The sequence below is a fragment of the Paramisgurnus dabryanus genome, chromosome 6 (assembly GCF_030506205.2).
Source record: "Paramisgurnus dabryanus chromosome 6, PD_genome_1.1, whole genome shotgun sequence".
In the NCBI taxonomy this organism is placed as follows: Eukaryota; Metazoa; Chordata; class Actinopteri; order Cypriniformes; family Cobitidae; genus Paramisgurnus; species Paramisgurnus dabryanus.
Window position 1 is genome coordinate 2,316,943 of NC_133342.1, and position 72,089 is coordinate 2,389,031.

Consider the following 72,089-nt stretch of genomic DNA (forward strand, 5'->3'; position numbering starts at 1 on the left):
ACTACTAAGGAGACCATGGTGTCTGTGTGAACAACTGATTATTTTGTAGACATCTTTTGAAAATTAAACAATTGCGTGAGTTTGAGGAAGATAAAATTAATTAACTTTTTAAATATTTTTTCAAAAAGGAAGTCAGAATTGCGTTAATATATATACTTTTTTATACATAATTATGAGAAGTGCCCTTTATTTCACTTGAGCCCCTGCCCCTCAAAATGTCTGTGCACGTCCCTGCTGTAAACAAAGGAGCTCTGTCTGTGAAACTCAAGTGCGGTCCTACAAACGGGTCAATGTACAACTAATCAAATCTGATGAAAGACTACGAAAGACTAAACGTAAATTCTGAATTACTGACAGAGACATTTAGTGTTTTAGTTGTGTTTTTATTTTTTTATATTCGCCTTTTAATATTATTGTACCTGTGTTAAAAAGTGTCTTTATTGATTTTTTTTAGTTGTGAAATTCCAATGTCAGTGTCCCTAAATTTTATATAATGTAAATTTTCCGGTTGGTTTACAAGGTGGTGAGACCTCGTTGACCGAGGTGTGGTTGAAAACAAGAAGTGAGAAATAGCGGTATTCGATGCGCGTCACCGCGTTTATAGCTTCGCGCGTGCACGGGAGCTTCCTCCTTTGATCGCGTCGCTCGCTCGCACTGTGGCTGGGGCGTTACCCTTACTTCCTGTGGGCGGAGTCTTTGGAGAGGCTATCGCTGCAAACTCATCCCAGGGTCCACACGGCGCACACACATTTCCCACCCGAACCGGAGGTTTACCTCAATGAGGAAGGGCGAGCTGGACTCTTTGCCCGCTGTTTGATTTCTCCATTTGTCTTCCTCTTTTTTTTTTAGCATATATCCTATGTTTTGTTGTTCGTGGAAAGTGAACTTAGTGTTCATATTGTAACCAGCTGTTGATTCGAAGTGAACCAAGGCGTTTTTAAGAAGCGCAACAAAGACAACCGACGATCAGCTGCTCACCCGGACCAAACGCTGTTGGAGGTTTAAATGCGGTTTTAAAAGAGCGACCCAAAGTTGAATGAATCTCCGGTGAACACGTGTTAAGGTAAATATAATCAAAATAAACTTCCACGATATAACACAGTTTATCTTTGTACTCAAAGTAATCTAAGGATAAGTAGATAAGACATCGGCGGTATGTGGATTTGATCTAGGGATCTTTGGTTGAGAACTTTGGGTGGGGATGTCCCATTTATTTCCCTTCAAAGGGAAGACGTGGATGTGGCCCCGAGGCCCCCATAACGTGATTCGCATATCATAGGCAAACAATCCCCCCCGGCTGTGTTTCCCAGGCCGTCTGCAGTTACTGTCTGTTATCATGAATCATTTTGTTGAGTCTTATGTGTCCTAAACATCTGTTGTAATCCTCTGACTCAGGCCTGAGATAGTCCAGGCGGGGACGTGGGGGTGCACTGGCCCCTGAACAATGCTTTATTTGGTAGTTTCTAAAGTAAATATGAACGTCCCTGAACGCGAAAAAGTAAACACGGTCGTTGTGTGTGTGCGCGAGCCACGAGTTGTTCTCATTTGTGATGTATTTAACATATTATACCCCATGGGGGATTTTTTTTTAGGAGACATGAGTTTTTGGCATTAGTCACTGTCTGAGCTGTGAAATGCTATCCGGACAATTTAACAAGGAAAGATCCCGCAGAGGATCCCCATTAAAAATCTCACGTCCTGCATACTTGAATACAGTGGTAGTGTGAATAATGATGCTGTTTTTTAACAGATGCTTCAGTTTAAAGTTTACTCGCTGTGGGCTACAAAGATTTACAGTTTTGTTTGTTGTATGTATCATATGACTAACAAGATAAGAGAAATTTGTAGGTAAACCCGTGCATTGTAAATCTGTGGTGTAGTTTTTTTTTAGATTTGTTTCTGAAATTTCTCACTCCCTTCCTTGAAGGGGCGGAGTTTTCTACAAGGGGCGGAGTTTCCGTGAAAGCTCTGTGGCTACTTTTTGTCTGCTAGCCTAGAGAGATACTTTTTTTCCTGTTTGCAACAAAGTTGTTTTCCGTAATGTAGGAACACACCAATTTTAAAATGATTTTAATGATTCCTCTATATTGTTATTTAATATTAACACAGCTGGCTTGGCCAACCAAAACAGAGAAGGCAATCTCGCTACTGTGTGTGAAAAGAGTTGTGTATACTTTGTGTGTTTGGATGTGTGGCTATGCATTTCCGTTTGTTTATCATGTTTAACATCACTGAAGTGTCTTCTTTTCTGTTGGAGGTTTTTTGGGGCAGGCGTGACTCGTGGCCCAGTGGTTAGAGTAACCCAAAAGTCACCAGTTTAGTTCCCACGGCCGGCAGGTAGTGACTGAGGTGCCCACTGCTCTGGGTATGAGTGTGTTTACTACTTACTGGGATGGGTCAGTGGTGTAGTGGTGCCCAGTGGGTATACTCTTAATTTATAATCCCATTTTTTTAAGTGGCTCGACCGAGGGGCAACCTTCCGATATCTCTGATGAAGCCAATACGGAAGTGATTTAAACTGCAATTCATTGACTGGCAACTAGAGGCAGTCAATTTCATTAGACCCCCATGTTAAAATGCCCAACTTTACAGTAGAAGATAATATGTTTACAGCCTGGTACAAAAAGTGTTTGGTCTATATAGCTAATTTTGCCCTTCATTACAACTGTGAGGAGGGTGAACTTTTTTGTAACTCATCCGTTTAAATTATATTAATTAATCCTTACAGTTCTACATTATTAAGGGGCGTGGCCACTTGAGTGATGGGTGCACTGCCACTGCTGTCGCTAGAGTCAAGCTAGGTGGGTGTGGTTTCAGCAACCAGGCACCTCTGCTTTACCCACGTCCCGCCTCTTTACCCATTTTCGGTTATCAGCGAGTGATGTGCGGCCAAGATGGCGACATCAGGCACCGCCTACTTTAAGCTTCACAAAGCTCTTCATAAACCTATGGGTGGTGGACACTACATCCATATTTTTTTACAGTCTACGTGCCCAACTAAGGTTGAATGCCCTGTGTTATAAACATTGACATGCAAGACTAGTCTTGCATATTTAATTTACTCCAATTGTTGCTTTGCTGCTTTACTTCTTAGCGCAAGGATCATTATGAAATTAATATTATTAATCAATGTTTCGAATTTAGATGTGTGTACCTCATGCCATCTCATAATGAATTGTTATACTCCATGTACCTGCGTATACTCTGCACTAAACCACTGGGATGGGTTAAATGCAGAAGCCACATTCTTAGTATGAGTTAGCGTACTTTGGCAATTACATCACTTTTACTTTTCACCCTTTTAGAAAACGGAAGTGTGAACTGTGAGACAGAAATATTTATGTCTTCTTAAAACCCATGCAAAACCTTAGCTTGTCATTGCATGAGAGGTGTATTTCAAAAGAAATTTATGTTTTAGTGTATTATGAGCAGAACAGAGGCAGAGCAAAACATTTTGGCAAACAAAAGCTTCCCTCTTATAAATTTGTGCATGTGTGCACACGTTTGAATCTGTGTGCAATGGATTGTTATCAGCACTAAACCTTTACGTCTGTAATATGCACCCTTATTCATGAGCTTGATATGAAAGAAGATGGGTGTTGTGACCATATTGAAAAGGGCAACCGGATGAGCCTATTTTTCATGTAACTCAACTTTGATGTTTATAGCCTTGTTTATAGTGTTAGGATCAAAAAAGTTGAGCATGATTTATAGTTCTGTTTAGGTTAGTCAGTGTTGTCATGGTACCAACATTTCAGTAGTCTTTACCAATACCAGTAAAAATTCTCGGTACGCATTTCGGTACCAAGCAACACAACACTTTTATCAATAGAGTTAAATATTAATTGATAAAGTAATAATATAAAAGCATTGCCGTTCTATATTTACTTTGCAGCCATACATCAAGTATGAAATGTTTTTTTGCCAAATGGTTTCAGCAGCTGTTGTCTGCTGGGGTCTTTCATGCTGTCTGCTGCTGGAGTACAAAGACCCTACTAGGGCTGTTCCGAATACCATTTTTTTGAGCTTCGAAGCTATAATAGAAATCAAATCGAATATTCGAAGCTTCGGAAGGAGGGGCTGAACATATTTTTCTCTTTAATAAAGGCAGGAATTTGTGTGTGTGTGTGTGTGTGTGTGTTTGTGTATGGGTGTGTGTGTGTCTGTCTGTCTGTCTACAGTTTTATTATGTGGCGGATGTGTTGCTGCGGACCCAAGGGAGTGTAGTGCCTTTTTTTGTGCAATATGGACATGTGACACCTTTAGAATTAATAAAATGTTGGCTATGGATGTTGGTCTCTCTGCGCCACCTAAAGAGCGGGAGCGTGAAGCGCACTTCCGGCTTGGCGAAAGCTCTGCATTAGCGCTGTAAAATATTTATATATATATATTCAAATCTCATAACTGAAAATCGAATGTCAACCCACGGAACGAATATTCGAATATTCTTGTCCAGCCCTAGACCCTACATTAGTGCTCGTCGTGTCTTTTTGTTGTCACGTTTTTTAAGTTTCTGACTAATAACCTGTAAATAGTGCATCAGTTTCTGGTGGTCCTGGTTTTGCGGTGATTCCGGTACTGATGACTTTAGTTTTTAAGTACCAACGACCCAGTAGTTTCGACAAAACCAACGTTGGTCCTACACTGCAAAAAATGATTTTCAAGAAAAATAATTCTTAGTATTTTTGTCTTGTTTTCAGTAAAAATCTAAAAATTCTTAAATTAAGATGCCTTTTCTTTATAAGCAAAACGACCCAAGAAAATAAGTAATTTTTAGACCAAAAATATAAAATTTAAGTGAATTTGTGCATAAAACAAGCAAAAAAATCTGCCAATAGGGTAAGCCAATTTTTCTTGAATTTAGTGCTTAAGAAAAGTTTCAAGATTTTTTGCTTGAAAATAATTTTTTTGCAGTTTAGGGTTACATAATGATTAATTACGATTAATCTATTGCAGAATATAAACATGGATGTGTATTTATTTATACAAAGCTATTATTGACAAATACCTTTATTCTGCAATAGATTAATCACGATTAATCGTTATGCAACCCTAGTAAGAACGCATCAATTCTACACGGACCACAAGTGCTGTGATTGGTCTACTAGAACAGTGGTTTTCAATCTTGTCCTAGGGGACCCACAGCTCTGCATATTTTGTATGTCTCCCTCAACTGACACACCCAGTTCTGTTCATGGATCTCTCCCTTAATGAGCTGATGATCTGAATCAGGTGTGTTAGATAAGGGAGACATGCAAAACGTGCAGGACAGTGGGTCCCCTAGGACAAGATTGAAAACCACTGTACTAGAACCAACCAGCATCACATTTCTTCATATGCATTTTCACTCGTTACAAAGATGGGCCGAGTTGAGGAGCGATATTTAACAACTGGAGCTGATGCGAACAACAACACTGATATAAATGAAAACTGATGCGTCCTACGCACAACTATAAACCACTAATTGAATGATCATTCATTTTATTCTTGATGTAATGAATGAAGCAGAGACTAAAACAACATGTTGCATTTTTCAAAATCATTGTAATATTGTCCCTGCCATATGTCCAATGAAGACTGCAGAGAATGTTCTCATATAACCTGTTAACGATATTGTTTCGGATCAGCTGTTATGCTTGCTGTATATATAAGCAAGAGCATGTGTTTAACCCTCTTTAGTTGTAGTGAAAGATAAGGGTCAGCGTGGTTGTGTTGACTCGTGTGTTTGTCTGATATGGATTCTATTCTCTTACTCATTTCCTGCTCTTATGATATATTAACAATGAGACAGGATGGGGCGAGCTTTTAGACGTCTAAAAAGTGCCTTGATTGGTCATCATAATCATTTTGAAAGAACAAAGAGTAAAAATGTTTGCAGAATGTCTGGTGCTTTGAGAAACCACGTGTCTGCTATGAATTGAAACACACTGTAAGAAAGAAAATTGAATTACAGTGGTTAATTTTAAAAGTAGTAGTAATGATTGGGGGTGGTTGCCAGGGCATTGCTTTTTAATATCACTATGTAGTGTCCGGAGTGTTTTTAATCCGTTGATGCTATAAAATGCTATGGATTGATTTCTAGATAGTTGGTTAAAGTCAAAAGATCAACACTTACAGTAGCCCCCCTCATAATAAGGATCATGTTTGTAGTTTAATAATTCAATAAGTTCAAATGGTTTGGTGTAGTCCCTGCTCAAACTCACACCACTGGTTGACCAAGAAGTTAAAAGATAACTTACAAATGGTTTATTTGTGGTTATCACCGCACAGTTAGCTGGAATGTGCCGAAGTATTTTAACAATTTGCTTTAATGAACGAGGAAGGCCTTCACTACAGTATGACTCTTTTATGATTAGGGTGGAGTTTCCTTGGGTCACTGTCTGTCGTTCTGGTAAATAATCGTCCATCACTCAATAGTGGGCATGTGTTTCAAGGGAGGGGGTGGACAGGGAGCGGCCATTTAATTAAGGAAATGGCTGTCCTGCTGTGTAGGCTATGTGGGGTAAATGGCCACTCTCTGTGTGTGTGTGTGTGTGTGTGTGTGTTTGTCTTGTGACTGACTTCAGTCAGCAGGTAGTGAATAACAAAGACGCTATTTAAAAAGTCTTGTTTAAACACGCAATCATTTTCTCCAACAAAAACCACAGGACGAATGACAAGCTCAGGGTGAAAAGTGACAACTTTGTCACGTTTGTGTGATCAGAAATGAACTGTAAATCGCTTTTGATAACTTGCTTTAATGTAGGTGTGTCTTTTGTTGGATAGAGTATATTTAGAAAAACCAAAAGAGAATGTGTCGCCTGAAGGTAGAGAACTGCCTGCAATCTAATTGGTGTTTGTTCACTGTGGGTGGGACTTAGGAACATGAAGAAACAAAGAGTGTTTATGAACACAGAAGATTTATATCTAAACACACCCAGACTTCAGGACTGCATTTTCAAGACTTGTGCGTAATATAGCCTTAGGGAATATATAGACAAGGCTAAATTGAGAAATGCTGTCTCTGTCTGTCTCTTTAAAGATTGTGTCACACAGTCGTCTTGTGTTACAGACTGACTGACAACGATGTTGCATCCAGATTTGTTTTACTATATTTGTTAGATATGTAGATTTATATTGCTATTATATATATATCAGGCTAATGCTCTTAACCCTTTAAACTCTGCACTCGGTGTGTTCAAAACTGCATCATCAAAATTTTTCTATACTGCAAAAAAATTACTTTCTTACTTAAGCTGCCTTTTCACTGCACACGACAAATGACGGCCGAGAAGTAAATATCGGATTCGTTTTGACGGTTGGATCCGTTAAAATTTTTTAACTTGTGAGACTAAACCGCATGCGATATGCCGACCGGACGTGATGTACTTCATTGTATTACAATCATATGTGTGAGGTGAAAATTATTAATCCTTTTTGTTTAACTTTATAACACTTGAATCCTTAAAAAAACCTTTTGATTACTGATAATAAATACATTATCAATTTAATTTGTGTATGTTATTATTTTAATCTTGTCTTCATATGTTCTCTCCAAAAAAATGGCAATTTTTGTCATATATGCATAGCTGTTATTTGTTTCATTAATTTGCGTTCATTTATTTATTCCACCATGGTAAACATATTAGAATTAAGCCTCTTGCGCTGGAACGAGCTTCTCTCCCATATACGATTAAACTGAACCTTCATCACGACTGCCACTAGGGGGAGAACTCCGACTGTCGTTTCCGTATGTCGTGTGCAGTGGAAAGGCGGCTTTAGTCTTGTTTTCAGTACAAATATCAAAAAATTCTTAAATCAAGATGTTTTTTCTTGATGAGCAAAATGACCTAAGAAAATAAGTCTGGTTTTAAGACAAAATGTATCAAATTTAAGTGAATTTGTGGATAAAATGACCAAAAAAATCTGTCAAAGTGGGAAGCCATTTTTTTGAGAAGTGTTTAAGAAAAAAGTTCAAGATTTATTTTGCTTACCCTATTGGCAGATTTTTTTGCTGGTTTAATCGACAAATTCACTTTAATTTGATATTTTTTGTCTTAAACTAGACTTATTTTCTTAGGTTATTTTGCTCATCAAGAAAATGCATTTTGACTTGAAATTTTTTAAATGTTTGGGTTAAGACAAAAATACTAACTGAGAAAGTCATATTTTTGCAGTGTAAAAAACAAGAGATTTTTTTTTCAGGGTGTTCCTGTAAATGTTGTGGGTTCGATTTTTAGGAAAGAGACAGATAAATGATAAAGTAATAAATGTAAACCTTCAGTGCACTGTAACACTGCAAAAAATGACTTTCTTACTTAGTATTTTTGTCTTGTTTTCAGTAAAAATATTTAAATATTCTTAAATCAAGATGTTTTTTTCTTGATGAGCAAAATGACCTAAGAAAATAAGTCTGTTTTCAGACATAAAATATAAACGTTAAGTAAATTAGTGCTTAAAACAAGCAACAAAAAAAAAATGGAATAAGAAAAAGTTTCTTGAAATAAGTTTCCTTTTTTCATAAAAACTTAAATCAGTTTTATTATTTCATTGGCAGATTTCTGCCTGTTTTAAGTACACAAATTCGCTTAAAATATATATATTTTGTCCAAAAAAGACTTATTTTCCTAGGTAATTTTGCTCATAAAAATGTTATTTAATTTTAGATATTTTTACTGAAAACAAGACAAAAACACTAAGTAAAAAAGTCATTTTTTTCCATTGTAAGCCTGCCAAATGCATAAATATAAAACACTTGTGGATGTTATTAAATTAAAATAAAACATTATTTGTCCTTTTGACAATTGGATATCTATAGGGACGGGTCGCGATTTTTGAATATTTGATTAGTTTATTTAGTCATAGAATATCGAATAGTTTGTGTGCGATTTTTCATGTTTTCTACTGATGCGGTGAAGACGCATTGTTTAACCAGACGGTGGTGCCAGTAAGCACCTAAAAGCTGTCAATCATGACAACAGAAGAACACATTGCCTTGCATGCAATCGCTAACACGCACGCTGTTGACTTGCTTTTCATAACGGGTGTTCGGTAAAATAAGATTTAGAAATCTTATGTAGTTTATAGAGCCCGAGTTTACGGTCCCGTCTAGAAAAACGATCACTGCTAGACTGGAAAAAAATTCGTAAGGGAGCTGCGCTGTCAATTAGCAGGTGTTGAAATTTTTTTTATATATATAATAATCTAATAGATCCCAGCGATTTTCGAATATGATTTTTCCTTAGTATGTATATGGACTGGTCGATGTGGACTTGTTTGACGGTCAGAAATAAAAACTTGATTTATTCAATGTGAACCTTACTGGTGGTTTTGTGGAAAATATGATTTGTTGAAGTGGACTTAAAGGGATAGTTACGCAAAAATGAAATTCTGTCATCATTTACTCCCTCTCATGTTGTTACAAACCTGTATGAATTTCTTTGTTCTGATCAACACAAAGGAAGATATTTTGGGAAATGTTTGTAACCAAACCATTTGTGGACCCCATTTATTCTTTTTTTCTACTATGGATGTCAATAGCGTCCACGAACTGTTTGGTTACAAACATTCCTCAAAACATCTTCCTTTGTGTTCATCATAACAAAGAAATTCATACAGTTTTGTAATAACATGAGTAAACGATGACAGAATTTTCATTTTTGGTTGAACTACCCCTTTAACTGGTGGACGTATATGAAAGCTCTTTGGTTGATTTATAGATTGTTGATTTGGATGTAGTAGGAAGTTTCGTCCCAAAGTCAGTGAGTCAACCTGAAGGCCATCCGTTTATTTTGGAGTTGCCTGGAAAACATGAGCAGGCACCCCAGTGATGTGTCCAAACTTCCCATTTCTCTCTGACTCATATAAGGAAGTATATTACACTGCTCAAATAAGTACAATATGTGACCCAGCCTATGAAAACCAGCTTTTTACATAAAAAGAACATTCAGTGAAAAAATAACCTTGATATCGTAAATATTGACTGAGTAAGGCCATGTCAAAGATTAAAGGTCCGTGTGAATTTATTATGAGACTTCAGTTTGAATTTCACAGACATACAGAGACAACAATTTTAGCTCAAAATACCATACAGATTATTTATTACAGCATGTTAAAATTGACACTTGCCAAAAATGTGCCATTTTGGGGTGTGTCCTTAAAAATGCAAATGAGCTGATGAAATGCAAACACTGACCGCCATGATGGTGGTTTGTTGAATTTGAAACTGTGAATTCTGCTGTCAATTTTTTTAATGATCTCTCTGCAATAAAAGGCAGTGCTGTGGTTGGATAGTTCACATTATTATATTAAGATCCCCTTTTGACATCACAAGGGGAGCCAAGTTACTGGGTTGATCTTTTTCACATTTTCTAGGTTTATATAATCACTGGTTCTCAATTATAGCACTAAGACTTGGAAAAAGTCAGATATTCATGATATTTCCTCTTTAAAAATCTCAGCAGGTATAAGTAGTTCATTGAGGTAGTACTGCTTCATCAATATTTTTTGTATTCGGACACAGAGATGATATTACGTTATTTTTTCTGTCTCTCTCCTTCTCTCCCACATCACATTGTAAAATTATAAACTAAAGTAACAGTCGAATCTGCTTCATTTGATGCACACCCTTATCCTCCCACATCAACAGATATTCTTGACTTGGGGTGTATGTGTGTGTAATTCATGTCACATGTTACTTCTACTTCAGAACAGCTGTTTCCGAGAATGCCCTGTGTGTGTTAGTTTGTGACACTGGGTTTGTCAAAATGATCTCATCTGTGTTTGTAATGTTGTTTAGGAAACTAAGTAACACTGTGTAGTGTTTGTGCATGTTTGCTGTTACTGTAATGCCTAATATGGCTGAATCGGCACTCTTTGTCAAATGTTCAGTGGATCATTTATGCAACTGAACCTCCTCTTTATGTGAGGTGTTTCATTGGAAATACAAATCCATCATCTTACCAAATATGGTGGTAGACTTTGTGTGTCTCTCTCTCTTTCTCTCTCTCTGCATGTACTTGTCTGGCTTGCACAAACTAGATTGTTGCCTAATGTGGCATTCAAGTTCAAAATATGTGATTATAGACAAACTGAACCTCAATTAAAGTTGCATTGAAATTGTCACTGTAGTAAAGTTTTGGAAAGCCTCTGTAAAACGATTATTACTGTCTCCCTGTCTCAGCATTTTAGGAGTGGTGTTTGCATGTCTGTACTAATGGTCTTTACTGTGGCCATGCATTTGTGCTAGGAGAAACAGGAAGTGCCCTTCTAACACTTATCTGCCTACACATTGAGAGGCAAAAACACACTCCCCTTTCCTGCAAGTGTTTGTTACTGCATCTGTCCCTCATGCGGCGTGTTACTTTCCACTTAAAACACTAAAAGACAATGTTAACGTGCATGATTAAAACATTACTCTAAATAAGCGGGCTGTTTAACGATTAATCGTGATTAATTGCATCCAAAAAATATGTGTGTGTGTCCTGTGTGTAAATACACACATTTATGTATGTATTAAAGAAACATTTACATATTTATTTGTGTGTGTGTTTGTGTCTGTGTATTTATATTTATATATATATTTTGTTTTACATATATTTTATATTATATATTTAAATGTAAAAATTGTATATATGTGACTCTGGACCACAAAACCAGTCAAAAGTGCACCCTCAAATTCCAGATATTCAAATAGCTGTATCTATATTATAGCAAAATATATTGCCATTATTCTAACAAAACCATATATCAGTGGACAGCTTATTTGTGTGTAAATCTCTACTTTAAAATAATTACCCTTATGACTGGTTTTGTGGTCCAGGGTCAAATATAAATGCATTTTTCTTAAATTTATATGTGTGTATACATTTATACTAACACACACATATATGAAGCAAACACAAACTTTTATTTTGTATGCGATAAATCGCGATTAAGCAGTAGGGGAGAGCGGTGCACAACCTAACGTTTTTTGGTTTTGGATCAATCATTCAAAAAATATTTCCGGTTGATTTAATTATATTTTTACACAAGCAACACACACATCTCTGCTACAAATGAACATTTGAAGTTAATTTCTATTACTTACCATTCTTGGACAATTACACCAAACGTGACAGAAGTGTAAACGTTACAACTTACCCCATAGGTGGGGTTTATTGTAACAGGCAGGGGGTTAGTTGTAACACTTGCTAAAAATTAAGTTTGCAGGAAAATATTTCAATACTATTTTGTCTATATACTTGAAGTGGATATTGTTTATATATCTGTCTATAATAGACAGGTATCCACACTGTATTCATTCATCCAGCCCTTTTCTAACAACAGTTCAATTATAAATGGATACAAATGTCTAAATATGTGAGAAAAAGCAGCACAATTATGACAAAACATTTTTTATATATGTGACGCAGTCTGTAATAACCATACTACAGTTTCTCAAAATCAAATTCTGAGATAATGAGCATCAAAGTCTGATTTTAGCCATTAATTTCATTATGATTTCAATCTTTGACGTGAACAAAAAATCTATTTGACACACGGTTTTTGACAAGACAGGCACATTTATTTTGTTGGCAGCCAACAATCATTCGTGTGTAGCCTATTTAAAACAACGGCAAGAATTACGCTAATGTTAGCGGTTTTCATATTGTAAGTTACAATTAACCCCGCTGGGTCAAAATATTTTCAAGGCCACCAAAAAAGTTGCTAAGAGCTGCAGACATATTCCAAAACGATGCTATGTTTTAGTCAACAAGACACTGATTAATATGACTTAGCAATGGATTATTACTTAATTTAAAAATATGGATTAGGTATCTTGCACACCCAACTTAGAACCGAAAAAAACTTATGATGAAAAAATTTACTTACATGCCACCAAAACACTCGTTCATCACTAACTCTCTGGAAAAACGTTACACATACATTTCCAATAATTTGCGGGGATCGTCTTTTGGTAGTGTAAAAAAAAAAGGAAAATCAAAACGTTCAACCTTGTGCAACAATGTAAACAGTCCATGTTACAACGAACCTTGCGTTAGTTTTTGCCCCGCGCACCCCTACTAGTCGAACCTTTAATGTGGGACGTATACAAAACTTTGGAGTCACTTACTTTTTCTATATAAAATATTTTTCCACATTTTTGAATAATAGATTACCATTAACTAACATACATATAATTATACTAATTATATTGGGAGTAAAGAAAAATATTTTATTGAATTTAATTTATACATTAAATACATTACACATACAAACTAAAAATACAGATTTAAATAGTAGTCTCTGACTGTTGAATCTCACTGTATATTATACAGGATTATGTTTGATTTGATGTTGTGGTGATTTCAGATGGATCTGCGGGTGCTCCTGGTTTCAGTTCTGCTTGGACTCAGCAGCGCTCAACAAGGTAAGAGCATGCAAAATCAATAAATAAATGCCTATGTATATGATTTAGGAGGTTCTGCATTCTTTAAAAATGCATATTATAAATGCTGAACATAAAGTCCTCATCACCTGTCCAGATTATATGATAAACATTTTCAAAGAACTTAAAAAGATACACTCTAAAAAACAAACGGTGCTATATAGCACCAAAACAGTTGCTTTGGATCGTAACGATAGAAGAACCATTTTTAGTGCCATATAGCACCGGTGAAGAACCAGTGAAGCACCAGTGAAGCACCTGTGTAGAACCATATAGTGCTATGTAGAACCATATGTGGTGCTATATGGCCCCTATATGGTTCTACACTGGTGCTTCACTGGTGCTTCACTGGTGCTTCACTGGTTCTTCACCGGTGCTATATGGCACTAAAGTGGTTCTTCTATCGTTACGATCCAAAGCAATTGTTTTGGTGCTATATAGCACCGTTTGTTTTTTTAGAGTGTAGTTCTTCAAAAATGAAAATTACCCCATTATTTACTCACCATCAGTTCATCCGAGTTACATATGCCCATCCTTTTTCATATGAACATGTATTCAGATATTTTTGAAAATGTCTTTCAATCTTTATAAAGGATAAATATAGAGTCCAAAGAATATGCATCCATCCTTCGCAAAAGTAATCATCATTGCTTCTGGGAAAACACATTTAGTTGGATGGCTTGAAGGTCAGTAAATCATGGGGTAATTTTCATTTTTGGCCAAACTATCGCTTTAATTCCAAGATCATCTCAGTGCAGCACTGTTGGATCCATGAAAAAATTGAAAGAATGCTCTAATCAGTCATTTTACTGAACTGTACACAATGCACATGAGAAAGAAAAACATTAAGCAACCTGATGAAGTACTGCGGTCTATTCTGGATGTGTTGACCTGAGCCTTTAGGGAAGGCTGTGGGGATGCCATCATGAATAAAGTTCACATGACCTTCCCACAGCATATGGCCACTCGAGAACATTTCTGCATCCCGGAGAGAGAATCGTATTGCATATGGTTGACCATAGTGTTGGTTATTAAAAGCTCTTTGCTTTACATTTCCTGTGTCCGTGATGGGGAAGTATTGAGAATAATGATAATGGATGTTTTTGTTGTCTGCGCAGATGGTAACGACTGCACAAAGGCTTCGGCACAGTCCTGCGGAGAATGCATTCAGGCCGGAGAGAAGTGTGGATGGTGTACAGACGTGGTAAGTGCAGACGAAACCATCAATGAAGGAAATGTGCATTTAAGGGAAAAATGTGTAGAGGCATTTCCTGTGGCCAGATGATTTGTTTATCCAAGTGTGTAACAATCGCAGAGGACATCCTGAGATTTTACAAACAGTGATGAAAATCAAAACTGTTTTTTGAGAGTACAGAGTATACAGTGTTTGGTCATATCTTGAGCGATCACCTTCCAGCTCATCTTTATTCTGTTAGTTGATATTACCCAGAGTTCTTTGAGTCATCAGTCGAACTCGAGAACATTATTTATTTGTGGTACTGAGTCATCGTCCTATGCCATCATGTCTGCTCATTCCATGTGGCTTAGATTATGGTTAGCAGGAAAGGGCCAATCATCTGTTTTACACGGGCCACATTGAAGAAATCAGGAAGTGTACTGTCACTAAATTTGTAAGGAGGAAGAAGAAGATAAGTTACTAGTTCATTTTAATATGTTTGTCTCTTCACCTGTTTTTTTTCTTCTTTTCTGTCTTTTATTTGCAGAACTTTCTGAAACAGGGGGAGCAGAAGTCCACACGTTGCGATGAGGTGGAGGCTTTGCTCAAGAAGGGCTGTACAGAAGCCAACATAGAAAATCCACGTGGACGTGTTGAGACCCTTAAGAACCAAAGTGTAACAAATCGCAAAAAGGATCAAGGATCTCTGAAGTCAGACCAGATCACCCAGATTCAGCCACAAGAACTCAAACTTCATCTCCGTTCAGGTACGGCTCACTCACATCTTAACTCCAGTAACACTCCAGTAAAGGACTGCAGTTTCTGTCACCTAATATGGCAATTTTTCCTGTGTCAAATGTGTCAGTGAAGTTTCCGGTCTAAATACACTATAGATAATTTACTGTTGAAAAGGTCAATTTTTTGATGTGCAGTTTTGGTGTTTCTTAAATATTTTTTATTACTGCTGCTCTCCTCCCTGTTTCCTGTTTTTCATAAGACCTTACGTCATTGTTTATTATAAACTTTCGGTAAATAATTTTGCTTTAAGAAGATTTCAAATAGAAATTATGACATAACTGTGGTCTTTGAAGCAACACCAAAGAGTTTTTTTCCTTAAAATAACGTTTCCAAAAAAATTTCAGTCATTCATCCATTCGAAACAGGGTAAACGGCACTTTCAAATTCGCTTTGCAGCCCTCTATCGGCCAAAACCGCACTAAAGAAGTTTCCAACCGTCAGGTCGTGGTCCTGTAGTTGGAGTGAAAACTAAAAAAACTTGCTTTACGGCAGACCTACAATCCAATCAGAGCAAGCTATGCTGCAGTATTTACGGCAGTGGTAAAGGACAATTCCGCTTCTAACATGTAGGGGGAGCAAAGAGCAAAAAATCTTTACGTTTTCAGTGTAAATATCTAAAAATTCTTAAATCAAGATGAATTTTTGATGAGCAAAATTACCTAAGATAATAAGTCTAGTTTTTAAAACAAGCAAAAAATCTGCCAATGGGGTAAGAAAAAAAAACTTTTTTCAAAAAACCTCAAGAAAAAATTCAAGAAACAGTGGGTCTCATTCATTACACTGCAAAAAATGACTTTCTTACTTAGCATTTTTGTGTTGTTTTTAGTAGAAATATCTAAAAATTCTTAAATCAAGATGTATTTTTTTGATGAGCAAAATGACCTAAGAAAATAATACTAGTTTTTAGACAAAAAATATACAATTTAAGTGAATTTGTGGTTAAAACAAGCAACAAAATCTACCAATGGGGTTAGAAAAAAAATTATTTTTCTTAAAAACTTAGTTCAAGAAACTGTGGGTCTCATTCATTAAGCATGCGTGAGATGTGTGTACGGATGTTTGCATGAACAAATCGTGATTCAACGAAATCCTTTGTATAAAAATCTTTTAAATGTACGCAAAAATTCAAGAAAACCTAAAACCACTTGTATGCAATAATCACGTATGCTATAATCAAATACTAGCCTATAATTATAATGTTTATAATAATGCACTGCAAAAAATGATTTTAAAGAAAAAAATTCTTAGTATTTTTGTCTTGTTTTCAGTAAAAATATCTAGAAATTCTTAAATTGATGAGCAAAACGACCCAAGAAAATAAGTCTAATTTTTAGACCAAAAATATCATATTTAAGTGATTTTGTGCATAAAACAAGCAACAAAATCTGCCAATGGGGTACGCAAATTTTTCTTGAAATTTTCTTGAATTTAGTGTTTAAGGAAAATTTTCAAGATTTTTTGCTTACACCATTGGCAGATTATTTTGCTTGTTTTATGCACAAAATCACTTAAATTTGATATTTTTGGTCTAAAAACTAGACTTATTTTCTTGGGTCATTTTGCTCATCAAGAAAAAGCATCTTAATTTAAGAATTTTTATATATTTTTACTGAAAACAAGACAAAAATACTAAGAATTTTTTTTCTTATCATTTTTTGCAATGTATACTGAAAACAAAACAAAAAGTCATTTTTTTGCAGTGTGTTTTTTATCATTACAGGGTGTTTGTTTTTCATATTGGGTCATGTGGAGTTGTGGTCTTAATCTAATCCTGAACACTTGTATTATTTCAGGTGAAGCTCAGAAGTTTGCGCTGAAATTCAAGAGAGCTGAGGATTATCCTATTGACCTCTACTACCTGATGGACCTCAGTTACTCTATGAAAGATGATTTAGAGAACGTTAAAAACCTGGGAACCCAACTGATGTCCGAAATGCAAAAGATCACCTCTGACTTCAGGATTGGTAAGGAATTGCAATTCGGTGTGACTGTGCCGATTATTTACAATATCCATATTCTGTGTTGTATTTAAATGGTTCTTCAAAACATTTCTTGAATGACTGTTTTTTAGGTTTTGGCTCGTTTGTGGAGAAAACCGTTATGCCGTACATCAGCACAACACCAGCCAAGCTGCTAAACCCTTGCACATCAGACCAGAACTGCACAAGCCCATTCAGCTATAAAAATGTACTGAGCCTGACTTCTGAGGGACACAAGTTTAATGACCTTGTTAGTAGACAGCAGATCTCAGGAAATCTGGACTCGCCAGAGGGAGGGTTTGATGCCATCATGCAAGTGGCTGTCTGCGCGGTTAGTTTGCATAAAAAATTTTTTTGTATCCAAGTTTCCATTTAATCTAATTTACAGTGGGCATAACAATAAACAAGTTACCAAAGAGGCTGTTTATACCTGGTATTAAGATGAGTTTTAGTCGATTGGATCACAAGTGGACGAGAGAGACTCATTTAGATCCATTCGACCAAAATGCATCTCAATACCAGCTGTTTACAGCCTCGAACAGTAGCTCCAGACCAGCTCAAGTTATTTGGCCTCGTGCTAATTTAACCATTGCCGATTTGGGAAGTTTTATAGTTTATATTACATTTATGCATTTAAAAGACTCACAAGCGACTTAGAGTACATTCAGGTTATGCATTTTATCAGTTTGTGTGTGCTTCCTCAAAATTGAACCTATGATCTTTTTCAGTGTAAAGGCCGCGGTATACTTTTTTTCCGCGTCCGGCTCGCGCGCGCACGCGTCCGCGCAGCTTTTCGAGTATACTCCCAGCGGCTACACGCGGATGGCCGTGTTCGACACTATACGCAATACAAATGATTTCTTATTCAAATTATTAGTCTAACAGGCTGTCAGGGCAGCACTGATTTGGCAACATTTACAGTACATTAAAACATTAGGATAGGAGAAGAAAAGTAACTCATCCACCATTGCAAACACAGTTTAGAACAAACAACAAGACAACAAAGAACAGGAATCAAACAAACATGCTCCAGAGCTTTCTGTTCTTAGAAGAAGTAAAATTTAAAGAAGAAAAACGATAGTGTGTGTGCAAATGCTGTCTATTTCCTTTGTATAATTGTTTATAGTGGAGTGCACTGTCTAAATATTTTCACGCGCATGCGCTGTTGTACGCGGACTGTACGCGCACTGTCCGCGCGGTCTCAAATTTTGGGCTGCACGCGGACGTCCCTAGTATACTTTCGGCTTAAGGGTGGATTCACTACAGTGGTTCAGTCTGTAGGAACGCCGAAATGACTGAGAAATGTTAACAGCAAAATGGTGTAAAACTGTATATTTCTTGTCAATTATCAACATTTTGCATCGTATACCAATGACGGAAATAAGTGCAGTTATAATAGCAAAGTATGTGGAAGAGCATTGCTAGAATATAAATATATTGTATTGCAATATGTAGCAAATAAGTATTAGACTTAAATCAAAATTAAACAACAGATTAGTAAATGAAAAGGTTTAATAACAGTACTGACTAAAACAAGCAAAAAAATCTGCCAATGGGCTAAGCAAATATTTCTTAGATTTTTCTTGAATTAAGTGGTTAAGAAACATTTTCAAGATTTTTTGCTTACCCCATTGGCAGATTTTTAAATTTTTAAAATTCTAAAAATTCTTAAATTAAGATGTATTTTTTTGATGAGCAAAACGACCCAAGAAAATAAGTGTAGTTTTTAGACCAAAAATATCAAATTTAAGTGATTTTGTGCATAAAACAAGCAGCAAATCTGCCAATGGGGTAAGAAAAAATCTTTTTGCTTGTTTTATGCACAAAATCACTTCAATTTGATATTTTTGGTCTAAAAACTAGACTTATTTTCTTGGGTCGTTTTGCTCATCAAGAAAATACATCTTAATTTAAGAATTTTTAGAATTTTTTACTGAAAACATGACAAAAATACTACGTGTTTTTTTTATTGAAAATCATTTTTTTGCAGTGTAGTTATTTGATCTGACAACCCACTTACACTGCAAAAAAAAAAAGATTTACAAGAAAAAAAATAGTGTTTTCAGTAAAAAATATCTAAAAATTCTTAAATTAAGATGCTTTTTCTTGATGAGCAAAACAACCAAAGAAAATAAGTCTAGTTTTAAGACCAAAAATATCAAATTGAAGTGATTTTGTGCATAAAACAAGCAAAAATATCTGCTAAGATTTTTTCTTACCCCATTGGCAGATTTGCTGCTTGTTTTATGCACAAAATCACTTAAATTTGATATTTTTGGTCTATAAACTAGATTTATTTTCTTGGGTTGTTTTGCTCATCAAGAAAAAGCATCTTAATTTAAAGGTGCTCTAAGCGAATTGAAGCGTTTTAGACCATAAAACATTTTTTGTTACATACCGGAAACATCTCCTCACTATCTGCTTGCTGCCTGTCCGCTGATCAAACTGTAAAAAAACGCGATCTCTGTAGACAGCCCAGACTTCACAAACGGCAATATCAACAAATGGCCAAACCTAGCAGCACAAAACCAAACAAAGTATTCCAGCCAATAAACGACAAGAAGGATTTGGGGGTGGGGGTTGGGCGCGTTCATGAAAGCACGGAAGGGAGGGGGAGGGGGAGTAGTTAGCTACTCTCTGTCTGTTTGAAAACAGTTCAAACATCAACAGGAAGTGACGTCGCACATTATTCGCTTAGAGCGCCTTTAAGAATTTTTAGATATTTTTACTGAAAACAAAGAATTTTTCTTGAAAATCATTTTTTGGAGTGTTGTTATTTGGTGTGACGAACCACTTACTCTTAATAGGGTTAAGTTTGGCGCATCGTCTGCCTTTTCGTTATATTATTTTTGGTCTGACGAACCACTTAAGGGCGATTTATAGTCGTGCGTAGGTCCTACGGCGTAGCTACGGCGTAGGCTATCCGTAGCCTGTGCGTAGCTCTGCGTAGCCTGACGCGCACCTCACAAAATTTCTAACAGCGCGTCGGCTCTACGCGAACCGTAAGCGCTGTGATTGGTCCACCAGAACCCCTCCCGTCAGGTAAAAAAACTGCGTCATAGGTATTTCCGTTTGAGACGGTGAAAACAAAGATGAGCCAAGTTGAGGAGTGATTTAACTCAAACTGAAACATAAGTCGCTGTTTATTTACTTCCATCATTGCTGGTCTTCTCAAATTATACACAACAAGTTGCTATTTCTTCTTCGTTTGTGGGTTAACTTGCTTAGCTTCTTCTTCTGTGACGACTTCTGCTGCTACTGTGGTTACACGCGTGATTACTGCCAACCAGCGGTTTCGCGTGTGTTTGCACGTCGACGCGGATGGCGATGCACAAGTATAAATGAAAACCGACGCGGAACCTACGCCGTAGGACCTACACACGACTATAAATCGCCTTTTACTCTTTATCAATAGAGTAGTTTGGCACATCGTCTGCCTTTTTTCAGTTTACGTGGTCTGACGAAGCAGTTAATTTTACTTACAGGGTTAAGCATTGGCGTATCGACTGCCCTTAATTATTTGGTCTGACGAACCAGTTAACTCTTCTTACTGGAGTTAAATCTTGGCGTATCGACTGCCATTAATTATGAGGTCTGACAAACCTCTTAACTAGTTGTATGGTCAAGTTTGTGATTGTGAACTTGCAACAGCTGATGCAAGGATCCTAAGCGACAATTGAGATCCACTTGAATGAGTCAATATAATGATGAGTTAAATAGAATGATCAAACATTTATCTAAATTCTACAATTACATCAATTTGATTTATAATTATATCTATTTAATTCAGAATTACGTACGATACTGTCAGATATTTAGTTTCGTAATGTTAAAACGTCATTGGTAAGCGCCGGAAAGACCGAACGCGCGACGATCCTACTGTCATGATGTTTGGTTTCTTCCATTGGGCCAAACGGATGGAGATATATTTGATTTTTCCCTTACATGAGCTACTGGAATGTACTAAAATGCATGTGTCTGTTTCAGAATAAGATCGGCTGGAGAAACGTGACACGTCTGCTTGTGTTTTCCACCGATGCTGGATTTCACTTCGCTGGAGACGGAAAACTTGGCGGAATTGTGCTTCCCAATGATGGGAAATGCCATCTGGAGGATAACATGTACACTATGAGCCATTATTATGTAAGCATCTGCATTTTAACACCATGACCCAATCTCTGTTCAAGAATTCCTCACGAATATCTATAGACGTGTCATTAATTCCAATCTTTTTGTTTTTAGGACTATCCATCCATTGCTCATCTCGTTCAAAAATTAAGTGAAAACAATATTCAGACTATTTTTGCAGTAACTAAAGAATTCCAGCCTGTTTACCAGGTAAAAAGCCCATGCATATGCAGGTTCAAATGTGCATATTCTTCAGACACTGTAAAACAATATTTCAATCTGACAAACTGGTTGTGTTTTCTTTTTAGGAGCTGAAAAATCTCATTCCAAAGTCTGCTGTAGGAACACTGTCTTCAGACTCCAACAATGTGATAAATCTCATTATTGATGCCTATAATGTGAGTTAAAACTTTTCCATTCATGTCTTTTCATATGTATATTTTCATTTTTAACCTTTTCCTAAACCTGTTCCTCAGTCTCTCTCCTCTGAGATCAATCTGGAGAACAGCAGGCTGCCTGAAGGTGTGTCCATCTCGTACGTTTCTCACTGCAAAAATGGAGTAAGCAACACAGGAGAGGATGGACGAAAGTGCTCCAACATCTCAATCGGGGATGAGGTGAGAATCGATTTTTCAATTGTAGGTTGTTATTACCTTCTAAGTAATTGCGGTTTTGTGTCATGCAACATCAAAATATTGCCAAAAAGTGATTGAAAAGCAGTAATGTTTTCTTCCTTCTTTGGTATCTTTGATGTCATTCACCACTCGATTTGCGCAGCACCACCGTATGCCAAAGTAGTGCTTGTAGGGCAACAATACATTTTGTACGGTTGGTATGGCTGTCACAATTATTTAATAATCGTCTCCTCGCGATTGTTGGACCTCATCGCAATGATTTCAGATCACCGCAGTGATTGCACATCTCTTTAAAAAACACAAGGGGGAGCTGCAGCGCCTGTATAAACAAGACCATATCGGATGGCGCTCCTTAACCAGCAATTCCAAATTTGGGGAAGTGAAGGATGTTATTCTTAAGGATCTGTAAGGAAAAGATAGATTGAAAGATATTTATTAAATAATTAAATGTGTTATGCACTGCAAAATTACTTCTTAATAAATAAATTCTAAGTATTTTGTCTTGTTTTCAGTAAAAAAAATTTTTTTGTTTGTTTTATGCACAAAATCACTTAAATTTGATATTTTTGGTCTAAAAACTAAACTTATTTTCTTGGGTCATTTTGTTAATAAAGAAAAAGCATCTTCATTAAAGAACTTTTAGATAGTATTTTTGTCTTGTTTTCACTAAAAGTAAGATTTTTTTTTTCTTAAATAATTTTTTGCAGTGTGTGTATTAATATTTACTGCCAGGTAAACCTTGCAAAAGATTTAATTTAAATAATCGCAACAATGTTTGAAAATAATTTCATGAACAAACAAAATTTTTTTTATGAGAATTAAATGTCAAAGCAATAAAACAGTCAATTAATTGTCATAATCGTCACAATTAGATAGACAATTAACTGCCAAATGACATAATCGTGACAGCCCTAATGGTTGGGCATGAGTTCCTCTATTAAATTATTGATCTGCTGGGGTGCCAAATTTAGGTTTAGGAAGGATTTTGGTCTGTGTATATCCAACACAGGTATATTTTTGGAGACGTACAGTGATGCATTGAAGAAAAGTATCTGCTCATTTATTATTTCTGTGTGCATTTAATCCTTGCTTCGTAGGTAACGTTTGACGTAGCGATCACGGCCAAGGGTTGCCCAAATAATGGTAATCCTGAGGAAATAAAGATCAAACTGCTGGGTTTCACAGAGGAGGTGTCTATCAAACTTAACTTCATCTGTGAGTGTGAGTGTCACACAGACGGGATTCCAAACAGCCCGCAGTGTCATTTTGGCAATGGGACTTTGGAGTGTGGAGCATGCAGGTGAGTTATTTCACACGGCTGCTATCATCCATGCATGGTCAGACTTGAACCCTTAAACCGACAGGCATTATACGTTTTGCTTTTCAGGTGCAACGAGGGACGTATTGGCAGGGTTTGTGAATGTAGCAAAGACGAAGTGAGAACTGAGGATCTGGACGCGAACTGTCGCATGGATAACGGGACGGACATCTGCAACAATAATGGAGACTGCGTTTGTGGAACGTGCGAGTGTAAAAAGAGGGATAATCCAGAGGAGAGATACAGCGGAAAGTTTTGTGAATGTGACAACTTCAACTGCGATCGCTCCAACAACAAACTGTGTGGAGGTAAGAGCACTTTTTTGATATACACTCACCTAAAGGATTATTAGGAACACCTGTTCAATTTCTCATTAATGCAATGGTGTAATGGTGTGGGGGATGTTTTCTTGGCACACTTTAGGGCCCCTTAGTGCCAATTGGGCATCGTTTAAATGCCACGGCCTACCTGAGCATTGTTTCTGACCATGTCCATCCCTTTATGACCACCATGTACCCATCCTCTGATGGCTACTTCCAGCAGGATAATGCACCATGTCACAAAGCTCAAATCATTTCAAATTGGTTTCTTGAACATTACAATGAGTTCACTGTACTAACATAGCCCCCACAGTCACCAGATCTCAACCCAATAGAGCATCTTTGGGATGTGGTGGAATGGGAGCTTCGTGCCCTGGATGTGCATCCCACAAATCTCCATCAACTGCAAGATGCTATCCTATCAGTATGGGCCAACATTTCTAAAGAATGCTTTCAGTACCTTGTTGAATCAATGCCACGTAGAATTAAGGCAGTTCTGAACACAGTGCTAGTATGGTGTTCCTAATAATCCTTTAGGTGAGTGTATAGACCGGGTGTAGGCAAGTTCGGTCCTACAGAGCCGCAGTCCTGCAGAGTTTAGTTCCAACCCTAATCAAACACACCTGAACAAGCTAATCATTGTCTTTAGGAATTAGAAATCAGGTTAGATTATCAGTGCTTAGGCTAAAATATGCAGGACTGCGGCTCTCTAGGACCGAACTTGCCTACCCCAGGTATAGACTAATGTTAAAAAAAGTTTCAATCTTCTCAAGTGCTTTCTTGTCTGTTTCTTTGCATTATTAGGTCATGGTCGATGTGAGTGTCGGAAATGTATCTGTGATGCTAACTACACAGGTAGTGCATGTGACTGCTCTATGGACACCTCAACCTGTTTGGCCAGTAACAAACAAATCTGTAACGGTCGAGGCACTTGTGAATGTGGAGTGTGTAAATGTAGCGACTCCAAGTTTCAGGGCCCGACCTGTGAAATTTGCCCGACCTGCCCTGGAGTTTGTGCTGAACACAAGTGAGTTGTTATCAGAACACGTGTGCTATATATCTAATTTTGGTTATGCTAATACTGCATTTTACATTTAAAAATATTCCTAGAATGCAACAAAAGTTTTGAAATGAACTAAATGCATTTCTTTGTTGTGCCTCTCAGGGACTGTGTTCAGTGCCGAGCATTTAAGACGGGTGACAAGAAAGATACATGCGAGAAGGAATGTGCATACTTCAATCTAAGGATGGTGCAGAAGAAGGAAGATCTTCCTCAGCCGAATGACCAGCCCTTCATCAATCACTGCAAAGAGCGAGATGCTAATGACTGCTGGTTTTTCTTCACTTACGCTACCAGAAATGACAGCACTGTTGAGGTTCATGTGGCAGAGGAGCTTGGTAAGTGCCCGTTTTGTTTTTATAGTATACGATAGCATTTTATATGCATATATCTACTAGCATATAGTATTGTACGACAGCATATAAATTGCAAAAATGTTACATGGTCTTGAAAATGAATAGTAACTAATAACGTGATTTACCTTAATTCCCATAAATCCCATAATTCTTTGTGGCTGTTTTCACAGAGTGCCCCTCTGGTCCTGACATCATCCCCATTGTAGCGGGTGTGGTCGCGGGAATCGTTTTGATCGGTTTAGCTCTGCTGCTCATTTGGAAGCTGCTCATGATTATTCACGACCGCAGAGAATTCGCCAAATTTGAGAAGGAAAAGATGAATGCCAAGTGGGACACGGTATGTTTTTTTAAACTGCATTTTTATCTAATCCCAGGTATGTTTTTATTGAAGCATAACTTGTATTGTAATAGCAGTGGCTCTAGAAAATCTTTTTCAACTTCAAGAAATTGTTTGCCTAAAAGGACAATTTCTCAATTTACTCCCTCATGCCATCCCAGATGTATATGATTTCCCGTCTTTGGCAAAAAGCAAATCATTTTATTTAAAAGGCTTTTTATCTTCATATCTGGTGCTCGCAAATACATCCACTATTAAAGTAATCCACATGAATACAGTGGGTTAATATGTCTTTTGAGGCAAAACAATGTGTTTGTGACAAAACTATTGAAATGTTTCAAATATTTGACCCTGACTACAAAACCAGTCATAGGGGTCAAATTGTTTTAGATTTATATATCATTTATACATCTGAAAGCGGAATTAACAAGATGTCCATTGATGTATGGTTTGTTATGATAGGACAATATTTGGCTGAAATATACACTGCAAAAAAGATTTTCAAGAAAAAAAATTCTTAGTATTTCTGTCTTGTTTTCAGTAAAAATATCTAAAAATTCTTATATTAAAATGCTTTTTCTTGATGAGCAAAACGACCCAAGAAAATAAGTCTAGTTTTTAGACCAAAAGTATCAAATTTAAGTAATTTTGTGCATAAAACCAGCAAAAAATCAGCCAATGGGTTAAGCAAAAAAATCTTGAACATTTTTCTTAAACACTAAATTCAAGAAAAATTTGCTTACCCCATTGGCAGATTTTTTTTGCTTGTTTTATGCACAAAATCACTTAAATTTGATATTTTTGGTCTAAAAACGAGACTTATTTTTTTTTTGTTCATTTTGCTCATTAAGAAAAAGCATCTTAATATAAGAATTTTTAGATATTTTTACTGAAAACAAGACAGAAATACTAAGAATTTTTTTTCTTGAAAATCATTGTTTGCAGTGTATAGCCTAATCTGAAATCTGAGGGTGCAAAAAATCTAAATATTGCGAAAATCGCCTTTTAAAGTTGTCCAAATGAAGTCCTTGGCAACACCTATTACTTATGATAAATAAAGTTTTAATATATTTACGTTAGGAAATTTACAAAATATCTTCACGGAACAAGATCTTTACATAAAAATGTAATTTAATTTAATTTTGACGCATACAATGTATTAATGGCTATTGCCATAAATATACTTGTGTGACTTAAAGGGATACTATTGTATATTGTTTTAAATATGCTCATGTTCCAGCTCCCCTAAAGTGAAACACGTGATTTTACCGCTTTGGAGTCCGTTCAGCTGATCTCCGGGTCTGGCGCTAGCACTTTTAGCATAGTTAAGCATAATCCATTAGATCTGATTAGACCATTAGCATTGCGCTAAAAATTAACCAAAGAGTTTGAATATTTTTCATATTTAAAACGTGACTCTTCTGTAGTTACATCGTGTACGAAGACCGACAGAAAATTAAAAGTTGTGATTTTCTAGGCAGATATGGCTAGAAACTATAATCTCAAATTTGCATAATAATCAACGACTTTGATGCCGTAACATGGCTGCAGCAGGCGCAATGATATAACGCAGCGCCCGAAAATAGCTATTGAAAGTTACCAAGGGGACTATCTTCAGGCGCTGCGTAATATCATTGCCCAATATCAGTGTCGCTTTAAGACTGGTTTGTGGTCCAGGGTCGCATATAACAGCTAGTCATAATATGTGCAAGAATGAAAGTTATTGACATGACTGCCACAATATTCAAATTTTGCGATTTACGGTATATGTTTATGTTTTGGTTTCAGTATCACAACCTATTTTTTTTTCTCACAAACATATCATTTTACTTTAAAAGAAATGTCTTATCTCACTTAAGTCAGTTTCATGTATTTTACATTTTTACTTACGCTTTAACATTGCGAGTCCTGTATAAGAAGATCAAATTGTATTTTATTTATAAACGCAGTATTTGCCAAATGCTACTTATTTTCTTTTTCTCAGTAAATCACCCTTATTTAATATTTTATATTTGTGTCAAAGTAGTTGGACGTAACCATGTATGGTAATGAGCAGTTAGTAGTGTTGCGATGCCTGACCTTATTTTGTGGGGTGTGGCCTGTCTGATACTGTGATGATCGTTACTGCCATCTACTGTTAACAGGCAGTATTACATTTCTGGAAGGCTGAAATGTTAAACTGACATTAAGAAAAGGACTAATTATTGTGTATAGTTTAATTATTAGTAAACGCTTTACGAGGTTCTTGAAAAATGTAAATCTTTCCATATAACATTGGGTTAGTTGGGGATCTGTGGGCAGGCTGTATATTAAAATAAGGTTCATGACACTTCTAACTAGGTGTAAATGTACATTTATTGATGGTGTTAAGCATAATACTATGTTTATTTGGTATAAAGGGGTTTTCTTAGGTCACCCACATACGTTGACGGTTTACAAGCTAGTTTAGAGAAGCCCACTGACAGCTTTATTTCAACTTTTCTTCTTTTCTGTTTGTTGTCATGCTATGCTAAAACGTTTCTCTTTCCAAAACTTTTCTTCCTGTTTTCTTTCCATCCTGCCTATCTAGCAAGAGAATCCCATATACAAGAGTCCCATTAATAACTTCCAGAATCCAAGTTATGGATCTAAAGGCGTCACACTCTGAGTCTGTACTCTTGTTTGCTGCATGCACTGCCTAAATATCTCTCTCCCTTAGTCTCTCTCTCTCTCTCTCTCTTATTCATACTTCATCTAATTTACTAATTATAGGATGGTCGTTTGTTCACAATGCTAACATAGTATGTACACTAGACATGTGTGACAAATGTTACAAATACGCATTCTTTTTCCTACTTTATCATCTGAAATACAGAACTCATTAAACCTAAAGATATTAAAGCATTTATGCATATATTTAAAGGTGACATAGAATGATTGAACGGGGTATTTATCCTTGTTCTGTGATGTGACATGTAGACAAAAAAAATGTGTTTATGTCTGTAATGCCTTAGAAGCTTCCTAAAAACCTCTCTCAGATAGCTCTATTAGGGTGGGGAATTTTAAACAAGTGGTTTTGCACCTATTTGGCTCCCCCTACTGGCTTAACTTGCAATCTCATTACTGATTGGCTGACTTTGCTGCCACTCAAAAAATGTAGCCAATTATTTTAAAGTGGAGGGGCAGTGAGATGCCTGTGATGTCATGAGCATCAGTTTTTCAGATTGGGCTGTTTTCTGGCTGACATTTCTAAAAGAGGAATTTCTATGAGACTGAGATGTTTAGCATGTCTAGCACTTTTTGTATTTTTGTGAATGCGGGTAGACTACCATTATTCAACAAAGACAAGGTAAAAATGGTTTTTCATTCTCTGTCCTATTTAAATAATTTTTAATTAAGCTACAGAATGGAAGGAGAGTTTATTTTGGTAATTTCAAAAAATCATTGAACATATACTAGACAGATGCAAATAAATATGACAAATTATTTAACTGTCTTGCTTTGATGTTTGCTGGTTCTGTGCACTTTTTGTGTAACCATATTTGCTGTGCTTTGTATTAACCTGAATGTATTTTATATTATGTTGGTTATATGTAAAATTGTCCTAATTCATATAATTTTGTGTTTGCTGTCCAGGGTGAGAACCCCATTTACAAGAGCGCTGTGACCACGGTGGTAAACCCTAAATATGAGGGCAAGTAATGGACACGAGCGTCGATCTCCAAGCAACACTGTATGCAAAGCAATTCAAAAGGAGGAGTTTCAAATTCAAGTTTTTTTTTTTGTTTGTTTGTTTTTAAATCACCTTTTGGCCGTGCATTTGCCACTGATCTATTAATCTGTGTTTCTATGCATCGTTTTGACATTTGTACAGTATGTATAAACTTTTTTATGCAATCTTCGACATTTCAATGTTCAGTTTAATTTTTCGGTCTGTCGTGCCTTCTTTTTCTGAATGTTGAAGCCGATCGCTTTGGGTTAGATAATGGAGGATGTTGTATGTAAGATGTTGTCGAGAAGAGAAAGAAAATGTTATCCAGAGAGAAAGACAATCTATGCTTCAGTCATGCCTTCAGTGGCAAAATCAGGTTTGTGTGTTTTTGATGGTACAGAAATCATATCAACCTGTGGATGGAGCATTTCTTCATTGGGATAGTAGGTAGGTGTTGCTGACTACTGCTATGTGTGTGCATGGTGCTTTAATACAGATGCACACATGTCTGGGTGTAGAGATTTATGTGACTAGATGTGTATAGAAAGAGGAACTCTCGCTGTCTTTGGACTGAGAGTCAGATGGTAAAGTCACCCATCTAGCGCAAGTGGTTTATTAAGCGCACAGTAATGATTTAAGAAATCTTAAAAGGACAGTGTTAGCATTATTTTTAGTTGTTCTTTGCAGTACCCAAAGTGCATCTGTCTTGTTTTACTAAAAACCAATCAAGCATCTTTTGCAATGTGACGCTGACTTGGCAACATGTCGTTCCTGTGACCACTGAAAAGACTTTTGAGGGACATTTGAATCATGGTCTGTGAATGAAACAATCAACTTTTTTATTGTAATTATTATTAAAAACATGTTGCATGAAGGGAACTTCAGGTTTTACAATACGAGAAGGTGAACTCAGGTCACTAATTCTTTAATTAATATCACTGATGCCAAATATTTACTGTCTGCTGTGCAAGAACTATGTTTTAATATACTGTCTGTAACTCTAAGTGGACTTGGTATTTGTTCTTGGGTCCTTTTTTACAAGATCATTGCCCAAACAAATTTTCAGATTGTTGGAAAAGGTCAGTGTTAAGAGAAGGATTTCTTGTGTTTTCCTTTAATTTTTAAAGTTTAATCTTTAAAGTTTTTTTAAGCTTGATCGCATCACACAGACTTAGTGTTTTTAAAGTGCCTTTTTTCCTCGTTTTTGCATCATCACAGTCTTTTGTTTTATTATTTATTAAATAAAGAGCTGAAAACACTGGACTACATTGTAATTGTCATGCATTGTATTAGTATAGTTTATGGTAATCTGTGTATTTAAAAATGTTTGCATGGTTAATTCCTCCGGTCACTGCTACAGTTTTTATTGTTTTGTTTATAGGAACTATCAGTGTTGCCAACTTATTCTCAGGGAAAGTTGCTAAATGGAGGTTGTTTGTTGATAAAATTTGGCAAGTATGTAGTACATGACTTCTTGGAATGCTTAAAGGGACACTCCACTTTTTTAAATATGCTAATTTTCCAGTTCCCCTATAGTTAAATATGAGATTTTTACCGTTTTGGAATCCATTCAGCTGATCTCCGGGTCTGGCGGTACCACTTTTAGCATAGCTTAGCATAATCCATTGAATCTGATTAGACCATTAGCATTGCGCAAAAAAAACAGAGTTTTGTTATTTTTCTTTTTTAAAACTTGACTCTTCTGTAGTTACATCGTGTACTAAAACCGACTGAAAATTAAAAGTTGTGATTTTCTAGGCAGCTATGGCTAGGAACTATACTCTTATTCTGGCGTAATAATCAAGAACTTTGCTGTCGTAACATGGCTGCAGCAGGTGTAGTGATATTACATAGTGCCCGAAAATAGTCCCCTGCCACTGAAAGTTACTAAGGGGACTATTTTTTAGGCTGCTGCATAATTTGCGCCTCCTGCAACCATGTTACGGCAACAAAGTCCTTGATTATTACGCCAGAATGAGAGTACAGTTCCTAACCATATAGCTGCCTAAAAAAATCTTTACATTTTCTGTCAGTCTTACTACAAGATTTAACTATAGAAGAGTAAAGTTTTAAATAGGAAAAATATCCAAACTTTTTAGTTTTTTTTTTTTTAGTGTGATGCTAATGGTCTAATCAGATTCAATGGATTGTGCTAAGCTGTGCTAAAAGTGCTAGCGCCAGACCCGGAGATCAGCTGAATGGATTCCAAAACGGTAAAAATCAAATATTTAACTCTGGAAAATTTGCATATTTTCAAAAAAAGTGGACTGTCCCTTTAATTCTGATCACCCAGTCCAGACATTTGCAGGTTTGTTATGCAAGGAATAATTGACGGGCGGATCATTGAATTATTCGTAAATAAGGCAGACCCAAGATGGTAATGTGGTTAACACACGGGTGTGTATTATTTTCTATCAATTCGGCTTATGCCACGGTTGCCCAGATGCTGCAAATCATTATGATAGGTACAGTTTAACATTACACAAAAATTAAATATGTATTTTAATAACATGTATGGCACTATATTTACAGATAATTGAACCAAATAGAATAAATATTTTTTTTTACCTGGCATACTTGTTGTATGTTTGCTTAAAAATAAAATGTATTGAGTAAAGTTGTATACGCAGATATTTGTGGTATTTTTGTTTTAATGCTAGTTCACCCAAAAATGAAAATTCTGTCATTATTTACTCACCCTTAAGTTGTTACAAACCTGACTTAAAATCTTTGTTTTGCTCAACACAAAGTAAGATATTTGTAATTAAGCAGGAAACAGAACACCATTGACTTCCGGAAAGAAAAATACTATGGAAGTCAGTGATGCTCAAAAATGATTTGGTTACAAACATTTGCACAAAATATCTTTGTGTGTGTTCAGCAGAACAAATAAATCTATACAGGTTTGAAACAACATGAGGTTGAATAAATAATGACAGAATTTTCTTTTTTTTGTGCACTATTCCTTTAAAACTGAAAGTAAACAGGTTTTCCTTCCTGAAAGTTTGCATTTGTTAAAAATTAGCAAATAAAATATTTCAAATGAATGTTTAATGTTCCTTACCTTACTTATGCTCTAACGAAAATGAACCATGTTTTTTGTGGTAAAAGTGTAGTGTATTGATTACTATCAGCAAAACCATGGTTTTACTACAGTAACCATGGTGTAACTATGGTTTTTGAAAATTATTGGTTATTTTGTGGTAAGCATGGTTAATTTTCGTAAGGATGAGGTAAATAGCCATGTAATAAGCACCGGGTCGGGTCCTGATCACACTGTAGTGGCTTATTTCTGCGATAACGACCGGCTGCCTATACGTTATCCCTTACATATTTCGCATGCACACATATACAAATATTTTCGTTAGTTCATTGTGCATTAAGTAATGTTAACAGTTATAACCTAATGTCGAACATTTTTTAATAAATGGTTGATTAACATTTTTTCCCATTATAAAAACACGATATTGCTGTGGCTGGTCATTGAGCTGAGCCGTCATCACATGCTTTTTTCATAATAAAATTGATCAAATTTGCCAAAGACATTTTGAAAATAGCAATTTCTTTGCGAGGTGCTTTCTAAAAACAGTTGTGTGGAAACACAAGTTGTGTTGTGTTTCCACAGCGATCTTACAGATTTATGAATGAACAGCTTATCTAAGCTAGCTTTGCTGTCACTATGGGCCAGTATGAGATTTTTATCCTTAAAGGGATAGTTCACCCAGGACACCGAAGTACAGAAATAAATAAATGTAGAAATGCATAAATAAATGTAAAAATGAAAATTCTGTAATCATTTACTCCCTCTCATGTTGTTACAAACCTCTGTAAATTTCTTTGTTCTGATGAACATGAAGGAAGATATTTTGAGAAATGTAACCAAAACTTTCGTGAGCCCCATTCACTTCCATAGTAGGAAAGAAGAAAACTATGGAAGTGAGAGGGGCTCATGCACGGGTTGGTTACAAACATTCCTCAAAATATCTTCCTTTGTGTTCATCAAAACAAAGAAATGTATACAGGCTTGTAACAACAAAGTCTAATCACTACTGCTGTTTGTATATGGGTCACTTGCTAAAAGTTTCCAAAAAATTGTTACACTTGTTGCTAGGTGCTTCTTGAAAAAAAGTTGCTAAATCTGGCAAAAACAAAACAAAAGGGGAACACTTTGGGTTTAAAGATCACTAAATTAGTCAAAAAAATTATAATCACACCCAATGGGGCAGTTTCTCAGACAGGGTTTAGATTACACCAGGAAGTCTTAGTAATATTTAGGACATTTAAGCGGTTTTCACACTTTACAAAAACAATACTGGTGTGAATCTTGAGACAAAATAATGGCACTGATGTATGTTACAATGTTAGTGCAAAGTTTTTAAATTCAGGCAGCTCAAACATGCATTTTAGTTTGGGACTATAAGCACTGTCCAGTACACTGCCCCTATATGTACAAATGACATTATTATTCCTCATAAAGATCAGCAAGGCTGTTCATGAGAACTTGTTTCAGTGGTTTTGTGCTTCTTTTAAAGGCGGAGCTTCAATGACCACATCCCACCATAAGATTACACCTTTAGCCTGTAGTTCCTCATATAAGACGCAGTGAGAGACATGCTAAACCACTGCTGCTCTCAGATACACTCAGCAGTCAAAACACCTCTCTATTAAGACCTTCACACACATCTGGATCACTGCTATTAAGTTTATTTTGTCTAAATGCTTAGAGGACTGTTGAGGTGTTTGTTACATGAAGTTTAATTCAAGAAAACAGGAGAAGTTGATATAAACATTTACTACTGAAATACAGAACTCTTGAAAGAACTGGAGCATGTGTTAAGGTGAGTAACTTACTTCTTTATATGCTTTACACCTATTATAACATTTTATAAGATTTTGGTAACAGGTTGTATATCAGAAAGGTTGTAGTTATTGCTTATCAGAATTGTTTGAGAAAATCCTAAAGCCAAACTATTTGCAATCTCTTCCTCAGTTTTCAGAAAATAATTTTAGATCTTATATATTACACCCTTATTTAATAATAAAAATGTACAGATTTACATGGTCAGGTTATGCATAGTAAAACTGGCTGTTCTTCCTGCATATTTCAGTCAATGATTAACTCTTTCATTGTCTCAAAGTCAGAGAAACTCCTTCATAGCTGTACTGTCTTAAAACTCTCTTTGATTTTATATTTGCCAAATATTTTAAGATATGTTCGATTTAGTATTCAAGATGGTTTGCAAAAAATTAGTGCTGGGCAAAGAATAATACAAAATAAAAGTGTTTTTTGCATAATATATGAGTGTGTGCTATGTGTAATTATTATGTATATATAAATACACACACATTCATGTATCTATTTAAGAAAAATGTACATGTGTGTATATATATTTATTTATATTTTTATATATTCTATATGATATATAAATAAATAAAAATTATATATAAATAAATAAAAATCTGAAATTAATTTATGTGTGTGTGGTTAAAATTACACACAGTACACACATATATTATGCAAAAATCACTTTTATTTTGTATGCGATTATTCACGATTAATCTTTGCCCAGCACTAAAAAAAAATAAAAAAAGGTGGAGGGTGTTTACATTATTTGACTCACGTTCACAGTGGCTACAGTTTACATTGGGAGTGTCAGTCAGAGATACGACATATCTGCTATTGCATTTTGCAGCCTGATTTCACAAAATACGTGAAATAGTCACGCATTATTTTGCTCAGTTTTGCGTGACATTGTCACGTATTTTCACCATTTTACGTGACAGTTTCACGTATTGGTTACTCGACTTTTTTGTTAGTTTTGTTGTGTAATTAATAATGTTCGTCTGTATTTAGATGGATGTAAGGGTGCTGTTGATATCAACTTTGCTAGCGTTGGTCTCTCACGTCAGAGCAAAAACAGGTAACGCAAGATATCATTTATCACAACAACAAAGCTACACTGTATATGTTACTCCGTTATTTTTAGGCCTTTGGGGGATACTTTTTACTGTTTACGTCTGAACCATTATATGTGAGTGGGACGAGACCCACCCACTTTTTAAGACCAATGATATTTGACCAACTCACTTTTACCTACAATTTTAGAAATGCCCTAATAAATTAAACTCTGTTCCACGTTTTAGCTACAGTAGTGACTTCCACCCTGCTGCCTCCTTAAATCCATTCCACTCCATTCCTCATTCAAAGTACATATAAATTAATCTCCATTTCGTGTTTTCACTATTTTGCTTCCTGGATTCCCTCGACATAGCAAGAGTAAACTTTTAGACTATAAAAGCAGTTGTTTAATTAAGGCAGTGGTTCTCAAACTTTTTCAGCGTGCGGCCACTCTTGTGTACGGTGCATTCCTTCGTGGCCCCCCAAAAGAAAATTTATGACAAAAAAAGTTCTAAAACTTAACATTTTAATTAAACAAAATATTAAATTATACAAAGTAGTGCTGTTGGTTAGTAGCCTTATTTTTTAGGTTTAATTACACAAAATTCATGATAAATTAATGTATTTTATAAAATGTCATAAAACTGGGGCCCCCTGGCACCATCTCGCGGCCCCCAGTTTGAGAACCACTGAATTAAGGCATCAAAATTCAAGATGGGATCTAGTTCAGTAATTTACTCACGTTTTTTGCTTCAGAAGCCCATGGTTATGAATAGATTTGTGTCGTGTGATTATAGCAATTTTAAGTTCAGAGTAAAAAACATATTTTTTATGTAAAAAAATTTTTTAAAAATATGGCTTCATTAAGAATAAGTTCAAATAAATATGTTGGGTGTGTTAACATTAAAGGAATAGTCTACTCATTTTCAATATTAAAATATGTTATTACCTTAACTAACTCGCCTGAAAAATCCGCTCCCCTTCTCCCTCTCATAATGGGAGAGGGAGGGTGTTACTGCGCCGAGTCGAAGTACTCCCAAAAGTGCTGTTCCGCCATACAATATAGTTCCTCTTTTAAATCCGCTTAGAAAAGCGCTACGTTTTATTTTGTACCACCAAACTTGCTCGTATAACTACTCGTCTTAAATAGGAAAAACGTTGATGTGTTTGGTCACTTCTAACGCACACAGATGATAGAGGGATCTATCAACTCTTCTTAGTTAAGGTAATAACATATTTTAATATTGAAAATGAGTAGACTATTCCTTTAATGCAGTAGTTACACATAAACTATAACTAAGGCATTTATTACTGTGAGAAGCAATTAGTAGTGAAGCCACAGCCCTGTTGATCCTTTTTAACCAATCCATGCATTGAGAGAGGTTGGGACCGCCTTCCTTATTAACATACGGACACCGAAATACAGAAATAAATAAATGTAGAAATGCAAAAATAAATGTAAAAATAAATAAATGTAGAAATACAGAAATAAATGTAGTGGTGCAAAAAAAATACAACTAAAAGTTGATACTTTTGCTAAAACAATATATTTATTTGTTTATGTCTGCATTTATTTCTGCATTTAATTAATTACTTATTTATTTCTGCATTTATGTATTGATTCATTTATTTATTTTTGTATTTTTACATTTATTAATTTATTTATTTCCGCATTTATTTATTTATTCATTTATTTATTTATGCATTTAATTAATTACTTATTTATTCCTGCATTTATTTATTTATTCATTTATTTATTTCTGAATTTAATTAATTACTTATTTACTCCTGCATTTATGTATTGATTCATTTATTTATTTTTGTATTTTTACATTTATTTATTTATTCCCACTTTTATTTATTTATTCATTTATTTATTTCTGCATTTAATTAATTACTTATTTATTCCTGCATTTATTTATTTATTCATTAATGCATTTAATTAATTACTTATTTATTCCTGCATTTATTTATTTATTCATTTATTTATTTTTGAATTTAATTAATTACTTATTTATTTCTGCATTTATGTATTGATTCATTTATTTATTTTTGTATTTTTACATTTATTTATTTATTTATTTTCGCATTTATTTATTTATTCATTTATTTATTTCTGCATTTAATTAATTACTTATTTATTCCTGCAATTATTTATTTATTCATTTATGAATTTCTACATATATTTATTTATGCATTAATGTATCTATTCATTTATTTATTTATGTCCACCTATGTCATTTTTCGTCAATTGGGTTATTTTCAGCCGATGGGTCTAAAAGGGACGCACCCAACTTGTTGGGTTGTAATTTAACCTAAGCTGCTGGGTTGGTTTAATCCATTGTTGTGTCAAATATAAACATTTTGTTAATTTTTACCCAACATCTGGGTTCACCTATTTTTGGCCCAATGCTGGGTTGACAATAATCCTAATGCTAAGGTAATAAGTAGGATTTTTCAGTATTATTCAGTAAAGAAATATGTTTTTAAGAGTGAAGTAACATTGTAAACTACAATTTTCTCCCTAAATTTATTAAACATTCATTTTTGTCCACAGACAGTAACGAATGTGTTTCTGCAAATGCAAAAACATGTGGAGAATGTATTCAGGTCGGGCCACAGTGTGTGTGGTGCAAAGATCCTGTAAGTTATTTCACAATGGCTGTGTCATCCTTTACAATTCCCATAACTTGGAAAGATGATTCCAGTCTCCTGTTTAACAAGTCTCTGCATGTACCTTCACAGGATTTCAAACCTTCACGCTGTGATAACCAGGAGTCCCTGGAAAAAGCCGGTTGCACTTTATCCGGCATTGAAAACACTCGAGGGTCATTGACCATCGACAAGAACAAACCCGTAACGAACCGTAACATTGATAAAGCGGTGAAACTGGATGTTAGTGAGATAACCCAGATTCAACCACAGAAGCTCACCCTAAATCTCAGAGCAGGTACTGGACACCATCATAGCCTGTTTAGAAAAATAGCACTGGATGAGTCTGGATCTGTTGTGAGATCTGAATTGAGATAAGAGTAAAGGGAGTTGAACTATATTGGGTGAACTGTTTTGGCAGTGTTATTATATGCTACTGGGAATATGTTATTATTATTATTAACACATCAATTGGGGTAAGGAGTTGTTTAATTTATTAAATGTATACATTTTCTGTCTTTCTTTCTCTAGGTGAACCACAGAAGTTCAATTTGAAATTCAAACGCGCAGAAGATTATCCCATTGATCTTTACTTCTTGATGGACCTCAGCGACTCCATGTTAAGTAATCTTGAGAATGTCAAGAACCTCGGATCTGAACTTGCCAAGGAGATGCAGGACATCACGTCGGACCTGCGGATTGGTTAGTGGGACCAAAATGACACCCAATTGCCTGCACACTCGCAAACTAACCATTCCATAATCTTCTAAAACCATTATAATACACTACTAAAATAAATGCACTACAAAATGTTCAAATGATACCATGGAACAACCTTTTTTTGGTGCTTTATTTTTAAGATTGTAAGAAATTGGACATATTTTTACATCTTTAACCATTTTAAATCCATTGGAGACCATACATACACTGTAAAAAAATTCCGTAGAAATTGCAGCTGGGTTGCCGGTAACTTACCGTAGATTTAAATTTATGTTTTTTACTGGCAACATTTTGTTCAAAGTTAAATGTACATTAAACATTTACAAGTCTTTGTCTTTACAGATTAAAACTAAAAAAACAGCATCAAGCAAAACATTCTGGGAAACAAAATCTGAAGCAAAAAACAGAAAAAGGTTGATGATGATTTATGGTTCCAAGAATGCTTTGCATGAGGCTGTTATTGTATAGTTTTATTCTGTAAAGATAAAGGGCCCTATTTTAACGATCTAAGCGCATTGTCTAAAGCGCACAGCGCAACGTCTAAATGGGCGTGTCCGAATCCACTTTTGCTAATTTAACGACGGGAAAAATGGTTTTTGCGCCGAGCGCATGGTCGAAAAGGGTTGGTCCTATTGTAATGGGAGTATTTTGGGCGTAACGTGCAGTAAACCAATGAGAGTCACAGCTCTCATCCCCTTTAAAAGCCAGTTGCGCTGGCGTTATGTCTAATCCCTATTTAGATGACGGACTTTGTAAACTGAAAAACTAAGTGGAGGAAGAAGATCCCCAGTTTAAGATTAATGTTAAATAATTGTGTTGTTTTTCACTTGTATTGAAATTGTTATTTATTTATTAAAACCTTTAAAACCCGTTTTCTTTTAGTCATGGAAGTAAAAAGCAGGCTTGTAATTGCTTTAAATGTATGGCTATCCAATATCATCAAAAAATATTTTACAAGTATGTAAGATAAGGTTTGTACTCTAAAAATACTTTATTTGTAACAAACAGGAGATAAAGAATTTACAAACGGCTCTCCTCACGTTTCAGCACTTTGGACAGCGGTTTTTTAGCAAAGAGTTTTTTTAAGCGTTACTTAAAAATGTTTCTCATCTCACCATATCCACAGGTACAGAGTCATCATATACAATAAATCCGTGAGGTAGCATTAAAAAAAACATTTAAAAACAGACGCATTTGTTCAAAGCAAAGCATTTATTTACTTACCAGGCTGCAGGTGAAGCAGCTCTTTGCGCCTTCTAACGTCTCATAATCTGTCCTCAATTATGTCCAAGAGACTCAATAATAATCTTTTACATTCAATCCTTTAATCTTTCATATTTGAAAGCATTTTTGTGCTGCTGCGCATTCATGTACCTTGTGATAAGCAAACCCGCGTTGTCCTCCCGTGTATAGGCGCATTTTACTAATGCGCTCTTTAAATAACATAAAACACATTGCGCCATTGACTTTAGACCAGGTTTTTGTTGGTCAATGGCGTAGTCTATTTTAGTTGCCTCAAAATAGCAACGCGCCAACAATGCGCCTGAACACACCTCGTTTTCAGACCAGAACGCCCATTGGCGCAAAAGGGGGCGCAAATGCATTTGCTATTTAAACAACGTGGCGCTAAACGTGAAAATTAGGGTGAAAACTAGCGAAAGACACTTGCGTCGCGCATTGCGCTGCATTGCGCCGGGTGTAAGATAGAGCCCAAAGACTTGTTAATATTTAAAAAGTATTTAACTTTGAACAAACGCTTGCCAGTAAATAACATAAATTTAAATCTATGGTAAATTACCAGCAACCCAGCTGCAATAACATTGTAATTTCTACGGAATTTTTTTACAGTGTAGGGACAGCGTAAAATAATTTTTAACAATATAATTTTCAAAACCAAAACACCAGGCTGTCTTGTTTTAGCTAAAGCATGCAACATCCGGATTAGCTTGCAAGCTCTCATTGGCTATTAATTTACGATTCATTTATGATTTGGGATCGGGAAGGCTTCAATGGGATAGAGAGCAGCAAAATAATACCAATGAAACAACACACCTGAGGTTTTTTTTTTTACAAAAAAATCATCTTCGGTAAAACACTAATCGGGTCACGCACCCTTTTCCAGTCAGCTGATCTCTGGGTCTGGCACCACCACTTTTAGCATAGCTTAGCACAATGCATTGAATCTGATTAGACCATTAGCATCGCGCTAAAAAATAACCAAAGAGTTTCAATATTTTTCCTATTTAAAACTTAACTCTTCTGTAGTTACATTGTGTTCTAAGACCCACAGAAAATTTAAAGTACTTTGCTGCCATGGCTGCAGGAGCCGCAATGATATTACGCAGTGCCCAAAAATAGTCCTCTGCTATTAAAAGATACTAAGGGGACTATTTTCAGCAGCTGTGTAATATCACTAGGCCTGCTGAAGCCATGTTACGGCAGCAAAGTCCTTGATTATTACCCCAGAATGAGAGTATAGTTCCTAACCATATCTGACTAGAAAATCACAACTTTTAATTTTCTGTCAGTCTTAGTACACAATGTAACTACAGAAGAGTCAAGTTTTAAATATAAGAAAAATATCAAAACTCTTTGGTTATATTTTACACAATGCTAATTGTCTAATCAGATTCAATGGATTATGCTAAACTGTGCTAAAATGCTAGCGCCAAACCAGGAGATCAGCAGAATGGATTTCAAAACTGTAAAAATCAAATGTTTAACTCTAGGGGAGCTAAAAAATGAGCATATTTTCAAAAAAAGTGGAGTGTCTCTTTAAAATCTTCACGTGTGTGGCAATCCTTAAAGAACTATATCTTTTATTCCTTTTTACAATCTAAAGAACATCTACATGTATTCAGCACAAAGAAACAGAAAAGGTTTTTTTTATAAAACCATTTAAACTCTTGATTCCAGGGTTTGGCTCATTTCTGGAGAAGCTTGTTATGCCCTTTATTCTCACGACTCCAAAGTATCTGAAGAATCCATGTTTTCCTGGTGACTGCACTGCGCCCTTCACCTACAAACACGTCTTGGACCTGACCAGCGATGGCCAGAAGTTCAAGGACGAAGTCAGCAAGCAGCGGACCTCTGGAAATCTTGATTCACCGGAGGCAGGATTCGACGCAATCATGCAAGCTGCCGTCTGCACGGTGGGTCCTGCAAGATGAACATTCCATAAATGCCGGAGCACTTTTTTTGAGCATGTTTGCACATGTTGATACAAACATGAAAGCAAGGTAAATCTCTGTGGTTTTTTGTCCTGTCACAATAAAATGTTTGGGCAGTACTTGATTGAGTCATGGACATGGCTAAATCTTCAGAAATTATGTTATACCAAGTAAATTGTGCAAGGACAGAAAGCATAGCCTGAAGGGCTATGAAACAGTAAGCACTTTATACTTTTTTTGACACCATTACATTCACAACACAAAACCATACAGTTTTTTGTTGAATTTTTTGTCCTATTAATTGCACCTGCTATATAAATTATTGTAATGTAAATATAATTGTACTGTACCCTAGAGCGAGATTGGCTGGAGGAATGTGACTCGTCTTCTTGTGTTTTCTACGGATGCCGGATTTCATTCTGCTGGAGATGGAAAACTTGGGGGAATTGTTCGTCCCAATGATGGGAAATGTCATCTGCAGAATAATATGTACAATATGGGCAACCACTTGGTAAGTCTGTATGTTTGCCTGTCTGTCCATCCATCTATATACCATATCTGTCTACCTGTCTGTCTACATGTCTATCTACCTGTCTGTCTATCTTTCTCCTTATCTGTCTGTCTGTCTGTCTGTCTATTTTTGTCGCACCATAGGAGCACTGAAATGCAAAAAAGTCTCAAGAAGATGTGTGGTCTTAGTTTTAGATGGTTTTATACAAAAGTGCATTTAAGTTCCTACATTTGATCAGTTCATGTAGTCAATCCCAATACCATCTATAGGAGTGCTACAGTTTACCCTATTTTCTTACAGGACTACCCCACAATCTCTCAGCTGGCAGATGTGCTGAGCGAAAACAACATTCAGACCATCTTTGCGGTGACCAAGCCTTTCCAGAGTCTTTATGAGGTGTGTATATGTACTAACATTCGCTCCACATTGCAACATCTTGTTCATCATTGCACAATCTATACTTCAGGTTTAAGTGTTTATTTTGTGTGCGTACGATAGGATCTGTCTGCTTTAATTCCTAAATCAGCAGTGGGGACTTTATCTGACAGCTCCACCAATGTCATGCGACTCATCGTTGATGCCTATACTGTGAGTATAAAGTTATGAATCTCTCTGTTAAAGGTGTAGCGAAGGATTTTCTCGAAGTTTAGAAAAGAACCGCCTTCTCCACTTTTTTAAAAAATGCAATTGCGCAACACTCCTGATTGACAACTAGGAGGACCAATAGTCTTGATGATCCACCCAGAAATAGAAAATCGTCCGCAATACCTTTAAGTAATGGTAAGTTGTGGTAGGAAATGAAGCTAAAACCATTTCTCAGGTTTAGTCGCATAGGTTGCAAGTAAATGTATAATTTCTTAATCGGTTTGAATTATCATAGATCCAGTGGCCCATACGGCCAAATATATGTTTTGAATAAATACATTTTGTAGAAAGCAAAGTTTAAAGGGATAGTTCACACAAATATAAAGCTTCTGTCATCATTTACTCACTCTCATGTTGATACAAACCTGTATAAATTTCTTCGTTCTGATGAACACAAAGGACAATATTTTGAGAGGTGTTTGTAACCAAACCGTTCGTGGACCCCATTAACTTCCATTGTAGGAAAAAATTATATTTTGAAAAAACATTCATTTAAAAACTGCATTTTGCGTTTACTCATGTTATCTTTGAATAATATTTAAATTAGTTTGATGCTCTGAAACATTAAAGTCTACAGAGTCCCTAAAGGGGACATGGAGCAAAAATTAAATAAAGTTTCGTTTCACGTGCGCACGCAAAACTTTTTTTTAAAAATTCTGCACATGAAGTTTTCGTAAGTTTGTAAATGTAAGTTTCACGTAAGCACGAGAAAGTTTCATGTGAGCACATGAAACTAAACTTTAGATTTTTTACTCCAATGTCCAAAATGCAATAAATAAATAAATAAATAAATCAGGACACTTTTTTACCCTACTGTATATTTCAAAATATATTTCAACAGATAGTTTTTTTCCTAGCCAAAATATAAAAGTTTGCATAAAATACATGTATTAAATGTTTAAGTACGTATAAAATATAAAATATAAAATTATAAGTATATTTTTGCAGTTAAAAATATATTTAATTATAATCTTTTCAAACCTGTTATGTTCACGGGTTTGTAAGATACAAAGTTTTTCTTCCAATGCGACATGAATATAAATGCATTAAAATCTATTTATTTTTAAGATATAGGCTATTTCAAAAAAATGGCCAAAAAATATATTGGTGAAAATACATTTCTGTAAACATATTTAAAAATATATTACAGCACACTTTGCTGCCTTAAAATGTTTTGTTGAACCAACTCGGATTTACAAGTCATTTTAACTTACTATTATTTATCTTGACTAGAGATGAGTTGTTATAACTACAGGTGAGTTGTTATAACATATAAAATATAGTTGAGAAAATTCAACTTAATTTTATAAGTTGTAACAACTCATCTCTGTTGACATGACTTGTAAATCTGAGTTGATTTAACAAAAATTTTTAAGGCAGCATATTTTACAGTGTATATATTTTTGGCCATTTTTGTATATTTTGAAATATATTTAAAAATTATATTTGAAAATATATTTTTTGCTGCATGGGTGCGACCAAATATCTGAGACAACAATAAAAGTCCAGTTTAAACCTGGAAATAAATGCAATAGGCTTTATGCCCAGCTGCACTGAACTTCAGCCAGCTCCTTGTTTCCTGTCTACCATTATTGGACAAACTGATTAATCCAGGTGTGTCTGATTATTGTTGTTGTGACTACTGAGGTCAGGCACACCTGGATTAATCAGTTTGTTTGTGACTAGTACTAAGGTCAGGCACACCTGGATTAATAAGTTTGTCCAATAATGGCAGACAGGAAACAAGGAGCTGGCTGAAGTTCAGGAAGTAGTGCAGCTGGGCATAAAGACTATTCTGAAAAAATAAAGCAATAAACAGCTCTAAAAGTGCACGCATTGAAAAAAGATAGGTATGTATCAATTCATCTAAGTTATGGTAAGAACATAGTAAAATATTAAAAAACGGTGGTGTTTTCCTTTAAAAACAATGTACATTAACTGATTAAAATCAAACCTGATGCTCTCATAATTATAATGATAAGACGTAATCTTAAATTTCACATGTGATTCATATTAAGAGTTCTGTAAAACATTAAAGTGCTTTCTTTGTTCATCTGTCCCTCAGTCTTTGTCCTCTGAGCTCAATCTGGAGAACAGCAAGCTGCCCGATGGTGTGTCCATCTCATATGTTTCTCACTGCAAGAACGGAGTGAGCCAAAAAGGAGAAAATGGACACAAGTGCTCCAACATCTCCATTGGGGATGAGGTGAGACAGTAAATGCATGCAGAGTGACTCATTTGTACAAATCGTAGCACAGCAGCTTAAGCCAGCATACATGACCGGACAAAAGACACTTGCCTTTTGAGTTTTGAGTCATTCAGTTTCAGTCCCAGTCATTGCCAATTGTTTAATATATCTATATAACCCATATGCAACCTGGAAAGTAAACAATTTCTGTTTTGCACACCATAGGTGAATTTTGATGTAGAAATCACCACTGTGGGTTGTCCATCTAAAGGCAAGTCTCAGACGATAAAGATCAAACCATTGGGATTCAGTGAGGAGGTGGAGGTCGTCCTCAACTTTATCTGCGAATGTGAGTGTCACAAAGATGCAATTCGTAACAGTCCAGTGTGTACAGGCGGCAATGGTGCTTTGGAGTGTGGAGTTTGCAGGTTTGTAAAACTCTTAGTGTGCTTTAAACAAATACTACAGGTCAAGTAAGTTAGCATGATAAACATTTTAACCATTTAATATCAGGTGTAACGAAGGCCGTCTTGGAAGGTTATGTGAATGCAGCCGGGACGAGGTCCTGACCGAAGATTTTGATGCAAACTGCCGCAAGGATAATTCAACAAACATCTGCAGCAATAATGGAGAGTGCGTCTGCGGGACGTGCGAGTGCAAAATACGAGATAACCAGGATGAAAAGTACAGCGGCAAATACTGCGAATGTGACAACTTCAGCTGCGACCGCTCCAACAACAAAGTCTGTGGAGGTAGAAGAACTTTTTTTTGTGTCTGATTAATTAATAGTAAAAAGACATTACAATCTTTACGTGCTTTTTTCTTTGTCTTATCAGGTCACGGCAAGTGCGATTGTGGGAAATGTATTTGCGATGCTAACTACACAGGCAGTGCGTGTGACTGCCCTCTGGACACCTCAACCTGTTTGGCCAGTAACGGAGAAATCTGTAGCGGTCGAGGCATCTGTAAGTGCGGAGAGTGTACATGTACCGACCCAAACTTTCTGGGGAAGACCTGTGAAGACTGCAAGGACTGCCTTAAATATTGTACTGAACACAAGTGAGTTATTATCAGAACACATGCACAAATAATACTGTATTCTAAAAAACAGTCCCAGAATGCAACAGGACAAGTATTTTAATGCATTTCTCTGTTGTGCCTCTCAGGGACTGTGTTCAGTGCCGAGCATTTAACATTGGCGACAAGAAAGATAAATGCGCGAAAGAATGCGGACACATCAATCTTAAGATGGTGAAGAAGAAGGAGGATCTTCCTCAGCCCCTTTGCAAAGAGCGAGATGCTAATGACTGTTGGTTCTTCTTTACTTATCCTACCAAAAAAGGGAACACTTTTGAGGCTCATGTGGCGGATAGTGTTGGTAAGTAAGGCCAACAAGCTTTCGGGGGTGTGTACACCAAGGCGTTTATGCCGGCGTATGTTTTCAATTGTTTCCAATGGAAGTGCCGTGCTTTTCAAAAACGCCAGCGACTGGCAATGTACATTAGCATATAGATAACATTTCATGAGGTATTTAAAGGGACATTCCACTTTTTTTGAAATTTTGCTCATTTTCCAGCTCCCCTAGAGTTAAACATTTGATTCTTACTGTTTTGGAATCCATTCAGCTGATCATCGGGTCTGGCGCTAGCACTTTTAGGATAGCTTAGCACAATCCATTAAATCTGATTAGACCATTAGCATCGCGCTAAAAAATAACCAAAGAGTTTCAATATTTTCCTATTTAAAACTTGACTCTTCTGTAGTTACATCGTGTACTAAGACCGACGGAAAATTAAACGTTGTGATTTTCTAAGCAGATATGGCTAGGAACTATACTCTTATTCTGGCGTAATAATCAAGGACTTTGCTGCTGTAACATGGCTGCAGCAGGTGTGATATTACACACTGCCCATAAATAGTCCCCTGCCATTGAAAGTTACTAAGGGGACTAATTTCGGCTGCTGCGTAAATCACTACGCCTGCTGCAGCCATGTTACAGCAGCAAAGTCTTTGATTATTAATCAAATGTTCCAAACTCTAGTGGAGGTGGAAAATTAGCTTATTTTCCAGTGGAATGTCCCTTTTATTTGTAGTTACTAATGGCATATGATTTACCTTTGTCCCATAATACTTTGCTTCTGTTTTCACAGAATGCCCCTCTGGGCCTGCCCTCATCCCCATTGTGGTGGGTTTGGTCGCGGGAATCGTTTTGATCGGTTTAGCCCTGCTGCTTATCTGGAAGCTGCTCATGGTTGTTCACGACCGTAGGGAATTTGCCAAATTTGAGAAAGAGAAGATGAATGCCAAGTGGGACACGGTATATTTTTCTAAATTACATTTTATTTAATGAAAAATATTAATCTTGTTGATGTTTGCTGGTACTTTATTTGTTACCTGAATCCACCATATATTCTGTGTAGTGTCCGAACCTATAGACCGTTTCAGCGGTAACAACATAAACAAGCCGCTGTCGCGGTCCGCACGTAACTTCCGGTAAACTCCGCTAATAATAAATAACAACAAATTCTTTAAACATAGTTTATTTATATAACAAGCAAACAAAACAACACATAGATTACCTAGGAAACCAAAACATTTGTTATTTTCGACGAGGCATTTGTTCAAGAGATCAGTTTAGCAACTAGTCAGACCATTAAAAAAACGAAACCGGAAGTAAGGTTCGGATCCAGACGTGTATCACGTGCGTCCGATGAAACCATCTATAAGTTATATTTAAAGTTTGTTTTAATTATTTCCATTTCAGGGTGATAACCCCATCTATAGGAGCGCTGTGACCACGGTTGTGAATCCCAAATATGAGGGCCAGTAATGTATGGGTGTATAGATCTTCAAGCAACACATTTAAAAAGGAGTTTTTTTTTCTTTTGGCTGTGCATTTTCTACTGATCTGTATCATTTGTTAAAATTTTATATGTATTGTTTTGTAATTGTACAGTATGTATAAACTCTTAGACAAAATGTCAATGTTTAGTTTAATTTTTGTTTGTTTTATTCATAAATTTTTTTTCATATCCTTCATATCCTTGATTTTAAATATATGTTGACAGCATCTCTGTTCTGTTACCACTGAGTTACCAAGTTTTTCAAATGAGCTTAATAATACCATCTTGGTGTTTTTAAAGTGCCAATTTCATTTTTACATAATGCTCACTGCCACCGTCTTTTGTTTATCAGTGTTATTTATAAATTAAAGACTAAAATAAAAACACTGGACTTCCTGTTTGTGGGTCAGCATGATTTATAAAGCTATTAGAATAAAGCAAAAATATATGACCTTGTCTGTGTAAACCTAGCTAAAGACATTTTCTACATAAAATCATCTAACATAATTTAAAGAACATTCTGTGAAAATATACTCACATACTGTAAAGGATTATTAGGAACACTATAATTATACTGTGTTTGACCCCCTTTCGCCTTCAGAACTGCCTTAATTCTATGTGGCATTGATTTAACAAGGTGCTGAAAGCATTCTTTAGAAATGTTGGCCCATATTGATAGGATAGCATCTTGCAGTTGATGGAGATTAAAGGGATGCACATCCAGGGCACGAAGCTCCCGTTCTATTTTAGTGAACTCATTGTGATGTTCAAGAAACCAATTTGAAATGATTCGAGCTTTGTGACATGGTGCATTATCCTGCTGGAAGTAGCCATCAGAGGATGGGTACATGGTGGACATAAAGGGATGGACATGGTCAGAAACAATGCTCAGGTAGGCTGTAGCATTTAAACAAACCCAATTGGCACTAAGGGGCCTAAAGTGTGCCAAGAAAACATCCCCCACACCATTACACCACCACCACCAGCCTGCACAGTGGTAACAAGGCATGATGGATCAATGTTCTCATTCTGTTTACGCCAAATTCTGACTGCTGAATGCCTCAACAGAAGTCGAGACTCATCAGACCAGGCAACATTTTTCCAGTTTTCAACTGTGCAATTTTGGTGAGCTCGTGCAAATTGTAGCCTCTTTTTTCTATTTGTAGTGGAGATTAATGGTATCTGGTGGGGTCTTCTGGTGTTGTAGCCCATCCGCCTCAAGGTTGTGCGTGTTGTGGCTTTACAAATGCTTTGCTGCATACCTCAGAAGTAACGAGTGGTTATTTCAATCAAAGTTGCTCTTCTATCAGCTTGAATCAGTCGGCCCATTCTCCTCTGACCTCTGGCATCAACAAGGCATTTTCGCCCACAGAACTGCCGCATACTGGATGTTTTTCCCTTTTCACACCATTCTTTGTAAACCCGAGAAATGGTTGTGCGTGAAAATCCCAGTAACTGAGCAGACTGTGAAATACTCAGACCGGCCCGCCTGGCACCAACAACCATGCCACGCACAAAATTGCTTAAATCACCTTTCTTTCCCATTCTGACATTCAGTTTGGAGTTCAGGAGATTGTCTTGACCAGAACCACATCCCTAAATGCATTAAAGCAACTGCCATATGATTGGTTAATTAGATAATTGCATTAATGAGAAATTGAACATGTGTTCCTAATAATCCTTTAGGTGAGTGTATAACCTCCATTATGACTAAATAAGGTCATGTCAAAGTTTGAAATCAAGCTTTTATGCCCTTTTCTCAGAATTAGATCATGAGCTTGGATTTTACAGACAAGCTCTCAAATATGAATTTCTATGTTTGTAATATATGCACCGTTTAAGCCTCTCAGTGAGAAATATGCTTTATTGATGTTGTGCTTTTGTTAAAGGAGGAGTTTTACTGAACACATCCCACCTTAACATCCCACCTTTAACTTTTGGTTTCTTATATGAGACAGATGTGAGATCACGGTTGCTCTCAAAACTTAGCTGTCAATAGACACACATATAAACCAGTGCTATAGATTTTATTTAGTTTTTATACTTAGAAATCGGAAGAAGTTGATAATATTAGCTCATATAAATAGAAATACAAAAGAAGAATTGGAGCAAGTGCAAAGGTGAGTAACTTGTACTGGTTTTCACTTTTATTTTCTAGTGTGTGATGTTTAATATTTTATGATATTGGTTGCAGATTATGCATCAAAAAAATAGTTTTACCATTATGTTTATTAAGCATAACTATATAACATTTTAGTAAGGTCAATAAGTTATGATTATATGGTTTGCGTTGTTATCATTTGTTTATTTATTTACTTACTTCAATTTCTGCATACCTATTTCAGTAAATATATTGTCTTTCTGAATGTTTTCAAGTCAGAGAAATTCCTGCATGGTCATTCATTTTTGCTGCAAATGCTCTTATAGTTCTTCTTGTGTTAATTAGAAAAACTTTCAAAATTGTTTGCATAAAAATGTGGTGGGGAGAAATTATATTATTAAACGAACATTCTCATTAAAGTTTACATTAGGAGTGTCAGTCAAAGGCATATTGTGTTCCTCTGTATAGATGGGTGTAAAGGTGTTGTTGATTTCAGCTCTACTAGCATTTGTCTCTCTCATCCAGGCAACAACAGGTAACACAAAATATAATTTACCTTAGTTACTCCTGAAATGTTGCTGCAATATTTCTAGGCCCTCGGGGGACATAAGTTTTGTCTTGTAGTAACTTTGAAGTAGATACAAAACTATTGCTACAAGTCAAAGCTTGGTTTCATAAAAAAATTACTTATGGTGATTTTTATGATGTTGCAGTTAAAGTTAACAAAGTTGCAATTGCTAACATGAACTAAAAATAGAAAATACTGCAACATTTATTAATTCTGATTATTGTAACATACATTTCTATAAATACAAATAAATAAAATAAGATGCATACGAATATGTCTATATGTGAAGTTGTACGTATTGACAGTTTATGTATAAAAAAGGTAAAAGCTGTATTAATAATGGCTGTTTATTTTTAGGGATTGTTTGTTTGTTTGTTTTAGAATGCATGTAGACTTACATGGTTTCTAATACTGAACAAGTATAAATGACAATGAATGTTCCTGCTTTTTCAATTTAGTGGATATGTTTTTTTGTACTCAGACAGCAAAGGATGTGTTTCTGCAAATGCCAAAACATGTGGAGAATGTATTCAGATCGGGCCACAGTGCGTGTGGTGCAAAGATCCAGTAAGTTATTTCCCTTTGCCTGGGTAGGCTATTTTGTCCAGGATTATTATAATTCTCATAAGTCTGTTTAACAAGTCTTTGCATGTATTTTTATAGGATTTCAAATCTTCACGCTGTGATAACCAGGAGACTTTGGAAAAAGCCGGCTGCACTCCACTCGGCATTGAAAACCCTCGGGGAACATTGACCATCGACAAGAACAAACCTGTCACATTCTATCCACTTTTTTTAGACGAGATGACCTATATTCAACCACAGAAGCTCACCCTAAACCTCAGATCAGGTACATCACAGCCTGTTAAAAAGCAACACTGGGTGCGTCTGGATTTGTTGTGAGCTTTGAATTAAGATAGGGTCAGAAAAATACATAGCTCATCCATAATGAAAATTCTGAGAGATTCCTAATCACTAACCTCATCAATGCACAGCATTCTGGGAACCAGAAATCCTCATCAACCTTTTTCTGTTTATCCTTCAGATTTTGGTTCCCAGAATGCTTTGCATGAGGCGGTTATTTTAGTTTTATTCTGTAAAGATTTGTTAATGTTTAATGTTAGGGTTAACCCTGTTGAACAAACTGTTGCCAGTAAATAAAATACATTTAAATCTACAGTGAGCTGCCAGTAATACTGTAACTTTTACAGAAAAATTTCTGGTGAAAGATTAATAATGCTAGAATTTCATTTTTGGGTTTACCCATATTCTGATCAAAAAGGGGATAACCCAACCGATGGGTTAAACTAACCTAAAATTCTACATTTTACCCAACAAAGGGTTGAGACAATCCAGCATTCTGGGTTAAATCAACCTAGAGTTCTGGGTTAAAACAACCTAGCATAAGTTAAAGGTGCAGTGTGTAAATTTTAGGTTGCGAATTGCAATCAATTCACCCATCAACGAAACGCATAGAGTAGCTACGGAAGCAGCCACAGGACAAACATGTCATCGTCTGAGACAACTTAGTAAAAAAAGTTTGTCCATTAAGGGCTGTTGTAGAAACATGGCGGCACAAAATGGCGACTTCCATGTAAGGGGACCTGCGGTGTATGTAGATAAAAACAACTCATTCTAAGGAAATAAAAACATAACGGTTCATTATGAAAGGTCTTTATACAACACTGATATAATATAGTTTTGTATATTATATTGCATTTCTATCAAGAGTTTCTTCTAAAAGTTACACACTGCACCTTTAATTTATAACCCAACAGCTGACCAAAGCATGGGTTAAAAATAAACCAGCATTTATGAGAAGAACACACACTTCTAGGGTCTTGGAGTTTGACTGATAAAAAGGAGCCAATTGCTCAACCAGACTGATCTCACCGAAAGTGTTATAGTCACGACAAATTTGATTAATTTATTCCTGTCCATGTCTTTTTTGTGTCACTAGCAAGAAATTCTTATTGTTTTTCTTATTTTTTTACCATTGTCGCTTGGGGTTGGTATTAGAATCACTTTCTGTTACATTTTTAGACATCCAAACCCCAATTCCAGGCGAGAATAAAAGTTTCAAAAAAAGTTTCAAAAGCGCAAGAAAAACAAGTAGAAACCAATGCATAAACGTACATCCTAACCAGGGCTGTAACGATTAATTGTGTGTCCCATTAAAAATGCCTGTCTGAAATTGATTCTGAATCGCAAGGCTGTGATTCTGTGTTTCATGCACAGCTTGTGCGTGTACTACGGCATTTGGTCAGTAGGAAGTCCTTATCAATCTACAAAAATATGAGTCGGAGTCGTTTATAATGTGCATTTAAAAAAGCAACACGCATTAAACAAACACAAGTACACATCCTCACACGGGTAAATACTGTACATGGCAAGTGTAGTAAATATTAACGACACTGTTTTCTACCGGCTGGCTATTGAACCGGAAGTCTCGCACCAGAAAGGAAATACATAACATCACTTACTTCCGCGTTCGAGAAAAAGGTGGATGACACGATTTTCCGTGAGATCATGTTGGCTCAACACACTAATGCATTTTCTATTTTTCTCGTTGTATTTGTCACCCTCCAGGTGAACCCCTGACGTTCACTCTGACTTTCAGGAGGGACAAAGATTTCCATACTACCCATGATGTGAGTTTGAAGACACGAGTCTCAATGTAAAGTTATGGTTTTGATTTTTATGTTGAAATTCAGTTTATACATCTATTAAACTGTGGAATCCAAATGGAAGACCAAAGTGAAAAATCTTATAAATTAAGAATTATAAATAATTTCTGTTTTAGAAACATTAAGCCATACAATGATAAAGCAATATGTATGTCATGAATTTAACAAGCAAATTTGTGACACTGTTAACCCTGTACAAACTGAGTGAGCACACGCAAAAGAATAAATATGGAAATTCAAGTTTGTTAAAATTATAATTTGCAATATATATTAAAACATTTGAATTAGAAAATGCTAAATATAAGTTTTGTCACTAGAGGTCTCAAAACTTCTGTTCATCTGCCCCCTCAGGTCAATCTGGAGAACAGCAAGCTGCCTGATGGTGTGTCCATCTCATTTGTTTCTCACTGCAAGAGTGGGATGAGCGAAAAAGAAGAAAATGAACACAAGTGCTCCGACAGCTCCAGTGAGGGTGAGGTGAGACAGTAAATGCATTATTTCCAACACGATCTCACGAATTTCCATGTTAAAGTCACAGAATATTTTGCTCATTTATCCGTGTCATTGTCACGGATTTCCGCATTTTTCTGTGTACATACCACGGACTTTCTTTTCCTTGTCAGTTTCACGTTTTGGTTGCTCAATTGTTTTTCCTATTTTTTTTACAATTTTTGCATGGGTTTGGGGTTACGACTTTCTGTAACATAAAATGACATCCTAACCCAAACCCAACTCTAACCCTAACGTCAGACAACAATTGTTTAAAAATCCGTGAAAAATAGTATAAACCAATAGTTGAAGTGACTTCCAAACCCTAAATCTAACCCCAAACCCACGCGAAAATTGTTTAAAAATAGGAAAAACAATTGAGTAACCAATACGTGAAACTGACACGGAAAGGAAAGTCTGTGGTACGGACACAGAAAAATCGGAGATCCGTGAAATGACACGGATAATGAGCAAAATATTCCGTGACTTTACCACGGAACTTTGTGAGATGTAGCCTGTCCTCAGGTCAGGTGTGCACAATGTCTCAACCAAATGAAAGAACTGCCAATAAAATCAGCTTCTGTCTTGTATTGAGCATAAGACCTTAACATTTGATAGAATCTAAAGAAATCTCTTTACAATTATTTCCACATGCCATAAAATGTACAACGAAATGTATGCTTTGCGTATCGTAGGTGAAATTTGATGTAGAAATCAAGACTGAGGGTTGTCCATCTAATGGTACGTCTGAGACAATAAAGATCAAACGGTCGGGATTATTCGAGGAGGTGGAGGTCGTCCTCAACTTTATCTGTGAATGTGAGTGTCACAAAGATGCAATTCCTAACAGTCTAGTGTGTACAGACGGAAATGGTGCTTTGGAGTGTGGAGTGTGCAGGTGTGTTAAACTCTTACTGTCTCTCATAACCAAAAACACAAATTCCACAGGTAGCCATTTTGGTCTTTTCATTTCAGGTGTAACGAAGGCCGGCTTGGAAGTTTATGTGAGTGCAGCCAGGAAGAGGTCCTGACCGAAAATCTGGATGCATACTGCCGTAAGGATAATTCAGCAAACATCTGCAGCAATAATGGAGAGTGCGTCTGCGGGAGCTGCGAGTGCAAAAGACGAGAAAACCCAGAGGAGAGATACAGCGGCAGGTACTGTGAATGTGACAACTTCAGCTGTGACCGCTTCAACAACAAACTTTGTGGAGGTAGGAGAACATTTTGTGTATACAAACATTTTGAATATAGAGATATTATAATCTTAAAGTGCTTTTTGTGTATTGTCTTTTTAGGTCATGGTGTGTGCCAGTGTGGAATTTGTGTATGTGAGCCTGGCTATGCAGGTAGTGCGTGTGACTGCTCTCTGGACACCTCAACCTGTTTGGCCAGCAACAAACAAATTTGTAATGGTCAAGGAATCTGTGAGTGTGGAATGTGTAGATGTGTCAACCAAAAGTTTCAGGGCCCGACCTGTGAAATCTGCCCGACCTGCACTGGAGTTTGAGCTGAATACATGTGAGTTATTATCAGAACACATGCACTATGCTGCATTTTACATGAAAAAGCATTCCCAGAATGCAACAAAAGGCCCTAAATGAACTAAATGCATTTCTCTGTCGTGCCTTTCAGGGACTGTGTTAAGTGCCGAGCGTTTAAGACTGATGACATACATGCGAGAAGGAATGTGGATACTTCAATCTTAAGATGGTGAAGAAAAAGAAAGAAATGACAATCCCTTCATTAATCAATGCAAAGAGCGAGATGCTTATGACGGGTGGTTTTTCTTCACTTATGCTGTCGTGACCTTACCTTATCTCAAGACTGGACCTCTGTCTCTCCCTTCTTTCCTAATTCCCTTTCCCATCTTCCTGCGAGTGTACTGAACCTATATTACCATGTATCACACATATTGTGATGTCATATGGATTTCATCTTTATGTTTGGGGTCATTTTGGTGATTGGTAAACTGTCTTATTTCTAAAACAGTGGATTAAAATGTAAAGAGCTTAGAAGAAAAATTAAACTCTGTGTGTTAAGAAATCTGTATTGTAAATTGTTGTCAATCCCAGTTGGATGCCCCTTCTGGTCATGAAAATGTGAAAAAGCACATTTTAATCTTAAAGCTGAATTTTTGACTCTTCATCTCATCTGTGTATAAGGTGGCTTGGAAAATGTAAAGCACTGTGTAACCAGAACTTTAGCTGTATTACCAGCAGTGGTGGCCAGTGGCTTCTTTTTTCGAGGGCATTTGATGCAAAGTTCATCACAACATGTATGTCTTGTGTGTGATTCGTAATTTCAAAATATGTGTTCTGCACACCGAATGATTCTATGTGGATCACGTGTCTTGTCAAAATGAGTGCCTGCTGCAGACGCGTCTAAACGGCTTATGATAAAAGAGACGCTCGTGTTTGCCAGATACTCACATAATCTCATGCATAATCAGAGTTTACTGTTAAGGGAGTGTCTTGTGTGTATTTTGTGAACGTGAGCATCTCTTTTATCATAAATGGTTTTGATGCGTGTGCAGCAGGCACTTATTTTGACACGTGATGCACATGGTTCACATGACGCAACAAACACATATTTTGAAAACACGAGCAACACACTCCGAACACATATTTTGAATTTGCACACCTCTTAAACTTCATAATTTTGTAGTTTCTGATGACCAGTAAGGTTACCTTCCATCCTATAATGTTTTGCGGCTACACTGTTAACAATTTTTGTAGAAATTACAGTATTACTGGCAGCTGTCTGCCAGTAACTTACTGTAGATTTAAATTTATGTTATTTACTGGCAATATAACTATGGTATTGCTACAAAACTACGCAAAACCACGGTTTTGCTAATGGTAATCAGTCATCAATTATGTTACAGTAAATAACAAAAAATTTAAATCTACAGTAAGTTACTGGCAAACAGTTGCATAACTATACAGCAAATTATTTTACAGTGTATGCAACAAACACATATTTTGAAAACACAAGCAACACACGACACTCCGAGCACATATTTTAAATTTGCGCCCCTTGGATGAACAATCACGAGTCGCCACTGATTACCAGGTATGAATTTGTGATTTGTGTTTTCATGTTTTAACCTGTCTGGCAAAATAAAATGGCTAATCTTCATCTATTTTGAGTTCTTCGGAAATTGTTATTTCTAGTAGATTAGATCCAGCAAAATAAGTATTAGAATATCAGGATGAACCAAGGACCTCCAGAATTCAATCTATCACTAAAGCAAGTTGTAGGTGACTACAATCACTAGTATTATTAGGTAATGAGCAAGCACACAGCAGTCAGACTTCGGTAACCCTGCAACCTTGATTATTATCAGACAATGATCTGTGTATTAGACCTCAGGTCCCAGAGCCAAGATATCTTTGTTCAAGCTATTGAATTTCATAATTGGACCAACCATTACAAAATAAAACCATGGTTTTGCCAATGATAATAAATACGCTAAAAAACATGGTTACTACAAAAAACACGGTTAATTTTCATATAAGGGATTCATTTGAATTGGCTTGTTTCTAAAGGGCATTCTCCCCTTTCTTAGGCTACGTTTACAAGGAAACAATCTGAGTAGAAAACGCAAAAGTGCCATTGCGTTATCACTTTTTATTTCGCGTTTATACAATAAATTTTGGGGGAAATCTGCTGGCATATGGTGATGCAAAAGTGTGTGATATTCGATGTAGTATGCACTCCAGGCAGCTAGGTGGCAATGTGAAGCACTGACACACAACAACACCAAGTCTGCGCGCATGCGTACAACCTTTCGTATCGCGAAACACAACATGGCGAAGCGAACAGCAAAAGCTGACTATTTTGTCTGGACAGACGAGGAGGTGGAGTTATTGCTCCAAACAACCTTAAATTATGATGCCACAAAGGCACATCAGGGCATGGACTGGGAGTCCTGCCAGTCAAAATATACAAACATATGGACTTGAAGGTCCGACATATGAAATTATGTTTGTTGTTATTTTCCTGAACTGGTGCATGCCTGAAACACGTACGCAACGAGAGCCACCGTGAGCAGACTTTTGCGTTTTTACCCTTTAGAAGGAAATGTGATGGTAGAAAGTTTTAAAGATTTCCGGTCTGGAGGATAGTTTCACTTTTTGCATTTTTAAGCCCCAAAACGCTTAAGTTTTCACCCTTGAGCCTTCTGTAAACAGGGCCTTAAAGGGACAGTAAGTAGGGTGTTTTAAGTGTTTTATTAATCAAAATCAATGTCTTTATTCATAAATATGTCCTCGTTGGTGTCAAATGACCTCTCCCAGTGATCTGACTTTTCTTTGTAAGTTTAGAATTTCTTCTCTTTACTTACATTGAACGGGTAAGTCCAAAGAGGCTTTCATGTCGTTCCGCCGTATTGATAAACTATAATGGCAGAGAGGGACAAAAAGCACTAGCCTACCAACGCGTTTCCACAACGCGTTTTCATTCATAACACGTGAACCAGCTGCAACGGACAAGGAGATCAGTGATTACATAACGGCTACCGTAGTTGCAACACGCATTTGAGAAGGCGAGGCGCTAGAGAGCACTATTCGTTTGAATGCAAAATACAATTTTACCACTAGATGGGGTAAATCCTACTTATTGTCCCTTTAATTAAACTTCATAGTTTCATAGTTTCTGATAACTAGTAAGGTTCCATCCTATAAAGTTTTGCGGCTACACTGTCAAAAATTTCTGTAGAAATTACAGAATTACAGCTGTCTGCCAGTAACTTACTGTAGATTTAAATTTATGTTATTTACTCGCAATATAACTATGGTATTGCTACAAAAAATACGGGAAAAAATGGTTACTGTAATAAAACCATGGTTTTGCAAATGGTAATCAGTCATATCAGGCAATCATAACAAAAATTTAAATCTACAGTAAGTTACTGGCAAACAGTTGCATAACTGCAGCATTTTGTATACAGTGTATGCCTCTCTTGTCCAGACATTGTTCCCATTGTAGCAGGTGTGGTCGCAGGAATCAATCTCATTTCTACTTTCTCCATTTTATTTCTCAAATCATACTTTTAAGTGTTCTAGAAAATCCACAAGGGTGCTGTGACCATGGTGAACCCCAAATACGAAGGGAATTGATGCAGAACATATGGCAGTCACAGCTGCTTTGGCTTCAGGACCAAGATTTAACTTTGAACATCAAACATTGACCAACCAAATCACCACAATTTCACAAGACACATAAATCTTTGGTGTACGTATGTAAAGTTCTATCTCGAAATACCAGATAATTAATAAAAGCATGTTCAAATTGCCACTTTGTTGGTGTGAGCACAAATATACTGGTTTGGGTGTGTTCTTTTAAATGCAAATGAGTTAATCTCTGCACTAAATGGCACTGCTGTGGTTAAATGTTGCAGATTAAGGGGCGGTTTTATAATAACCATGATATTGCTACAAAAAACATGGTTACTGTAATCATCACAAGGGGTTTCTTCTGACATCACAAGGGGAGCCAAATTTCAATGACCTATTTTCACATGCTTGCAGAGAATGATTTATCAAAAAGTTAGGCTACTGGGTTGTTCTTTTTCACATTTTCTTTGTTAATAGAAGCATTTGGCACCCAATTATAGATAGCTATGTAATTTAATTATAAATATGTACTTTAAATATGACCCATTTTTTATTTCTAATGACTGCCTATGGAATCCCACAATCTCTTAGATCCAGCCTGTCAGTCTTTAAAAATATTTCCAAGCCAATGAAGCATCTATTGTGTTTTCTAAATGCAATCTTTGTCTGCTATTGTTCCTTGGTCTATGTAAAATTTATTTTCACACAGCCATTATTTCTGCCACGGCTTCTCTTTATGCTGCCACAGATCATATGCCCGAAGCTTCCCACAGGTGATTGGTGACGCTCACTGACCAATCAGGCGGCGTCTCGCTGCCATCGCAAAGTTATTAACCCTGTGGCAGTCTCGGACTCTCCCCGGGGTTTGCTTAGCCTTAGATCTTTAATCTGCCGCAAATAACTCTTTCATTTCCCTACCGGATCCGTTAGCGGGGCGTGTTGTCTTCATTCTAACCTCATGGATACTTTGCTCAAATCGCCTTGTCGATCGGAAGTGGAGGAAAAGGAGAGAGACAGCGTGTCTAACGACGTCTTTTATTTGCCAAACACCACATTGATGCGTTACACAGTTGCGCCGTCTGTTTACGGGCGAAACATAAAAATGTGGCAAAATCGGGACAGACCCCTGGAGATTAGTGGCCATGTAGCTGGTAAGTGTATGTTAAGTGTTTAAATGTGGATTGATCGATTCATGTCATTTGTTTAAAAACGAGTCGCTGAATGAGCCGAGTCCAACAGTGAACTTGGCAGGCGAGCGTCAGCATATTCCTACCGTCGTTATGTCAGCCTTGAAAATAACTCTAAATTGCTTTAGAAATGGGGTCTGGATTGAAAAAACGCCACTTTGATCAAATATCGAATTATTGAAGATAATTAGGGGTTAAAAGAAAGCCGAAGGTGCACTTTTCGCGCAGGTTTCATATCTGCAGAAAGGCTTTGACTGCGGATGGCCGCATCATCTCCCCACGTTAACTGCGTTTATGTGAATATAAGGCTACGTGTAGTTCAAATGATGCCACGATTATGGTTTTGTCTCATCAAATATTATTTTCGCTTTGTTAGCCTAAAAGGAAACAGCTGGGGATTGACTTTCATAACCCCTTTCGATTCGCGAGGTTCGCACGATGAGTTTAAAGCCCCGGTTGTTCATTTCGTAGAATACGAATTGGAGTTAAATATTTGTGAACGGACGATTGGGTTTTCACCAACACTTTTATTCCCGCGCTTGTGAAGCTACTAAAAATGCGTTATTGTTCATTGGTTGAACATGGTGGCGCTATTGCTGCTTTTTTAAACGTGGCAAAGGCATTACAAGACAACAGGCGGCAATGCATTCAATGCATTGATTTATCCTTGTTGGCACGGGAGAGGTGCGTGTGTTTATTCTTATATCATACGTCTGTTTCCATTGTATGGGTGAAGAGGTGATGCTTGAAAATATGGTGACATCCTTAACCTATGATAGTTGAGGTCAGGAATTAATGGTCAATGTTAATGTTTGTGTATGTATGTGTGTGTGTGTGTGACAGTGGACCAAAGAAAGGTGAACAATGCCGGATGAATTGTTACCCATCTGGAGGGCTGGAGTGTCCCCAGTTGGCACTGTGTGTCTCCGGAGAGCGAAGGTAAGACATCTGCTGCCACACACAGAACGCACTAGCACAAACTGTGTGTGATTGGGTTGGTCGATGATATCAGCAAAAAACTGAATGATCTCTTTTTGGTGAATTTCACACATCTCTGTTAAATCTGTACTCATTGAAATGAACAGATTATCCATTGGATAGTATCTAGGTGAGCACATTTGGTTACATTTTGGTACTGTTGTGGTACTTGCAGATTGTTTCACAGGTACAGTTGCTTTAACAAGCAGAAGAGGAATGATAAATGTTCTTGCAGTGAAATGTGATCTTGTGGGCGTCTCATTTCCACAGTAAGACAGTTGACTCTTTGATTCCTGTGGGGATTTTGCAGAATGATCATACGATAAAGCTAGAGAGAAATCATCATCAATTTGACATCCTTCTGACCTGTTTTTACCAGAAATGAGGATTCACTCATTGCTTTGATTCATGATGCTTTGTCTCCTTCATATACCTTTACCAATGATAAAGTCAGGTGGTTTTGAGTCTGTCATTTACTTATAGTATAGTTAGTTCTGGTAATTAACTAATTGGATATGGAATTATGCTGTTGCGCCTCAGTTAAGAAGCTCTGAAATGACAATATGTAAGCTTAAATGCAAAATTACAACTACTTGTATAGTCGCTGTGGCATTCAGTCGAAACTGGATTTATTTTTGAAGTCTTAAAAAATAATGGGTGTTGTCATGTTGCTTTGAGGCCAAATATTATTATTGTAGTGCTACATTTGTTTTAGGAACTAACATTACAATAATTGTATTTTTTTCAATAGTCAATCTACAAGAGTCCCCCTGTAGTCAATAATTTTATCACTTAAAGCCCCGCTAACCTACAAAATGCACTTATAAATGTGTTTCTAGCAGTGTTTGTGCAGAAACATCCTGTTATTATACAAATCCATCTATTCTTCTTTGTATAATCTCTTTTAACTCTTTTCCCCGCTATAAGGGAAAACGCCTGCCAATGACGAGTATTTACGGCTTTCCGCAATACAGCTATTATCCACCAGGTGGATACCTCTTCCGCAACTTTTAAAACCCGGAAGTGTCGCCCTAGGGCAAACAGGTGTATGCAGGTGGGCAGGGTTTCATATTTTAATGAAGCTTCCCTGGGCTCCGTGGAGCTATTGATTAGCGGACCTGCACCTGCCGTTAGCATTCCATTGACTTCCATTCATTTTGGCGTCACTTTGACAGCAAATAACTTTATATCTGAGCTGTTTTAAGACTCCATTTGTCCATTAATTATTTCTAAAGAAACACGAAAATGTATGAAAGGCTCCATTACCATGTATCTTACGTCATGGCCCAGTAGAAGCAGTTTTTGTAAAAATAGGCTAACAATTGCGTCATAACCTGCAACTCTCTGTCGCACAGTAGAGAAATTACCGTATGGACAGGAGGAAAAGCTCGTAGGCAATCTTTTACTGTGTATGAGGCAATCGGGTGGACGTGGAGGCATAAAGTCAAGGGAGATTATTAATCAGAATACTTACCAAAATTTGCTCCTGTTCACGCTCACCGTCTCTGCAAGATTTGGAGGGTTATTCAGATTTCTCTTGGCACGACTATTAGGAGACTTACAATTGTCAGACAGGTTGCTCACATGACATCTACGTCATCAAGGAAGTGCGTGCTTCTAATTGATTACTTGTCTCCGTTGAATCCAATGGGGTTGCTGTGTCCATTTCTTTTACTGTGGTGTATGTCCGTGTATGTTTGGAGGATCATTCTGAATCTGATCTCTATCAAAAGTCCTTCACGAAAATGGAATTATCTCAGGTTTTACTCAAAATTTGGTGTTTTTGAAGAAAACTACCCATATGGAGGTGATAAAAAAACTAATGAGGGTAGGATGAAACGTGTTTTGTTTTAAAGCAGAGGGTCTGTTCTATCATTTCATATTGCATGTTTATATATTTTAAAAAGAAAATTTTTTGGAAGGCATTAATCTTTTGTGAAAATCATGAGAAATGCTGGCGCTGCTGGCAACTTCAAAAAAAATTTGTTGAATGGCAGCAGTCAAACAAAATAGGCTGTTGGGGATCCCCTATCAATGGGATGTAACATTGATTACGCCCCAACCATAACCGCTCATAAACTCTGCCTTATGAGCGCATAGTTTAACTTTTTGCCAGAGACACATGTTTTGATGTAGTCCAAAGCACGTGTACGCGCTTTACCCACTGCTCTGCATACGAGGAGGGGACCGGAAGATTTCTTGCATTTAAAGAGACACACATAAAAACAGCATGTTTTTTTGCAAAAATGAATTCACATTTCTACTTTTATAAACTTGTCAATATGCTTCCGTTGGTACTGCATTAAGCATTTTTGTTTATCAATTGTAATTTTGGAGGCGAATTTTGTCATTTATATGGAAGCTGAAATAAACCATACTAATACTGCACAGAGCTGCCAGTACTCCTATTATATATAATTATGACATTAATATTCAAGAGCAATTTTTAGCAGTGGCTAGACTAGGAAACCGGCCGTTAAGAAATTAAACTTTAAAAAATCATTTTTTTTTTACATAAATGCATTGCTTGCTAGATTTTGCCCCGGTGCGTGTACATAAACATTTTAGAAGTTTTTGAAGTAAAGCGCGCTGTGCAAAAAGATTGGGCGTGACTTTTACACCCTCCCCCTCTCTCTCCGCACGCTACGAGCGCATGCGTCGTAAGCCCATGTGGGAATGGCTGATCTGGGATCGGGGGGTTGGGCCGCCGAGCACTAGCAAAACGTTAAAGAGTGTTTTTAATGTCCGCCATGTTGGCCATGGCGCACTGAGCCTGGAATCAGGGACCGGAGCGCGCTGGAAGCATACACCGAGAGAGAGCGACCGATACCCGGCCTGGCGCCTCCGCTCGACCCGCCACCTCTACCGACCGACCCGTGCCCTGCTGGACACCGAACCGGCATCATCCATGAGAACTTTAATCGGACTAGTAGGGAACATTAGGGGATTGGATAGGTATATGCTGCATTTGAAATTATAAAGAATAAAATGAGTAAACTGTCGTTTCGGGCGCGGGCGCTGGACGCTTCCAAGCCTCTACCCGTCTTCCGCTGCGAGGACCTGCCCGACCTGCACGAATATGCGTCTATTAACCGGGCAGTGCCACAGATGCCCACGGGGATGGAGAAAGAGGAGGAATCGGTACGTTTTAATGCTCAGAGCAATGTATATTGAAAATAAATCTGTTTTATTGCAAGAGGCGCGTCCCTTGTTTCTCTGCGCCAGTGTACACAAAATGGCCGCCGTTTGTCATACAGAAACGCCTCAAATGTGTCGCTATCTGTCGAGTAAGTTGTTGTTTAGCGATATGTACATGAACGATAGGATTTTTACTCTACGTATGTAATTTCTGTGGAGATTTTCATGCAGTATTTTTACCGAAAGACGGTTTACTGAGTACAAAGGAGTCACGTGACCTGTGGCAGAACCGCCATTTTGTTGCTTTTTCTGACGGCTGCGCGTAGTTGCAGTACCCGGCAGAGATACACAGGGGGCGCCTGTCTCTGCTCTCCCGCATTGCAATCACCAATTAACACCCATCAAAACCATTATAGGCCTCCAGCATACCATACTGGTGCAGTATTCTGTCATGGCTGAATGGTTCACAGTGCAAAAATACATCATTGAACAAGTTATTCATTAGCGTAGTAGTTGTCATGTTGGGCAAACGCATTTTTAATGGCATGTATGTTATTAATGAGAATAACCGTAAATATACTATGTGAATGCATCGCTTTTTGACAGAGGAACCCTATATGGTCCCACTGTTCTGCTTGGGTGTGTGCTTTGGGGGAGAGCAGAGGTGCACATGAGGCCTTGTTTTATCACAGGGAGTTAAATCACTTAGTAGCTTCAGTTTAATAATTATCTCAATGGAAAATACTGTAGTATATTTTAGTGTTTGCTGCACTAAATTGAAGTTATTTTTTGAATACTACAGTTGTAGATTTTCAAGTATGCTACAATATGTAGACTAAAAGTTATCTTTAATACTACATAATGTGTATTAATAAATGTAGTAATTATTATTTTTTTGTAATATTCTGCATATACTACAATATTGTTTTCATTTAAGATTGTGCAGCAAATTAAATGGCTAAACTGTGCCTTTGAGTACATGGTGTTCCATTCTGTATTTGTTTTATAAATACTTATGGAGATCACTAGACTTATCTAATGGTGTAGTAATGTATGCAAATTTGTCTGGGGGCAATAAACACATTTTTAATGCATAAATACGGTTCATTAAAAGGCCGGGTTTGACAATAAAAACAAAGTAGCTTTAGCGTTAGCTGTGCTGCTGTGTGAAAACAGGTGTTAAATAGAGAAAGTGTTATGACTATTTGTATGCAATTGTAGTGCAGGGCATGGGGCCTGGGCACAGGATGTATAATGTTGATATGCATGGAGGGATTGCAAATGTTTTTATACGTGAACTCTATTAAAAATGTAGTATTGGTTATAAATGCATCCTTGTCAGCATGCAAGTCACACAAGCATATCATTGCATTGAGCGCTCAGTGAAGATTTGCTAGTGAAAGAGGAAAATGAGGTTGAGTGAGAGGTCAGTTTTTGGATTGTGGTTTGGAGCCGTCACGCTAAATGTTTGTGTCTGATAGATCTAGCGTTGTCGGTGGGTTTGCTAGCTACACTTGTTTGAATTGAAGCATTAGTTTGTTTTAAGTGGTATGCTTCTTTGGTTCATTTACAATTTGTAGTAAGATTAAATAACATTAGCATGGTTTTGCCACACTCAACCCTACTTGCAAATGTCCCTCCATTTGACACAACTAAAAGGTTGGTTTAAAAAAAAACCTATATACATAAGCAAAAGTGCTTCATTATTATTTAAAGGTGCCAGAAATGCATTGAAATAATGTTAAATTGCTTTCTGGTATCTACATGGAATACATGCATCTTTATTAAGTGCAAAATTATTTAGAGACTGTTTTATATTTACATATACAACCCTGGTATTTGTCTTTAGAATTAAATGGTCTATTATTACCTTATTTGAAAGGGTCATGAATAATAATGTTGAGCTCTGCTCTGATTGGCTGATTCACAGAGCAGTTCTGATTTGTAGCTCCGTGTATGTGTGTAAACATATCTTATGTTTGTTTGAGTCTGTATCAGACAAATGTACATAATTATCAGTTGTTTGGAGATTGTTAAAGGGGCACTCCTTTTTTTTTTTTTTTTTTTTTTTTTTTTTTGAAAAAATGCTCATTTTCCAGCTCCCTTGGAGTTAAATATTTGATTTTTACCGTTTTGGAATCCATTCAGCTGATCCTCTGGGTCTGACGCGTCCACTTTTAGCATAGCTTTGCAAAATCCATTGAATCTGATTGGACCATTAGCATCATGCAATGATATTACGCAGCAGCCGAAAATAGTCCCCTTAATAACTTTCAATGGCAGGGGACTATTGACGGGCAGTGCGTAATATCGTTGCGCCTCCTGCAGCCATGTTACAAGTCCTTGATTATTACGCCAGAATGAGAGAAAATCGCAACTTTTAATTTTCTGTTGGTCTTAGTACACAATGTAACTACAGAAGGGTCACGTTTTAAATAGGAAAAATATCCAAACTCTTTGGATATTTTTTTGTGGGATGCTGATGGTCTAATCAAATTCAGTGGATTGTGCTAAGCTATGCTAAAAGTGGTAGTGCCAGACCAGCTCAATGGATTCAAAATCAAATGTTTAACTCTAGGGGAGCTGGAAAATGAGCATCTTTTCAAAAAAAGTGGAGTGTCCCTTTAACTCGTCAATAAAGAGAAAACCCTTCCCTGACATTGACGAGTTTTCCGGCAATCCGTGTTTCTGCTATTATCTGCCAGGTGACAATCTTAGCCAACTTATAAAACCCAGAAGTATTACCTTAGGGCAAACGGTTCAAACTCCATACATTTTAAGGATTGCTTAGAATCTGATCTCTCTTAAAAATTCCTGCAGAAAAATTCAATTATCTCAGCTTTTTGCTTAAAATTTATTATTTTTGAAGAAACCTACCTATATTCAAGAGGTGATAAAAAGAGAACAAATAAATGTAGGATGAAGCTTTTTTAAAATTGATATATTGTATGTTTACATTTAAAAAAGATTGTTTTTTTGGAAGGGATTAAACTTTTGTGAAAACCATCAATGCTGGCGCTGGCTTGCAACTTTAAAAAAAAAATGCAGGCGGGGAAAGAGTTAATGGACGTTTCTGAGTAGTAAGTTTGTGAGGGGTTTCAATATGGACATGCAAAACGTAACCATAACATCAATAGTAGAACTTCAGCCTGAACCCTAAAAGCATATAGCGTTAACTAGCATATAGCGCTAGTCACAACTTTGTTTTTAGCATTGTAGCAACATTGTAGTAATTTAATGTTGGGGCGTCCATCTCGACTGTAACGTTTTAGTTGGTGTTATGTTAAGATTGGCCTGTTTTCCGGCGGCCTTTTGCATGAACAAGGAATATGAGGAGGAAACAATTGTGTTTAAGGTAGGGATGCACCGATAGGATTTTTTGGGCCGATGCCGATTTAAACAGACAACTTCTGGCCGATACCGATATTAAGCACTTGTATACAATACTATACAAGCTGGTCTATAAGCTAGTTTATTTCTGCATCAAATTATTTTTACTGAACATGGATTGGATCTAATTACCATTTAACTGACCAACATAATAAGAGAGGCACAAATTAAGCTAAAACTAATATAATAAGACAGGATGACAACCTTAAAAGGTGGTTTATGCTATTCAGCATTTATTTTATTAACAACATTAACTTTTTTTTTTTTTTACATATAATGGATTTTTTATGCAGTTAATTAATAAACATATGGTAACGGTATCGGCCTTTCTCGTACTATTGCCGATATGCCAATGCTTTCAAATTCATCAAAAATTGGCCGATAAATATTGGCGGTCGATACATCGGTGCATCACTAGTTTAAGGCTTATGATATGTCATTACCGTGTACAGAGCTCTTATTATTCATTTATGCTTTGGTAAATATGGTTTGTCATTCTGCGGCATCTTTAAATAAACAGCGAGTCTTACAGCTCTTAAGTTTTGTGGTGTATTACGTTCTCATGAATGTATGTTTATATTTACGTGCTTTCATGTGGATTCCTATAGTTCAGTCAATGGTGAAGCAGATCAGGTTCTGTTATGCATTGAAATTCAGCTCAGATGTGCCGTTGTAAAGGGAGGATGTGAAACTACACAGTTTTAAATTTATGATGGCTAATGTTAGAATTTGTTTACATGACAGCACCACCCAGCCAAACCTATAAACAAATATGCAAATGACCTGCATATGCATCTAACTTTGTACCTGAAGGCTAATTATTTATTCTCCATGCAGGAGCACCATCTCCAGCGGGCAATATCTGCTCAGCAGGTGTTTGGGGAGAAAAGGGAAAACATGGTGATTCCTGTCCCAGAGGCCGAGAGCAACATCGCCTACTATGACTCGCTATACCCAGGGGACTTCAAAATGCCCAAACAGCTCATTCACTTACAGCGTGAGTTGATTGCTTTTCACCCAGGCTATTTGATGTTTGTTAGACTTATTGTCATTTAATTTGAGTGCTGTGGTGAGGTCGAGGGATGCCTTGGCAGTTTTTTGACTTTCCATTTCCCTCCCATAGCATTCAGCCTGGACACAGAACAGCCGGATTTTGACCTGGACTCTGAGGATGACACATTTGTAAATAAGCTGAGAAAGAAAATGGACGTGGGGCCACTTCAGTTTGAGGAGATGATTGACCGGCTGGAGAAAGGCAGTGGACAGCAGGTACTAGAGATGCTAGAGAAACCAAAACTTTCCATTTTATGTTGTTTTTTTCTGTTTGTGCTTAACATTTCTTCTCTCTCTTTTAGCCGGTTTCTCTGCAGGAAGCCAAACTGTTGTTAAAGGAGGATGATGAACTGATTCAGGAGGTGTACGAGTACTGGAGCAGGAAGAGAAAAGGATGTCAGAGCGGCTCTGTAATCCCTGTAGTCAAACAGGAGAGGCGTGACGTCTCCAGCACCGGTGACCCCTATGTGGCCTTTAGACGCAGAACGGAGAAGATGCAGACCCGGAAGGTGAGAATCTGAGCAAGATCATCTTCCATAAGTTGTGTCTGCAGATTTGTGTAAAGCCGAAGCTTTGTAGATGTGTCTTCAAGTTTGCGTCATCTCTCCTGCAGAACCGTAAGAATGATGAAGCTTCTTATGAAAAGATGCTGAAGCTCCGTAGGGACTTGAGCCGAGCCGTCACCATCCTGGAGATGATCAAGAGACGAGAAAAGAGCAAGAGAGAGATGCTGCATCTCACACTAGAGATAGTGGAGAAGAGGTACAAAATAATGTGCGGTCGTGTGTTTCCTTACTTTTCCAGTCGAGTTCCTTTTTTTTTTTTTCAAATTGTAAAACCGTAGTTGTTCTACATTAATCTTTTTTCACAAGTTTAAATTTTTACAAGTTTACATTTAAGTCTTTTTTCAGTAATTGCAGATGACTGGACACGTAAAATGGGTTGTATGGGTGTAAAATGGGTTGTTTAGCGCAGATGCAGTGTTTGCTTTGAGATTTTGATGTGCGTCTTTGTGTCTTTAGGAACAACATGTCTGATTTCGGAGGCGAGGTGATGGCGGAGGTTCTGGCTCAGAGGGCTCTGGAGAAGCCTGTCATCCCCCTCATCCCAATCACAAACAGCAGCCAGTACAGACACACAGAGCACGACCGGGACTACAAGAGCAAGGTACACACGCACATCCCGGTCTATACATGGGACCGTTGGCTTCCTTACATGAAAATATTTTTTTCTAGCTACATGCTAGTTTATACGCTTCCCACAGTGTTTGCCTGCAATTCATAAAACTACACAATTGTGTGTGTAATGTGATATCTATTTATTGTCTTCATCCATCTGTATTTGTTTGTATGACGTCATTGTAAATAGGTTGATAAGCCAGAGGTGGTACGGCAGAAAAGGAAGTATGAAAAGAAGGCCAAGCCGTTGCCATTGGCAGGCTCCGCCCACTCGGGCCCGTCTGTCTTTAACACTAAAGACCTCAATCAATATGACTTTCCCAGCTCAGATGATGAACCCTTTTCTCAGGTACACACGCATAATAAAAAATATAGACCCTGCTCATTTCCCCAACTTTTACCTATGGTAACACTCGCTCTCATGTCCTCAGATGCTCTCCGGTTCTTCAGAAGCTGAGGAGGAGAATGACCCAGATGGTGTGTTTGCGTTTCGGAGGAGAACAGGCTGTCAATATCACGCTGTAAGTTGTGAGGCATCTTAGGAATATTCTGTATAATGCGAAAGTCTAGGTTTTATTGGTAAATTATTTAATCACTCTATCAGGCCCGTTCGGGAACCGCAGGCGATTGGCCCTGGTCTGATCCAGCTGAGGGCGGGTTAGGTGATGTGCGATATCGCTACTCTCTGACCACGCTCACAGTGCCACGCCGATGCTTGGGGTTGGCACGACGACGAGTAAGCAGAGGGGGCAGGTGAGGTTTTTATTTTACAGATGCCGGTATATCAGTGCATCTCTAATTCTAATGCATTAAGAATAATGCATGTTTTTTCTGTATATTTCGATAATATACCAGTTGTATTTACTTAACTCTGATGTCTGCATGTAGGGTCTTATTGGACCGGGCCCACTCAGATTGGGATGCTGTGTATCACGGGCTGGACCCGGATTCCTCCGTGTTCCCTTCGCAGTCTCCAACTCAGCAGCACAGCATGGATACCTCACACACCAGCACTGATACCTCTTCAGCCTCCTTATCTTCACCCAACCTCGCGCAACTCCTTCTCAACATTAAAGCCTGTCGCTGGAGGCATTTTAAGCCTCGGGCGGCACCGCCGGACGACCCCGACAATCCGGAGCACTGGTCTGCACGGAGACCCCGCCGCGGCTTTCTCATCCGGCCAATCAGCACGCTTCGGGGACGGGGAGGATCCGCTTCCTCCATTCGACCTCCTCCCCCACCACCCACACCTGGTGAGTCCTTGAATCCTCTACTGGTCTTACGAGTAGCTGCTTGTTTTTGTGAATATTTACACCCTTGTTGATGCATCTTGATGAATCATGCTACCAAATTTTACAATGTCTGACCAAGCTGTGTTTTGATCATCTTGTAATATGCTTGCGAATGTAATGCTCGGTTAACTTAAGTAAACAAGGCTTGATGACATACGTAGCCTGCATATGCGACCTCTGGTGGCTGCAGCTTACTGTTTGACAAACGGCCACTGTCCTAATATCAGCATAAAGTTGTTTTTACTATGTGCTTTTTATTGTTTGTCTGAGATGCATTGTCTGTGTTGATCTGTGTCAGATGTGTAGTGTCTAAGCAGATTAAACCCTCACACGGAGTTTACATTTCCAGTGTAAAGAATTGGACAAATATTAAGAATAAGATTTCATTGGAGTTAAACATTTGGCTAAAAGTAATAATTTGTTACATTTTATATAGAGCTTTTCTGCAGACCTCAAAGTGCTTTATATATGAATGGGGGAGTCTCCTCAACCACCACCAATTGCAGCATCCACCTGGATGATGCGACGGCAGCCATATTGCGCCAGAACGCCCACCACACATCAGCTTATTAGTGGAGAGGACACCAAGTGATATAGCCAATTAGTATGAGGGATGATTAGTAGGCCAATGGGCAAGTTTGGCCAGGATGCCGGGGCACACCCCTACTCTTTTACGAATGACATCCTGGGATTTTTAATGACCACAGAGAGTCAGGACCTCATTTTAACGTCTCATCCGAAAGACGGTGCTCTTTGATAGTATAGTGTCCCCATCACTATACTGGGGTGTTAGGACCCACACAGACCACAGGGTGAGCACCCCCTGCTGGTCTCACTAACACCTCTACCAGCAGCAACCTGGCTTTCCCAGGTGGTCTCCCATCCAATTACTGACCAGGCTCAGCCCTGCTTAGCTTCAGTGGGCAAAAGTAAGCATTTTCTCACTCTTAAAGGTGACATAGAATGATTGAACGGGGTATTTATCCTTGTTCTGTGATGTGACATGTAGACAAAAATGTTTTTGATTGGGTCTGTAATGCCTTAGAAGCTTCCTAAAAACCTCTCTCAGATAG

At 37.0% G+C, this 72,089-nt stretch overlaps 3 protein-coding genes and 1 pseudogene across 5 annotated transcripts in view; all 4 read left to right on the plus strand.

Moving 5' to 3' along the window:
* The first annotated feature begins 705 nt into the window (after positions 1-705).
* On the plus strand, positions 706-30,470 carry LOC135744194 (integrin beta-1-like). Of its 2 annotated transcripts, XM_065262175.2 has the most exons (17): positions 706-1,063; positions 13,333-13,390; positions 14,527-14,612; positions 15,133-15,352; positions 17,177-17,347; positions 17,455-17,693; positions 21,350-21,505; positions 21,605-21,700; positions 21,799-21,888; positions 21,967-22,107; positions 23,223-23,425; positions 23,513-23,751; positions 24,568-24,790; positions 24,929-25,161; positions 25,350-25,516; positions 28,086-28,163; positions 29,132-30,470. In XM_065262175.2, the coding sequence occupies exons 2-16, from the start codon at positions 13,333-13,335 to the stop codon at positions 28,161-28,163; spliced, it is 2,400 nt and encodes a 799-aa protein (XP_065118247.1). In that variant the 5' UTR covers positions 706-1,063; the 3' UTR covers positions 29,132-30,470. The 2 variants fall into 2 exon arrangements, with proteins under 2 accessions (XP_065118247.1, XP_065118248.1); XM_065262176.2 differs by lacking the exon at positions 28,086-28,163 and having other exon boundaries at positions 707-1,063.
* A 3,345-nt stretch (positions 30,471-33,815) lies between these two features.
* LOC135744192 (integrin beta-1-like) lies at positions 33,816-48,204 on the plus strand. The gene is made up of 16 exons (XM_065262174.2): positions 33,816-34,045; positions 35,062-35,128; positions 37,664-37,749; positions 37,852-38,056; positions 38,290-38,460; positions 41,395-41,630; positions 42,004-42,159; positions 42,460-42,555; positions 42,658-42,747; positions 44,870-45,010; positions 45,218-45,420; positions 45,506-45,744; positions 45,829-46,051; positions 46,159-46,370; positions 47,143-47,309; positions 47,757-48,204. Exons 2-16 carry the CDS (start codon positions 35,062-35,064, stop codon positions 47,820-47,822), a joined length of 2,358 nt encoding a protein of 785 aa, XP_065118246.1. The 5' UTR covers positions 33,816-34,045; the 3' UTR covers positions 47,823-48,204.
* Positions 48,205-49,796: 1,592 nt separating this feature from the next.
* LOC135744193 (integrin beta-1-like) lies at positions 49,797-56,825 on the plus strand (annotated as a pseudogene).
* Positions 56,826-59,641: 2,816 nt separating this feature from the next.
* The window catches only part of epc1b (enhancer of polycomb homolog 1 (Drosophila) b), a 15,841-nt gene continuing 3,393 nt past the window's right edge, over positions 59,642-72,089 (plus strand). Inside the window, exons 1-11 of one of the 2 annotated variants that reach the window (XM_065262170.2) lie at positions 59,642-59,951; positions 60,831-60,926; positions 68,331-68,490; positions 68,617-68,762; positions 68,849-69,055; positions 69,160-69,308; positions 69,569-69,713; positions 69,915-70,073; positions 70,156-70,245; positions 70,329-70,477; positions 70,613-70,977. In XM_065262170.2, the coding sequence (XP_065118242.1) occupies positions 60,852-60,926; positions 68,331-68,490; positions 68,617-68,762; positions 68,849-69,055; positions 69,160-69,308; positions 69,569-69,713; positions 69,915-70,073; positions 70,156-70,245; positions 70,329-70,477; positions 70,613-70,977 (1,645 nt within the window). In that variant the 5' untranslated portion in view covers positions 59,642-59,951; positions 60,831-60,851. Of the gene's footprint in view, positions 59,952-60,830; positions 60,927-63,621; positions 64,107-68,330; positions 68,491-68,616; positions 68,763-68,848; positions 69,056-69,159; positions 69,309-69,568; positions 69,714-69,914; positions 70,074-70,155; positions 70,246-70,328; positions 70,478-70,612; positions 70,978-72,089 lie in introns of those variants that run through there. The other variant, XM_065262169.1, reaches the window with a different exon arrangement.

Bases quoted from the DNA above. Each gene is read 5' to 3' on its own strand.
- LOC135744192 (XM_065262174.2), top strand. From the start codon at position 35,062: ATGGATGTAAGGGTGCTGTTGATATCAACTTTGCTAGCGTTGGTCTCT. The intron at 41,631-42,003 runs GTGGGTCCTGCA...ACTGTACCCTAG, and splicing joins TGCAAGCTGCCGTCTGCACG to AGCGAGATTGGCTGGAGGAA. The intron at 45,421-45,505 runs GTTTGTAAAACT...ATTTAATATCAG, and splicing joins TTGGAGTGTGGAGTTTGCAG to GTGTAACGAAGGCCGTCTTG.
- LOC135744194 (XM_065262175.2), top strand. From the start codon at position 13,333: ATGGATCTGCGGGTGCTCCTGGTTTCAGTTCTGCTTGGACTCAGCAGC. The intron at 17,348-17,454 runs GTAAGGAATTGC...ACTGTTTTTTAG, and splicing joins CACCTCTGACTTCAGGATTG to GTTTTGGCTCGTTTGTGGAG. The intron at 22,108-23,222 runs GTGAGAATCGAT...CTTGCTTCGTAG, and splicing joins ACATCTCAATCGGGGATGAG to GTAACGTTTGACGTAGCGAT.